General features: G+C 42.2%; 1 protein-coding gene across 8 annotated transcripts; it reads left to right on the top strand.

Moving 5' to 3' along the window:
• The first annotated feature begins 16,803 nt into the window (after positions 1–16,803).
• On the top strand, positions 16,804–60,628 carry ep300a (E1A binding protein p300 a). Of its 8 annotated transcripts, none has more exons than XM_061708700.1 (32): positions 16,804–17,318; positions 19,659–20,332; positions 24,718–24,897; positions 25,025–25,337; positions 26,933–27,046; positions 27,287–27,517; positions 27,900–28,005; positions 28,170–28,292; positions 32,114–32,231; positions 32,429–32,570; positions 34,967–35,041; positions 35,288–35,373; positions 35,578–35,730; positions 36,786–37,277; positions 39,729–40,137; positions 40,320–40,438; positions 40,607–40,670; positions 40,819–40,994; positions 42,185–42,273; positions 46,657–46,737; positions 47,168–47,287; positions 49,335–49,391; positions 49,494–49,571; positions 49,686–49,753; positions 50,939–51,089; positions 54,323–54,469; positions 54,602–54,715; positions 54,809–54,974; positions 55,101–55,268; positions 55,371–55,532; positions 55,944–56,225; positions 56,813–60,628. In XM_061708700.1, exons 1-32 carry the CDS (start codon positions 17,225–17,227, stop codon positions 59,975–59,977), a joined length of 8,517 nt encoding a protein of 2,838 aa, XP_061564684.1. In that variant the 5' UTR covers positions 16,804–17,224; the 3' UTR covers positions 59,978–60,628. The 8 variants fall into 8 exon arrangements, with proteins under 8 accessions (XP_061564684.1, XP_061564682.1, XP_061564683.1 ...); XM_061708698.1 differs by having other exon boundaries at positions 32,429–32,582; XM_061708699.1 differs by having other exon boundaries at positions 26,933–27,052.
• The last annotated feature ends 1,743 nt before the right edge of the window (positions 60,629–62,371 follow it).

The following is a 62,371-nucleotide window of genomic DNA, read 5'->3' as shown; positions in this document are numbered from 1 at the left end:
CGTCTCTCACCAGTCTCTCTGAAATCTTTCTTTTTCTACGTCTGCCAGGCTTGTTCTGCACTGTGTTGCTGTCTTTGGAGCGTTGAATGATGCCTCTCACTCCAGTCCTTGACACCTGGAAACGGTTGGATATCTTCGTATATCCCTCCCCTGCTTTGTGGGCATCTATAATCCTTATTCTGAGGTCCACACTGATCTCCTTTGTTTTTGGCATGTTGCTTCCTCAACTGCCAGCTCCATAATGAGGCTTTTATACCATGTTTTGGCTTGAGTTAATTAACTTAACTGAATTGAGTGCAATCACCTGTTTGACCTGATTACCTTTATGCACATCACCTGTGAAGGTTAAGCAAATCACTGCATAAAAGTGGCTTGTGTGATGACTTAATAAATGGTAATTTCTTAAAGGGGGCTAATAATAATGTCCCTGGTCATTTTAGCTTTTTCTTACATAATAATGTTTTTGTGCACAAATATAAATGTTTTGGCCCATATAATGACAAATTGCATTCAGGAATGCTCTGTTAGAACCGCCTTGCTCTGCTAAAAAGGATCTTGCCAGAAACTTGAAAAAACTTAAAATTCCATAGGGGGGCTAATAATATCGTCCTCAACTGTGTATATATATATATATATATATATATATATATATATATATATATATATATATATATATATATATATATCTATCCATCCTGTGCAGGGTCACAGGTGTCTGCTGGAGCCTATCCCAGCTTTTCACAGCAACCTAGAATGCATGTATATGTGGAATATCTGTTATTGAAGAACACTGAATAATTAACTTGAATGAACTTTTCAACAATAAAAAAAAAAATATATATATATATATTAATATATATATATATATATATATATATATATATATATATATATATATATATATATATATATATATATATGTGGTGGATATACACCCACAGGACAGTTGTTAATTCTCAGAGTTATAATTCACGGCGACCTCGCCCATGTTACAATGTCTTGTTGTTCCTTTTACAAGGGATATTCTTCCCTTTAATTATACGTGCTACTTTAAGAGTAGAGACACACCTCGGAGGTGCTGACGTTTTTACCTGCGCGAGAGTTTGCTGTTTGTGGTTTTTGGTTTCTCACTGTGTTAATTGAATTATATGGAGTGCTCTCCAAAGAGGAATTAATCTCCGTCGTTTCTCTGCCTACATCAACCGCACTCCTACATTGGTGACCCCGTTTTTCTCTCGGACGTTTCCAGGGATTATCACTGAACATGTCTGCTTCACTGAAGTTGCCCGAATAAAAGGAACAACAAGACATTGTAACATGGGCGAGGTCGCCGTGAATTATAACTCTGAGAATTAACAACTGTCCTGTGTGTGTATATCCACCACATATATATATATATATATATATATATATATATATATATATATATATATATATATATATATATATATATATATATATATATATATATATATATATATATATATATATATATATGATATATGATGATGTACACACACACACGCACCACACAGTGGGGCAAAAAAGTATTTAATCAAACACCAGTTGTGCAAGTTCTCCCACTTAAAAAGATAAGAGAGGCTTGTAATTTTCATCACAGGTATATCTCAACTATGAGAGACAAAATGAAAAGAAAAAAAAAAAAAAAAGCGAGAAAATCACATTGTCTGATTTATAAAGAATGTATTTGCAAATTATAGTGGAAAATAAGTATTTGGTCAATAACACAAGTTAATCTTAAAAAATTAGAGTAGATTGTCCTTTATTCCTCCCCTCAGTGGGGAAATTCACTTTGTGCAGCAGCAGTACACTCAACACACACATGCAGGGAAAGGATAAAAAAAAGTAAAAAAAAATATATAATTACAGAAGATAAACAGTATATACTTTGGAATGAAAAATTAAAAGAGAAAGAAAGAGAAACAGTGCAAAAAAAAAAGCAGGTAGGATGTTTATGGGGTAGACAGATATAGCACATCTTGTTGTTACTGTCCATTACTACTGTGAGCAGGCCTGGTTGTGGAGTCTGATGGCAGCGGGGAGGAAGGACCTGGGATGCCTCTCAGTGACGGATCGCGGCTGACGAAGCCGGTCACTGATGGAGCTCTCCAGGGCTCTGACAGTCTCATGAAGGGGATGGGAGACATTGTCCATGATGGAGGACAGCTTTGCCACCATCCTCCTCTCCCCCACCACCTCCACAGGATCGAGACTGCAGCCCAGGACAGAGCCGGCTTTCCTCACCACCTTGTCCAGTCTCTTCTTCTCTGCTGCTGTGATGCTGCTGCTCCAGCAGACCACACCAGAAAAGTTTATATACTTTGTTATATACCCTTTGTTGGCAATGACAGAGGTCAAATGTTTTCTGTAAGTCTTCACAAGGTTTTCACACACTGTTGCTGGTATTTTGGTCCATTTCTCCATGCATATCTCCTCTAGAGCAGTGATGTTTTGGGGCTGTCGCTGGGCAACACGGACTTTCAACTCCCTCCAAAGATTTTCTATGGGGTTGAGATCTGGAGACTGGCTAGGCCACTCCAGGACCTTGAAATGTTTCTTACAAAGCCACTCCTTCGTTCCCCGGGCGGTGTGTTTGGGATCATTGTCATGCTGAAAGACCCAGCCACGTTTGGCCCTTGCTGATGGAAGGAGGTTTTCACTCAAAATCTCACAATACATGGCCCCATTCATTCTTTCCCTTACAAAGATCAGTCGTCCTGGTCCCTTTGCAGAAAAACATCCCCAAAGCTTGATGTTTCCACCCCCGTGCTTCACAGTAGGTTTGGTGTTCTTTGGATGCAACTCGGCTTTCTTTCTCCAAACACGACAAGTTGTGTTTCTACCAAAAAGTTCTATTTTGGTTTCATCTGACCATATAACATTCTCCCAATCCTTTCTGCATCATCCAAATGCTCTCTAGCAAACTTCAGACGGGCCTGGATATGTACTGGCTTTAGCAGGGAGAACGTCTGGCACTGCAGGATTTGAGTCCCTGGCGGCGTAGTGTGTTACTGATGGTACCTTTGTTACTCTGGTCCCAGCTCTCTGCAGGTCATTCTCTAGGTCCCCCGTGTGGTTCTGGGATTTTTACTCACCGTTCTTGTGATCATTTTTACCCCACGGGGTGAGATCTTGCGTGAAGCCCCAGATCAAGGGAGATTATCAGTGGTCTTGTATGTCTTCCATTTTCTAATAATTGCTCCCACAGTTGATTTCCTCACACCAAGCTGCTTACCTATCGCAGATTCAGTCTTCCCAGCTGGTGCAGGTCTACAATTTTGTTTCTCACATCCTTTGACAGCTCTTTGGTCTTGGCCATAGTGGAGTTTGGAGTGTGACTGTTTGAGGTTGTGGACAGGTGTCTTTTATTTTGTATTTTTTATTTTTTTTGTGATTAAACTTTTTTATTGATTTTCCAACACTTGATCAAGCTATTCACATGTCCATAATATGACTGTTTACAGCAATACAAAACCAAGCTGTGAACACAACGAGAAAAGAAAAGACAAAGAAACCAAACAAAACAGAAAACCAACAGAAAAGATAGAGAACATGCACATTCCTCTTGACACCATATGCAACACCGCATTACAACATTGCACTTCGCATTCATCTACTGCGCATTATATGATAATACACATACATCAGGGATATGACACACAGATTTCAATTATCATGGCTAACCTCTCCAATCATCATTTCCAGATAGGGGTCCCAGACTTTTCTGAACACACTTAGACTGTTGTTAACTCTGTGAATAAGCTGCTCAAACGAAGCTATTTTAGCCAACTCATCTCTCCATTCCTTAAAACTGACCTTCTTTCTTGACTTCCAATGCCTAAGTACTATCCTGCTTCCTGTTAGAAGGGCCAGTTTCACCCAAGAACACATATGTGCAGACAAGTTAGCTTCTGTTGGTATGATGCCTAATATACATAGTGCTGGATCCTCCGTGAGTTCTGTTCCCAATATATTGTTAATACACCTGACAACCGCTGACCAAATGTCCTGTACCATTTCACATTCATATAACATGTGGATCAATGTATCCCTTTGTCACAGCCTCGACATCTTTGCTGGTGTCCAGTAATTTCTATTTATTATTCTGAAAGTAATTAGGCGTGTTTGCATGTCCCGGGCTGTGGAATACCACGATTGTATTGTCTTCCTTCAGCTTTCCCCTTGAATAGTTGTTCCCAAATCAGACCATCCAACAGGTCCTGCTGCTGCCATCCTCAACTTTGATAACGAAAAGAAAACAACCTACTATAATAGCTCCGTGGAACTAAAAGTGTGCGGCTGCCAAACACCCCACCCCCCCTCGTCTCCAATTCTCTTATTGCCCCCCTATTTGTGCATATCAGATTGTAACCAACCTAATACCAGCCTCAGTACAAGTCTATACTTATTGTACAAAACTACAAAAAGTCAGAACAGCCCCTCCAAGTTCCCCTCCCCTCCCTAAACAATTCACATTATACATCCATACATTACCAGTTCACACAAATATAGTATCAGCCTGAGATGTTCAGTCCTCAAAATTAGGATTATTGACCATTAGTGTGGTCTTTTCTGTCCCAATCCCCAGATAATAGGGCAGTCTCATCCCCCGTTTTGACTATCACCTCAATAACATATTTACAAAACATATATGAATTATGTTGTAGTGAAATTATAATGACTCCTATTGCCATAATAGTCCCGTAGGAGCAATATTGTCCCTAATTAACAAAAAGCAAAAAGGTAATATGAATGGTCATGAACGGTTAATTGAAATTACAGATAAAAAGTCTTACATCTTTCATATAGAGTGCTAGTAGCTTCTCACCCCTGGTTTCTATTTCTGGTAAATTGAAGTCCAAGTCCCAAGGGGTTGTGTGATGCTCTATCGCCCCCCAGTGACTGATCCTCAGCAGATGCAGCTGTCAGCGTAGAGTGGAGATGAACGCCTGCGCCTCTGCGGGGGTCTTGAAGAAGTGGCTCTTGTTGATATCTTCAGTATATCCGGGTAAAACACATATGATATACCTTCCATCGTTCGAAGTTGGCGTTTAGCTTCGTCATATTTTTTGCGCTTCTGCACTGTGTCTCTAGACAGGTCCTGTCTGAAGTATATGCGCTGGCCTCGCCACTCGACGTTGCCCTTCTCCCTCGCTGCTCTCAGTACTGCATCTCCCCCCGAATCGGAGGAACTTGACCAAGATGTGGCGGCTATATCTCGCTTCAGGGTTTGGCTTGGGGCCACATCTGTGAGCCCGCTCTATCTCAAAGCCTCCGCCAATGTCCAAGCCCAGTCCCTCCTCCAGCAATGTACCCACAAACTCCTCCATATTTCTCTTCTCAGAGTCCTCCAAAACACCAACAATACGAACATTATTACGGCGCCCCGCTTCTTCCAGATATGCTGCGTTATAGTTTTATCCACTCGAGTTACCTTTTCCTCTCTCGTGTTACATCCATCTTCTAGCTTAGAAATGCGGGTTTCAGCCTCCGTAATTCGGCCCCCGAGCTGCCGTACCGTCGTCTGGAGAGACTTGAGGCCTTTCATTCCTCCAATGTTGGTTGCAATTCTCTGCAGCATAGCCTTCATGCTAGCTAGCTCCGTGGTCATATCACACCGAGCCTCGTCCGTTGCCGTTAGCTCTCTCTCGTCTTTCTTCTTCCCCTGCGCGCTTTGTCTTGGTTCGTCCCCTGGCATGTTGTCGATTTGTTATTATCCCTATTAGACTTATATTTCGAGCACTTATTAACGCACTATCTCATTTTTAGAGGGGTGTAATGTGTTCAGCTCTGCGGAGCTTCTCACTTCGCAGCCATTCCGGACGGCGTCCCACGTGACTCCAGACAGGTGTCTTTTATACTGATAACCAGTTAAAACAGGTGCCATACAGGTACAGATACAGGTAACGAGTGGAGGACAGAGGAGCCTCTTAAAGAAGAAGTTACAGGTCTGTGAAAGCCAGAAATCTTGCTTGTTTGTAGGTGACCAAACACTTATTTTACTGAGGAATTTACCAATTAATTCAGTAAAAATGAAGTGTACCTATGATGAAAATTACAGCCCTCTCTTATCTTTTTAAGTGGGAGAACTTGCACAATTGGTGGCTGACTAAATACCTTTTTGCCCCACCACTATATATATATATATATGTATGTGTGTGTGTGTGTGTGTGTGTGAGTGCGTGCGTGCGTGCGTGTGTGTGTGTGTAATATATGTTATTGAAGAACACTGAACAATTAACTTGCATGAACTCTTCAATAACATTTCAATTATCATCATTATAATCACCACTAACATTCTCCAGACATTAAAATCTTAACACCATATCACTTTCCCATCAAAATATATTGCCACTTACTATTGAAATGTCTATGATAGGCACCACATGACATTTCCTTCTCTTGTCCAAATTTTCATAATGATACACCTCATCTTTACTCTATTCTAATCTGAAATTAGGTTTAATTATAAAGTGAATTTTCTTTTTTTTAGCACATATGTTTTTTGTTTCTTTTTAAGAACTTTCATGAATCATCTAAAATATTGGTTATTATTTAGTTAATATTTACTATTAAACGTGCCGTCTACTGAACTCCAACTCTGTCACTGACACGGTTCCAAAACAGATTTCTCACACCAATAATTCTTCCTTTCATCTAACAGTGATTCAGATTGGCTCCATTTATGTATGTATGTATGTACATATGAACATATGTAATCACATGACAAAAGCAACGAACGAAGAGTGTAACAACTGTTTGTTGTATTATTTTTTCTGTTTGACCTACTGATGTTCTCACAGTACATTTAACTGTGTCAATTAAATTCCTTCTCGTTTATTGTTTGCACTTTCAATGTCTCTGCATTACCATTAATTTGCTAAATAAGGTTGTGGACATAATGGAGCGGGAGATCGATAGGCAGATCGGTGCACTCTGCAATGATCTGTGGTGGTGACGAAGGAACTGAGCCAAAACGCAAAGCTCTTGATTTACCAGTTGGTCTACGTTCCCACCCTCACTTATGGTCACAAGCTGTGGGTGGTGACCCTAAAGAATGAGATTGCGGTACAAGCGGCAGAAACGAGCTTCCTCCGCAGGGTATCTGGGCTCTGCCTTAGAGACAGGATGAGAAGCTTGGTCATCCGGGAGGGTCTCAAAGTAGAGCCGTTCCTCCTCCACATCGAGAAGAGCCAGATGAGATGGCTCAGGTGCCTCCTGGACGCCTCCCTGGTGGGGGTCTTTCTTTCTTTCTTTCTTTCTGAATCCTTTATTTGAACATGGTTAAAAAAAAAAAAAAAAAATATATATATATATATATATATATATATATATATATATAGACAAGTAAAAAACAAATGAAAATAGTGCAATATTTATAAATAAAAAACAAAAGCAAATCAACAAGCCTCACAGGCAACCAAAACATGTTCAAAAGGAATAGGAGGAAGTCGTAGATTTATGTAATCCTAACCCTTATTTAGATTATCATCTTCAGCACTTGACTTTTACAAAATCTTATCCCAATGTGGAATAACTTTAACGAAAAGAGAAAATATTGTATTTTAACATTAATCTAAATATTTTGCTATTTCTGTACTTCCAGTATTTATTCTTATGTAAATAAATATATTCTACATTATCATTATATCACACATCCTTCTGTGCATATATGTATATATATATATATATATATATAACAACAATAACATACATATATATATATATATATATATATATATATATATATATATATATATATATATACATACATACCGGTATATACCTAAGTACACACATGTACATAATATGCACACATATACACATGCATACATACACCTACACCTGCATACCTACGTAACGGTACACACATACACATACATATTGCTACATACTATACCGACCATATAGTACACACATACATACTACTACATACTATACTGACCATATAGATTGTTAATCCAATTCATCATCCTTATACCTCATAAAGAGGGATTCTTTATATCTTTTCTTGAATGTAGACACACTTGAGCATTGTTTTATCTCCACATTGATACTGTTCCATAGTTTTACTTCGCATACTGAAATACAGAATGATTTTAAAGTTGTCCGGGCACTTGGAATTTTCAAATTTAATTCCCTCCTTAAGTTATAAAAGCCCTTCCTCTCTGAGAAAATCACTTGATAATTTCCAGGGAGTTGATTTGTCACGGGTGTGGTTTGTTGAGGACCCAAACGCAGGAGAGCAAGAAGTTGCAAAAAACTGGGTTTATTAACCAAAAACAAAAACCAAAAGCGTTGCAGAGCAGGATCAAAGGCTGAACAAAAACAGGAATCCAAAAAACCAGAAGAGACATGGAGGGAACTAACTGTACAGACCGACAGGGAGAAGGGGAATGACAAGACCAGATATACACAGGGGATAACGAGACACAGGTGCAGACAATCAGGGCAGATGGGAAACAGGAGGGACAGAACTGAAACTCAAAAACTGGGGGGGAAGTGTCAAACCCTGACATGATTATTCCATGCTTTATACATTATAAGGTCAGTTTTTAAAGCAATAATATCAATACATTTTAAAAGATTTGAATTTAAAAAAAGTATATTAGTATGATCTCGGTATCCAGCCTTATGAATAATTCTTATAGCTCTTTTTTGGAGTACTATAGTTATTGCATGAATTGAAGATTTATATGTATTCCCCCACACCTCTGAACAATAATTTAGGTATGGCAAAACCAGGGAACAGTATAACAAGCGGAGTGTTTCATAGTCCAACAAGTGCTTAGCTTTGCTTATAACAGAAATACTTCTCGATTGTTTAGTTTGTGTATATTTTATATGAGGTTTCCAATTAATTTTATCATCAATTATTACTCCAAGAAATGTATTCTCAAAAACTCTTTCTATAGCTACACCATCTACCTGTATATTTATATGTATATTTATATTTGTCTTCTGGGCGTGTCCCATTGGGAGGAGACCCCAGAGAAGACCCAGGACATGCTGGAGGGACTATCACTCAGCTGGCCTGGGAAGGCCTTGGGATCCCCCTAGATGAGCTAGATGAAGTGGCAGGGAGAGGGAAGTCTGGGCATCCCTGCTTAGGTGACTGTCCCCTTGACCGCACCCCGGAGAAGCGAAAGAAGTAGATGGATGGAGTAATGTAACTGTTATTGCTGCAGCATCACTTTATTGTCACTCAGAACTCCCTGTCCAAGCAACATTTTCTTGCCAATCCTCAGGTTTGTGGTTTTTTTTTCGATCCATCCTTGTATCCTTGTAACTGTTTAGTTCCTTACAGACGACACAGCAGGTGTAGATTTACATGGTCATCTTCCTTTCCAAATCTGCAACCTTCATGGAGATCTTCTGGTTGAATTTGAACTGTAGATGGTTAAACTAAAGTAACACGATGGCCAGTGGGTGGATAGTAAACCGGTGAAAATTAGTAATAGCTCTGTTGCGTATTGGCACAATAAATACTGGGATTAATTGCTGTATTGATCAAATCTTTCCCATCATGCCAGGAAAGATTGAACTCTTACGAAATACCTAAAATAAAGTCTATAAAAGAGTTTCTAAAAAACGCAATTGCCACAGTGTGGTAGAGTTGTACCCAGATGCAGGAGACCAGCAGTTCCAAAAAACATGTTTTATTTCAAACTTAAAACAAATAAAAGCGCTGCTTAGCAGGATTGCAAAGAAACCAGAACACGAACATGACAAAATCCAAAAACCTGACTTGAAACATGGAGGGACAAAACAGTACAGATCTACAGGGAGCAAGGGAAAGACAAGACAAGATACACAGAAGGCTTGACGAGACACAAGTGCACACAATCAGGGGGAACAATGGAAGTCAAGACACAACTGAAAGACAAAGACAGGGGTTTAACAGTAACTAAATACCAAAACCGTGACAACAATCAGCTGTAGTTCCTGCTGTGCTGACACAAACAAGAAGGGGAACTAATTTCATTAGTTTAAAAAAGCAAATACTGTATTTTCTGCTCTATCCTGCCTATCCTGATTACTATAGGCTGGTATTAGTACTCAGAGACATTTCTTACCTCTGGAGCTCCACATACCTTGGCAAAGATACAGGTGGGCGTAATACTTTTATAATTACTTAGATCAATGTTCCTGTTGTTGTGTATACTCTGTGTACCGTTAAACAAGTAGACAACTATTTGGATCCATGGTAACTACAATATAATTAAGAAAAGAAAAACAAGACGATCATTTTTGTATTTTATAAAAAGTTGTTGATGTTTTCTCTTTAAGGTTGGACAACTGACATGGCAAGCCAGGCAAACCACTCAGTAGTCCTCAAGTTTCTAGTGCTTGTGTTGATTTGTTGTAAATTTGATATTAAGAGCTTTTTCAGGGACAAAATGTACCGTTTTTCACTGTATGCGTGCACGAAAATTTTAAAACCAAAGCTGAATGCCAGCCGAAGTGAAGCAGAATTGTTTTTTTTACAGTGATTTCAACTAAGAGCATATAATTAGCAACCCTGAATGTGTGTAGCGAAGTAGGAATAAAACACAAGATGCCAAATCGGATTTATTTTCGAGAAACACGACCACTCTTTTGGCAAGTGATTTCTTATTTGTCTTCCCAAACTCAGTCAGACTGAATTTATCATTTTTATAGATCTGTCATGATCTGTGGATTTTATTGTGTTTTTGTTCAGACTTTGCCTTTTGGTTTTTGTATTTTAATGTTTTTTGTTGTTATTGTTGTTGTTGTCTTTGTTGTTATATTTTAAAAATAGATCTTTCTTCGCACTTTTTTATTGGCCGCACCTTCTGTGGTCATCTACTCCACACCTTTTTCTTTGAGCTCGTTGATTTCCCAACTGCTCTTTTCCCACACATACCTGTTTAACATTAGTCATCATCTCCGTCTGTACACATTCTCCCTAGTATTCTTTGTACTCTGACAAAACCTCCATGTCATCGCTGTGTTTCTTTTGTTTTTTTCCTCATACATTTTTTTTTTTGGCTGTCAGGTTTTTTTTTTTTCTTTATTTGGTTTTCTGTCGTGTCATGCTTAAGTTTTCTCTCTGCCTTTTCAGTTTTTTGGTTTTATAAGAGGCTCCTTATTTCCTTAAACACATCATGATCTTCTTTGAGTGACACGGTGCAATTTAGAGACTGACAAAAATTTGAAAACTGGTAGGTGCATAAATTATGGAAAGCACTTTCAGCCAGAACATCTTCTGAATTATTATTGACTATACAAAACGTATGTTAACCTTTCATTAACATAACCTTGTGGGAGTTGTAGTGTGAGGTTCAAAGGCTGTTACGTCAGCCCATCTTCAGTCTTAAAGAAGTGAAACCCCCTTTTATTACAATATTTCATGAAGTATTAATGACATTTCTGTGACCCCAATACCACAAAGCTACAAAACAACTCCCTTTTCATCTATATCTTTACACTCCCCTTTTTTAGTCACTTCAAAAATCAAAATATGTGCTTCCAATCAAAAAAGCACCTCTGTCATAATGTGTCTTCTTTTTAAAAATGAACCTGAAAATAATTTATTCAAGAAACATTTAGCTAAGACATCACCAACCCACCATCAGGTATTACCAGACATCTTAAGGACATCCATGCATTTATCCTTTATTTTAAGCTTATCCATGTTCAGCAGCCTGAACACAAAAGCTCAGACTTTCCTCTACCTGGCAGCCTCCTCCATCCTTCTGGAGAAGTACCAAAGAGTTACTAAGCCAGCTGAGGGAGATAATCTCTCCAGTGGGTCTGCCCGGGGCCTCCACCTAGTTGGTTATACCTGAAACGCCTCTCGAGGGCTTTCAAAGGGCATCCCGACGAGATGCCCAAAATATTCGACTGGCTCTCCCTGACATGGAGGAGCAGCGACTATGATCCGAGTCCATCCCTCTCAAAAGATAGTCCAGTCACTTTGCAGAGGAAACTCTATTTATATTATGGGGTAGACTTGTAGTTCTCGAGACCGGTCATGGTCTCAAGACTGGTCTCGAGACCACTTTTTGTGGTCTTGGTCTTGTCTCGGCCTCGACATGTCTTGGAATTGGATAATTGAGATGCCGTTGCACACGAAGGTGACAGAATCTTGTGATCACCAGTTCTTCCTCTTGTCAATGTTTTGTAAACTATTTGTATTTTGCGTTTAATTTAATGATTTGGTGCATGTGCATGTGTGTCGGTATTGTGTTCATAACGGCCTTGTTAAAATAAATATATGGCATCATTGGCCTTTGAATAATATTTGCATATTGTTGTGATTTATTAAGCATTAGGTCTATGCCATTTTAGTGATGCTGAGATACAGTTTAATTTGGCTACTATAATGCAATTTCAAGTCGATAATTGTGTGTATCTTTAATATTTAAAATTCACATTTCATCTACAAATTAAGTACAATTTAAATCAGTAACATTTACTTTTCATTAGACTTCTCTGAGGTGGAGGGTGGTTTTGGAGGATTGTTATTTAGTTAGATGACTTTGGGACTATAGTTAGTAGTCATGTCAATCCTTAAAAGTCAAGTCGATCCTCAAATAGTGTAGAAATAGCGGTAATGCGATTGCTACACATATTTGATCTCAGCTAATCGATGAAAACATTTAGAGTGAGTTCACAGATAAGAAATCCACTTCTCTGTGTTATTGTGCTGCAGTTGAATACAACCTCATATGTAAACTAATGGCGCTTTTGCACCAGTCTCGCCTCCGCCCGGCTCGGCTCGGTGCGGCCCCGTCTTTCCTCTTTGCACTAGGGGCTGAGACGGGTAGAGCCGCTCCAAGCCGATACTTTTTCTGTAACCATTCTGGTGAGGTTCTATTCGGGCTGAGCCGGGACTATTTCTGACGTCACCACCCTCCTCGCCACCGATTGGTCGGGGGGCGGGGCCGTCATCAAACTACAGGCCCCTGATTGGTCGGGGGGCGGGGCCGTCAGACGTTTGAATCAGGAAGCGGGAGTCAGCGCGAGGCGATTCGCGGCTCGCAGCGATTTTATTATACAGCACAAACGTCTGTTTGGTGATCCAACTCTGAGGTGCAGATGTTCATAAACCTGGTGGCTGTCAAGAAAATTAAAAAAGGGATGTAGACGGGCTGTTTTTTTCTCAGCCGCTCGCGGCTCCAGCTGATTTCTCATCTGCGCCGACATAAACAAAGGTGTTGCGCAATCGAGTACGTCACAGCAGCTTCACCCCACCCCCCCACTTCTCACCTGGGGGTGGAAAAACAAACGGGGACAAAACGGGTGGAGCCGCGACGAGCCGCACCGAGCCGAACCGGGTGGAGGCGGGACCAGTGCAAAAGCGCCATAAGCAGCTGAACCAGGATGGTGCTGATGTTCTACGACTCACGCAAGATGACAAAATAACTAAGTTTCTTTCTGTCTCGGTCTTGAGCTGAACTAGTGTTGGTTTTGTCTTGGTCTTGACACTCCATGGTCTTGATAGTGTCTTGGTCTCGGTTTAGGCGGTCTTGACTACAAGTCTAGTATTGGGTGCTGTTGACTGACTGGGGATGTGTTTGGATGGTGGAAGGACGACTTTGAGAACCTTCTCAATCCCACCAATACATCCTTCGTAGAAGAGGCTAAGTCTGTGGACTGAGATCGCCCTGCCCACTACCAAGGCTGAGGTCGCCATGGTAGTTAAACATCTCCCTCGTAGCAGGGCTCCAGGGGTTGAGGAGCTATGCCTTGAGTTTCCCAAGGCTTTGAATGTTGAAAGGCTATCTTGGTTGACACGCCTCTACAACATTGCTTGGACATTTGGGGCTGTCCCTCTGGATTGGGGAGTCCTGGAGGGTCTGTAACAATTTGCCCAACCAGTTCCCATGTGTTTTGCTGACTAGGAGAAAGCATTCAACCGTCTCCCTAGGGGGAATTTTTGGGGGTTGCTCCCAGACTATGGAGTATGTATCGGGGTGTCTGGTTTGGTGGCCAAAGGATTGGATCTCTTCCTTTGAAGAAGATGAAGTTCTCTAGATTTTATCAAACATTGACCTTTAGCTTTCCTTGGAGCACTTTGCAGCGAAGCGTGTCACGAGTGAGAATCTGCACATTCAAACCTGAGCCCATGGTTTTCAGTCAGAAAAGGCTGGAAAGCCCTCTCCAGGTAAGCAATGGTGTGGTGCCTTAAATGGAGGAGTTAAACACTCAAGGTCTTGGTCACACTTGAAGGAAGAATGGAGCAGGAGATTGAAGGTGGACAGGTGCAGTATCTGCAGTAATGTGGACTCTGTAGTGGTCTATTGTGGTAAAAAGGGAACTGAGCCAAAAGGCAAGGCTTTCTGTTTGATCTACGTTTCTACCATCACCTGTGGTTCATAACTGTGGGTAGTGACCTAAATAATAAGATCGCAGATACAAGCAGCTGAAAGAAATTTCCTTCGTAGGGTGGCTGGACTCTCCCTTAAGCCGGGCATACACTGTGCGATTGTCGGCTCGTCTTGACCCGATTTTCCAGTCGTGCGACAATTTTTGGATCGGGCCAGATTTTGACCTAATCGTTGGTCCTGCCTCGTGCAGTATACATGGGGTAACGATGAGAGATTAACACCTTACGACGAGCTCCCGATCACAAATCGTGTGTTCGCAAGAAAATCAAACATGTTTGAAATCCTGGTCGCTCCTCGTGAAGGTATCGCACAGTTGAAGCAGCTACGACCCGATTGGTCTCATCCTTTCGCAGAGAGCATGCGCAATCTCTGATGTCACGTGAAAAACTATTATTTGTAGTTTAGTGTTGCAAATTCACATTACAAATCATGTTTTAATAGCTGAAAAAAAAGACTGCATTTCCCACGTCTGCCCAGCCAATTCCTTGTCCAATCACAACGTTGTCTAATCTTTTTTCATTTATCGCCACACAGAATGGCAAATTGCTAAAGGCTGATTTATGGTTCCGCGTTACACCAACGACCCGCACCGTACGGTTACGCCGTCCATTTAACATGGATATAATGTGCATGTCAAACTGGGAAGAGGCCCCAGGGAAGATCCAGGACAGGCTAAAGAGATTATATCTGTCAGCTGATCTCTGAATGCTTTGGTATTCCCCAGGAGGAGCTGGGGGAGGTGCTGGGGCGAATGTTCGGTTTACCTTGACCAAAGGATACAGATACACCCTACTGTGACCCCACCACCTTCAGGAAGGGACATATGGATAGTGTCCCATGCATAGACTGTATAAGAAGAACTGGACAAACCCTCTGTAGCTGCGTTACCTCTAGATTTGCGCAAAACAAAATACAGGAAAAAAAAAATCCTGAAATGGAAACTGCACTAATTCGAAAAAATTCCCAAACATTGAATAAACATTTTTTACACTTCAAAAATTTTTTAGGCAATCCAATAATACACTTATTCGCAAAAGTGTAATGGAAAAGCTTATTTGCAAATTTCCACATCTCTAGCAGCGCTGGATCACATGACGTAGCTGGTCAATCTAAAGTAATCAAAATCTAGTTTCCAGTTGTTTCAATATTATGTAATTGTGCTTTAACACTATCATTATACATTACATAGGAAAAAAAATTTATACCTATGAAACTTTTTTCGTTCCTTTCTGTGGTTGTCATGACAGATAAAGATACTTCTCATGGGTTGGTAAACTTTTTTTTGGGGGGAGCACCTTGTTCTACACAAGAAGTTACAATTTTTTCTTTATCTTAAAGGTTCAAAATTCTAAATCAATAATACAAAATGAAATGTTGAAAAAAAGGCTGTTCAACATCATGCAAATTCAACCTTTGCAGGTGAACTTGCAAGTTTGCAAGATGCAAGTTTAGGTCATTGCACAAATTATTATTATTATTTTTTAAATATGCAAAGCCAAGCAAATAAGCATTATCCACCACCGCAGCTGCACACTGCCATCTCAGTTAATCAATACTGAAGGTTTATGTAGAAAGCGAAGAAAGAGGTGTGACATGACTTTTTAAGATTTGTGAATCCACACAAGAAGTGACCATTTTCTTCATCTTAAAGGTTCAGAATCAATAATAAATCATTATGTTTCTTTAAGTTTGTTTTTTTTTGTGTGTTTTTTTTTTTTGGGGGGGGGGGGGGGGGGGGGGGGGCAATGGAAATAGTTTTTAAACACTCTGATGTTAGAAAATTTTTATCAAAATTGAAGGTTTAAGTAGTTTTAAGTAGAGAGCGAAGAAAGAGAGTTGGTGGTGCATGACTTTTTAAGATTTGTGAATCCACATTGTTCTACACAAGAAGTTACAATTGTCTTCATCTTAAAGGTTCAAAATCAATAATAAATCATTAAGTTTCTTTAAGTTTTTTGGGGGGGGGTGGGGGGTGGAAATAGTTTTTAAACTCTGTGATGTTAGAAAATTTTAATCAAAATTGAAGGTTTATGGGAGTAGTTGGTGGTGCATGACTTTTTAAAATTTGTGAATCCATCTTTCTATACAATAAGTTACAATGTTCTTCATCTTAAAGGTTCAAAATTCAAAATCAATAATAAACCATTAAGTTTCTATGAAAAAAAAACTGTTCAACATCATGCAAATTCAGCCTTTGCAGGTGAACTTTGCAGATGGGAAGAGGTGCAAGTTTAGGAGGTGCAAGTTTAGGTCATTGCCCAAATTAATATTATTATTTTTTAAATATGCAAAGCTGATCCAATAAACAATATCCACCACCGCGGCTGCACACTGCCATCTCAGTCCAGCTTTATTTTGTATTTGCATCCCCTCATGCCACCAGCAGCACCATCGCCGTCACTTTGAGTCGTTTTTCTGCTCGACATGATCTTCATCCCGACTCCTGGACGGGAGGCTGAAGTGAAACCCGGCGACGCTGCGCTCACATCCCGGGCAGGGCTTTAACTTCAGAGGGGAAACCGATGCGAGTGTGTCTCCCTTCTTCACTTTTGCAGACCCCCTCCTCCTCCTCTTCCTCCACCACCACCTCCTCCTCCGCTGGCAGAAATGTATAAAGAGCAGAAATCCTCGGAGGGAGGGAGGCGGGTTGATCTACGCCGAGGCTGAACCCGAGAGGCGAACCCGGGGAAAGAGGACTCATTTCTACACGGGACTTTCCCCCTCTTAGTACCCCGAAAGGAGGGGGAAAAGTCGCAGGATTTGGACACGGCGAAGAATGAGTCGCTAAGGGCGTGAAAAACGTCTGCAATCGTGGATACTTTATATATTTTTTATCGGGAAAAAACATGGCCGAGAACGTTCTGGACTCCGGCCCGTCCTCCGCCAAGCGGCCCAAGCTCTCCTCCCCGGCGCTGTCCGCCTCCGCCAGCGATGGGAACGGTGAGTTTTTGCCTCATAATGGCGTTATAATAATAAAAGGTGGCGTTGAATCTTTTTTTTAATGGCTCGTTTTGGCGAGAAGGAGGGTTTTTTTCTCCCGTCTTGTTTGTGTGGTAGCTGGCTGCGGCTAGCGCAGCTAGCGGAGGGGGACGTGACGAAGGTGCTCCGCGGCTAGCGGGGAGTTAGCTCCCGTGTTGGCCGGAGGTAGACGCCTCAGCCCCGGATAGCTGGCGGGCTAAGCCCCGTGATGGCCGGAGGTAGCCGCGTTAGCTCCCGCGGCTAACGTCCACGAGTGAAAACTCACCTTTTTTAATGAAGCTTCATCTTAAATATATCTTTTTATATGCTCTGTTTTTTAAATAGATTTGTATATATGTTCAAATGTTCATGTTTTATTTTTCTGCTCTGTAGCACTTTGATATGACTAAATATAAAGTGCGTTATGAATAAAATGTATTATTATTATTATTTTTATTATTATTATCACAGCCGACCCTCTCAGCCAGGCTAACTGCAGGCAACATCCCCAAGTCCACTTTATGATAAAGTTTTGGGGTGTTTTCACAGCAGCGTTTTTAAAATTTTAAAAGAAAATAAACCAGTCTCCCAGAGATACAGCCATATAAGTTTTTATGGACACCAGCGTTTTTCCCACTATCTTGTTTTGCCTCTCTCCTTCACCAGCGTGAGCTGCAGAGGCTGCCCATGGTGGAGCTGGAAGTCGTGTGGGGGAATTAGATTTAGGCCCAAGGGTCTGAGTAATTGTTAAGCTCAAACTGCCATTGTTGGTATTTTTTTCTTTCTTTTCTTCATTTGGTTGATGGCAGCTGGAATAATGGCCTTTTTCTTCCCCCAAGCTGTTGCTCTGATGAAATCTCAACACTCATAGAGTCTCAGAGTAATCAATCACTGTGCAATAACAATAATATTAATAATAACACAATCATATGCTATAGCAATGCCCCTTTCAATAACCATGTCTACCTCATACTGCTGCACCTTTCACTTAAAAACAATGTATATATGTTAATAAGAGCTGTCATTTGTCTATTTACTGTACAGTTACTGTCTTGTTTGACCTGACTTGGCCAATAAACCTGATTTAAAAGGAAACCTGGAGAGTGCATAGCGCCATGCCTAACCCTTGATACTAAGCAGGGAGTCAAGTTAACGACCTTAATACTCATTTTCTTTTTTTCTTTTTTTTTTACGACGATAAACTGCCTGCGAGGCTGCTGGTAGATTGATGGCTAATTCGTCCAGATGTTACACATGTTTTCATGTTTTATTATATGTTATAATGGGTCACTGCAGTGTTGTCAATAAAGTAATAAGCTTGCGAGGATGCAATTTATTACTTGCACGTTAATTGTTCTCAGCGGTTATTAGTTACGTTGACGTGCAGGATGGTTATTACCCATTAATTAAAAAAAATATGACGATTACATTTTACAACATATTTCAATACTACTTTTTTTACTATATAGTACAAAGACTGTAGCTTCACAATTAATTTAATAGCTGGTTAGTCTTTTAACATAATTTGGTCTATAGAACATCAAGTAATTATCTCCTTTTGACCAAGCACAGTATTGATTAAAAAAAAACAACAAAAACTTTTAAGCCCAAGAAAAATAACTGTTGTTTATTCAAGAGATCATTTTAATACATTTTCTGCTAACTGATCACTAATAGGATACTAACTCTATCACCGAAAAAGTCTCCATTTTATTTGTGAAACACAACACATGTACTACTACTACTACTACTACTGTCATTTATCAGAAGCAGACGTGTATTATTTTGTATCCTTATTGAACTGCATGTAGAATTAATTGATGTCTATATGTTGAGCAGAAAATGGAACTGACTGAAAGTCTGCACTTTTAATAGGCTATGGTCTTTTGACTTGATTTTCATCATATATCTTTCTTCGCTGTCTAAGTATATGGTTGAACTCTATGGAAACAAAGTACATGTCTAAATATGTACCAACCTGGCTTTTTATGTTTTGTATGTGGGTTACTTCTATAAAATGGCCCATTTGTCACAATGTCTACAAAACAGTGCGTAACTTGGTGGGATGTTCAATTGGTCAGGGTATCAAACTGAGCAGGCCATTCGGCCTCTAGTTTTATGCTTAGTTGTGTCATCTTATTCATTTCTGTCTCAAGACAATTGTTTATACACCTTTTGATAGCTTTTTAGTCAAGAATGCAATTTAATTCTCACTCATTCATCCTGAAAAATGGAGGATTATACCTGATTTACATGACTGGTGCTTGTTGTGCTCCTTTTGCCATTTTTATAAGCTTTGTCCCCTATCTCTCTTCATTTCAGATCTCGGTTCACTGTTTGAATTGGAGCACGACCTCCCAGATGAGCTCATCAACTCTAATGAACCAGGTCTGGTCAATGGTGGGGACCTGAGCCAGTTGCACACCAGCCTGGGAGGAGGACCTGCAGGGTTAGGTCCAGGGGGCAGTGGAGGAGCGGGAGGAATGGGTCTTGGACTTGGGCCAGGAGGGGTTGGTGGAGGACAGGATGCTGTGGCCAAGCATAAACAGCTGTCTGAGCTTTTGCGTTCAGGAGCAACCACCTCAAATCAACAGGGGCATCAAGGAGCCATGGGCAGTCCAGGAGGCCCCACAGCTATGGGACAACACTTGGCAAACATGAAGGCAAGCCCTGGTCAAGGGCAGGTGATGGGTCAGGGGCAGCAACAGCAGCACCTTTCCCCTCAGCAGCAGGCCAACATGATGCAGCAGCAAAATGTTGCTGCTGGAATGATGAGTAACATGAACAGGGGCATGATGGGAGCGCAGCAGAAAGCCAATAATGGACAGCAGCAACCTGGCATGATGGGAAACCAGGTAATGAATGGCTCCCCCAGGATGGGGTTTGGTAATCAGGGAATGGCTGGAAACAGCAACCTGTTGGCTGAGACCCTACAACAGCAAGGACCTGGGGGGCAGGCTGGGCTGAGAGGCCAGCAACCTGGAGCAATGAACAAGGTAGGGACTCCTTTATTACATGCTACGTATAACATTCCAGAGGATTCATCTTTTTTTTTAATCTTAAGTGGGTTGATTTAAGTTCTAGCAAGGCTTCATGCGTTTTGGCCGTTCGTTTACACGAAAACTCCGGCCAAAGTGGAGATTTTTAAAAACTCAGTTTTCACGTTTGCGTCTAAACAGAGGAAAACGGAGGAAAACGGAGATTTACGTCACATTATGCGACAGAAACGTCACCAGCAGCGTCATGAGTGCGACCTGTGTTTACAATTTGTTTGGCCACCGTCAATATTTTCTTTTATTTTACCTGTTTTAAATTCTCTCAGACTCTCGTTCCGTCCTGAAAGTAAAGCCTGAATTATGGTCCCGCGTTAAATCGACGCAGAGCCTACGGCGTAGGGTACGCGGCGATGCGCGCCGTACAGTGTGCGTCGCCGCGTACCCTACGCCGTAGGCTCTGCGTTGGTGTAACGTGGAACCATAAATCAGCCTTAACTGGAAGTTAGACGTGTCATTTGTTGATGTTTTTTCCAGGATTCTGATTGGCTGGCATGACGTTGACAGCGTTTTCATGCGAGTCCGTGTAAACGAGGATATTTTTGAAAACGGAGAGGGGAAAATATCCGTTTTTGTAAATACCCGGCTACGTGTAAACGTGGCCTCAGCGATGTTTTCCTTAGGATTATCCCATTAATTCTAGGGATGCAGCAATTGCTTAGCAGATGACAGGGATTGGCTGATATTCTGCATGAACAGAGACCAAACTATCAGGTTTTCAGAAGTCTATTATTTTTCCAACAAGTGAATGCATTTTGTTCATAGTGACGTATATGCACTGCAACAACATGTCTTTCATGTGGAAGTTTTGTTTTGGTTAGGACTCACAGAAATCTTGTACTAAAAGGTGTTAAGCAATAATGTCAGAGGAAGCAAATGAGGTTACTTGAAGGAAAAAAACAATTCTTTGAGGGGAAACTAAAGCCACTAAAAGAGGAATGTAGCTGCTCAATTTAATGCTCAGCGACATATGCAGTCTTCTATGACCATCAGCTCCCACTTTGGGGCAAAAACAATATTTTATTTATCTTTTTAAAATGTGGTTGTTCCAAGTATGTAGGAGTAGTTATTGTTTCACCTATAAAGTCCTCCTTTTTCCACTAAGTAAGAACAATCGTATAAATAAATTATCTTTATGCAAAATCTATTTGCAACTGATGTCCTGTCAAACTCCTTCCCACCAACTTAGACATATTTAAACATAAAAGACAAAAAAAATATGTATATTTAATTCAATTCAAAAGTATTTATTTTGAAAATGACAGTAGTGTAACCGCCATGCTTGAACATACTTGACTGACATACTCATTAACAAACCAACCGGTCTCAAACTAAAATGTCGACATGCGGCTGCTGATTTGAATATATGACACTGTTTGATTTAGTCAGACTGAACACTGTGAGAGGGTTACCAAATTAAAAGAATGCAGAGTAACGGAGGGGAGGGTAAGGAGAAAAAAAAAACGTCAGCTGGAATTTTTCATTTATCTATAGCAAAACCTTCAAATGCAGAAAGTAGTTATTTAATGTTACCGTGAGACACAGTTGGCCTCTATTAACTGTTCAGGATATATATATATATATATATATATATATATATATATATATATATATATATATATAATGTTTATTAGGGGTGTAAAATAACACATCACGGTTCGGTAAGTATCCTGGTTTTGAGGTCATGGTTCGGTTCATTTTCGGTATAGTAAGGGAAAAAAACAAAACTTAGAAATTGCTTTTCATTTAATTTTAAACTTTTGCAAACTACGGTTTATACATTTTCTTAAAAAAAAAAAAAAAAAATCAATATAGGAATAAAAATTAGAAATAATGCTTAAATCTATTACCAAGTCCTCCAATAAATAAAATATTCTCAAATTAAACAAAATATAAAACGTGTTTTAAAACCTGTGTTCTCAACAACTGAGTATGATCAGAGATCCGCCGCCATAAGAACACCAATGGCATTAGTTATAGCTTTACCCCGATGTGAATAGGTGGCAAAAGGCTGTTTAAATGGCAAAGGTAGCTGCGTTGACACGGTGTGGTTTTCTTTCCTTGCAGCAGCGATATTCACATTCGCGTGGTTTCAAATGTTTAATGAGGTTTGATAGAAACATGCCCAGTTGCTGTAGAACAACGTCGGCACACTGCTTTCGTCTGATCTACTTTGTCTTTGTCCGTTGTTGCTTTTCACGGAGAAACCAAAGTGTTCTCAAACAGGAGCCCTTAAAGATAAGGGAGGGTCTTCAAGCTCTGGGTTCTTCTTTGCATCTAGCTGCCCATGACAGCTGCTAGCTGTCATGGGAAAAAAAACCTCACGTGGGAGTCCGGGGCTGACTACAAACTTGCCACCATTTAAGATGTCCGTGTGGGAATTCTGATTTCAAGTATGCTCTGCACGCAAAACAAGCGTGATAATTTGTCGCTGTTAAACATTAGACCGTATTCGGATCGGTACACATCTGCCCCGTACCTGACGCCCCTGTACCGAAACGGTTCGGTACGAATGCGTGTACCGTGCATATGTATTTTGAGATTTGAACATATTGAAAGTCCAGTAAATCTCGTACCATGTGGAACAAAGAAATCGGGGATGCATTTCTTTGATTTCTGAAGCTCCAGACTTTTCTGCTACTCATGTCTTTTCATGTGATAGCCCCTTAAAAAGGTTTGCTCACGATATTTCTTGTAACATCTTTAAATAACAATAAATGTTGCACTTTTCATCGTTGGACTTTCCAGCCTAAAATAATGTCATATTGCCAAAGTAATACTAAAGCTAGTTAGCTTGCTTTATACAACAAATGACGTGGCATCATTGGCATCGTAGGCATCAGCCGACGCTGGGTCAATACAAACAGCTGGTCGCGTCGCCAAATGCGATAGCATGAGGATTACGGATGAGGAAGTGATGACAGCTAGTCATTGGCTGAGCCGACTTAAAATCAATCATATTAAAAATACATTTATTGCTTGATATAAACTCTTGTAGTGTGGTACAAAAAAAGGTGTTCCTCTTAAAGTTGTCATGGGTTTGAAATCAAACCCAGTCAGTTGGTCAGTTTAACATTGGACTCAATGGAGATTGACTCGCTTTTGCAGCCAGCCTCTATTGATCAGTTCAAGAACTGCAATGAATCTTAGTTCTGCACGAGTCTCAATGCAGTAGTTGGATGGTTGGAGCTTGCCGGGCATCTCCACCTGGTGCCTCAAAACAGGAAGTTGCAGGTCACTATTGTGTAACTTCCTGTGCTGGCTTGTAGACCAGCAAAGAAGAGTTGGATATCTCTTAAAAGCTATATGGTATCAGATGGTGCATTGATGTAAATACTCACCGTTACAATAACTTGGTTATCAGCAGTATTTGCAAGTATTTCCAGTATTAATATTGGAACAGCTATAAAAATATGTAAGAGACTGAGAATTGAAGTATGCACAGATTATCACTAAATTGACTTGATAGAATGAGCCTGATGGGCAGTTTTTCTAATCTTAAACCTGACCAGTTTGCAATTGATATATATTTAAAAAAAAAAATCCCAATTATTTGAGAGATTTATTTTCATATCTGCAATTTTCATGATAATCTTCATTCACTTGTATGAAAACAGTTGAGTCAGTTAACAGAAAAGTGTCATTTTCACATTGTTGACCAATCAATTGATAGAATTAACAGAGCTGATTTGACTTGACTGAAATCTAAAATGTCATCTACTAATGCCTCTTAGGCCTCATTTTTACCTAGAGTTTTTTTTTCCAACAATTATTGTTAACAGTGTTGATGAAGTCCATTACATCTTGAAGTCCAGGTTTGGAGCTCACCATCTTTCAGCAGAAGAGATGACCTGATCCTGGCTTTATTTTGATTGGCCATTTATTTGTTTTAATTTTTTTCCTCAGATTACCCAGGCAGTAACTTTGGCTGGGTAATCTGGTAGTATTTTCTGACATTATTGTTGTTGTAGTGTGGAGGATATTGAAAGGCACTTGAACCAAAGGAATATTTATGACCTTGTTCTTAGTGTGAATTGGCTTTTAATTTTATTTGATAAGTTAGCTTGAGAATTTTTTTTTTCTTCAAATGACTGAAAAGCCTTTTTTCTTTTCTTTTTTAGGTCAGTGCTAAGATATTTAAAACCACAGGAAAACATACCAGTATATGTAGTGCTTGGAAGCTCTTACCAAACCAAACTCTCACAAAACGAAGAAACTGTAAATTTAAGTCTTCTATCCCTGTCACATAATGAGTTTTTGTTTATATCCCTTCGTCACTCATACAGACTGCTTTATCTTTCTTCTTACTTGAACTTTCCCTCTGCTAGATGGGGATGATGGGGAACCAAGGAGCCCCTTTTGGAGGTCCATATGGAGGTCAGGGAAATCAAGGTTTAGGAACTGCGGGGCTGGGCCCTCAACTCCAGAACAAAGGTCCAATGTCCAACAGCCTGACCCAGTTTAATATGGACAAGAAGAACCAACCCATGCAAGGAATGGGTGCCATGGTAAGCCATGCAGTCTGATTGTGAAAATGATATTGACTTATTGTGTTCTTGTTCTTCTTATGAGTGGTCAGATGTTGGGTATAGTGCAATTTGATGGCATTTAACTTTTTCTCTCTTTTTATTGCAGACAAGTGTAGGTGGACCCTCGGGTGCATCGGTAGGAGGAGCTCAAGGGATGGTGCCCAGCGCTCAGGCAGCTCTGGTAGGACCCGGTACTCAAGCTTCTGCAGCATCTTCTGCTGGGGGAGCACCACCAACAGCTGACCCTGAGAAGCGCAAGCTCATCCAGCAGCAACTGGTGCTCCTGCTTCATGCACATAAATGCCAGCGACGGGAGCAGGCCAACGGAGAGGTCCGTCCATGCAACCTGCCCCACTGTCGCACGATGAAGAATGTCCTCAATCACATGACCCACTGCCAGGCTGGCAAGTCCTGTCAAGGTATGTTTGAGAGAGAGAGAATGCATCGCCTGGATGTAAATGCTATGATAATTTATCAAACAGGGTCATCTTAATTAGACTTTCTCCCTCCAAATAAAACTATATTAAACTACACTGGAATTTCCCAGCCTCACGGTGCACAATGTTGAATGTGCCCATAATAGGTGTTCCCAGGTTTTCTGACTTATCTTTGGTATCAGGATGATGCATTTTCATCTCAGACAAAGACACTTGTTGAAGGATTCCTATGCGCAACATAGCTGGTTTACAACTGCACAACAGTTTTTCTTTCCTGGTGGAGCTGCTAATGCTTCCTAGTAAGCATTTTGCCTTTTGTTTCTCGAGGTACATTTTTGGTTGTGAAGGAAAGTTAGCCAACCATGGTTTGGTGGACGCAGTTTGCTTTTCCAGGCCAATGGTGGAATATATTAGGGCTGGGGGATACGGCCCAGATTTTTTTCTATTATTAAAAAAAAAAAAAAAAAAGGAAAGATCACATTTTTCATATCATCAGATACATGATAAAATAAATAACACAGAAGCATCTAGAGTCCTGAGACAGTTGTATTCAGCATGTGGATAAGCCAATGTTTTACAGCTGGAAATGGGCACTGCGCTTTTAACGACGTCAAAGACCACTACAGCTATAATGTCCTTCCACCACCGTGTTTTTTTTGTTTAAAGATGTTCTGGCACTAGTGGCCTTTATTCAAAGTGGGTGGACAGGACATGGGTATAGAGGGAGGGTGTAAGACGCGCAGGAAAGAGCGACAGGCGGGGTTTCGAACCTGCACTGCCCGCATGAGGACAATAGTCTCTGTAAATGGTGCCCGCTCAACCCACTGAGCTATGCCAAATGTCTTTTTCTTCTTATCATAAAGGATATTGCAGAGAAATGATGCTGTTATCGTTGCCTGCATCTTATAAGGGTGCTGCTGCCTTGTGCAGCTCGTAATAAGTGTAAGAGATGTCTTTCTTGTTAAAGATGCTCGAATAAATTAGCTGTGCAGGTACCTTTAGGTGCCATGGACTGTCAACAGCTACAGATAACTTTACGGTGGAATATAATTTGCATTTTAGTATAAACTAGGGCTGAACGATTAATTGCATTTGCGATTTATACCCTAAAAAAGGTGGAGTCAAAAGTATAATTTGCCTTTTATTTTCTTGCATTCAGATGTTTTTCTGCCTTCGTTTGGGATTTTATAGCAAACATCCACATCTACATCTGTTAACACAGACATAAACAGAAAGAAATATGTGTAAACAATGATTAACTGAAACACAATCTAATCCATAAGGTCAAACAAGCAGGTAATAACTAGTCTTTACTGAACAGATATCATGCTTTCATGTTCTGAATCTGATGGACCACTTTAAACTACATTATGTTTTTGTTACACAGATCTTGCATGTAAGTTAACTGTTGGCTCAGATTTTGGGGATAATAGTCATTTTATTTTTATTTGGCAGCTTCTTTTCCTTAGGTAGCTCTAAATTATTGAACTTTTTTTTCCTTCATTGACTTCACTTTATTTACTTTTTTTCCCTGTCTCTTTTTCTTCCTTCTTTTGTCTTTGTCTCTGTGTTCTCAGTGGCGCACTGTGCATCCTCAAGGCAAATCATCTCCCACTGGAAGAACTGCACACGACACGACTGCCCTGTCTGTCTTCCACTGAAGAATGCGGGAGACAAGAGGAACCCGCAGTGTGAGTGTCTGTATCTGACCAAAATAATTTAAACTTCATTACTAATATATTCAAACGAAACCAACAATTTCTGCAGTTTTAGTCATTTTAGCTACTCCTTATTATGCTAAATCCAAGTATGTTTTTCCTCAAAACTGTTTTTTTCTGACATTTTGCAAGAATGTTTATATTAGGATTCATTTCTTGTGTTGTCAAACATATCAGATCAATAGTTAACCAACATTTCTCTTGTCCCCACAGCTCTACTTGGTGCAGTCAGTGCAGGGCTGGGAAGCTCTCTCGGAGCAGTCCCTGGGGGTCAGCCAAGTGCTCCTAATCTCAACCCACCGAGCCAGATTGACCCCAGCTCAATAGAGAGAGCCTATGCTGCACTGGGCCTCACCTACCAGGGGAACCAGATCCAGGTTCAGACGACCCAGCCCAACATGCCCAATCAGGGCCAGGCTGGCATGAGGCCTCTAAATCCAATGGGTAAATTAGTCTCGAGCCAATCTATTTGCTTATGTCTCCAAGTATTTTCAATAAAAAAACACCCAAAGTTGTGTATTTTATTTACAAAGCTCTGCTAGGGACAGTTTTCCTGGACAGCATAGTTTCTAGGATCATTAGGATATGCGAACACCTCCATGATACAGCGTTGATTCAAAGACTGCCATGTAAAAAGTTTTTTCAGATAGGTACAGTCAAAAAAAGGGGGACAATAAAGGGTTAACTAGAAAATACAATCCAAACAGCAGCTGAGAAGTAAATGTTTTATGTCATGTCGATTGGTGATATGTTGAGGAGAAAGCTTGTTCACTTTATTACTGGTAGAATTACCACAGATAATGTTTCTCGTCATTTTTATGTGTAGGTGTGAATCCTATGGGAATCAATGGAGGTGTAGGGTCATCTCCTCAGAGCCAACAAGCAAGTTTGCTGCAAGATACCATGATGCATCTTAATGTGAGCAGCCAAAGGTAAGAAGAAACATAAACAGCACGATGCCATTTGATCAGATTCTTCAGAAGAAACAGAAGCTGCTGCAAAGAAATGTTTGGGTTGTTTGAATCAGTTCTAAAATCAGACCACACCTTTGTTTAATATAAATAATTTAAATTTTCTCCTCCCTATTTTTTTACAGTCTGAACGATGCAAGTGGGGTTGGTTCCATGACTACCGCGGCCCCTCCCTCCGCCTCTGGTATAAGGAAAAGCTGGCATGAGGACATCACGCAGGACTTACGAAACCACTTGGTGCACAAGCTGTAAGTATTTTGACTTGTGTACATAAACCATTTGAATGCAGCTAAAATGTGTGCTATAAAAAGAGACTTATAACCCTCACAAAAGAGAGGGACAAAGTCTTATGTTAACTACATTAAACAATAAGGATATGTTTCTTCTGGTGTTTCAGAAATGTACAAGTATTTTCTAGCAGAGTTGCTTGCCTAATAAAGATAACCACACAGAAATAATCTCACGGGACCTTCCAGGGTTTAGAGTCAATTTCTACAATACTGACATGTTATAACAATTCTTTAAGTGAGACTGCAATCACATTCCCTAACACTAGGGCTGAACGATTAATTGCATTTGCGATAATATCGCGATGTGATAAAACGAGATTTTCTAACCGCAAAGGCTGCGATTTGACCAGTCACGTGATCTGGTCACGTTGCCGGCAGGGAAAAAAAGTCAACAGTGCCGCGTGTCCGCCTGTAACCTACTGTATCTACCAGGGCCTCAGTGTTAGGGCTCGGCCAGGCAGGGCTTTATAAATATATGGGCTTTATAAATGTATTAAATATATGAACGCGGAGTCGGCGTGGCGAGCAGCTGTGCGCAGCGCCGAGCACGAGCCGGGCGGGCAGTCGCGCTGTGAAGCCGGATTTATGGTTCCGCGTTAAATCGACGCAGAGCTTACGCCGTAGGTTACGCGGCGACGCGCACCGTACGTTGTGCGTACCGCGTACCTTACGGCGTAGGTTCTGCGTTGGTGTAACGCGGAACCATAAATCAGCCTTAAACCAGCTGCCCCGTCAGCTCTCCGGAGAAGTTACAGAGCGGCTGCGAATTGCTGGTTCGTTTTGTTAACTCTGTGAGCTTTATTGGTTTGTTTGTTAGTTTGCTGGTGGTTTTTTTTCTCTCTGTGATTTTTGAGTTATTTATGAAGACGTTCTGAGATCCCTGTGAGCAGTACTCGAGTTGAGGGGGGATGAAATAAAAAACGGTCAAAATCATCCCCTCCTGAAATAAAAACAGTCCAAATCATCCCCCCTGTAAAACTGTCATCCCCCCCTTCCATCCCTTATGTCATTTCATCAATGAATGTGGTTTTACTGCTATTTCAACATTTAGAGTCATCACCAGAAAAATAACTTATTTGACAATTTTCACCTGTTTCAAGTAAATTTTCACTTGAAATAAGTAGAAAAATCTGCCAGTGGGACAAGATTTATCTTCTTATTACCGTATTTTCGCGACCATTCGGCGCACCGTGTGGAAAGGCGCACCCTCATTTTTTGTGTGTCATTTTTAGATTTAAAACATACATATGGCGCACCGACCCAAAAGGCGCAGTCTACAGAGCAGAGCTGCACACACGCGTGCCGCAAAACACGCCGGCCGGAAAACACACACACCCGCTGCAGAACGCACACACATGCAGAACGCACACACAAGCACACAAGCGCTTATTTAAAAAATAGAGCGGGAGCAAAACCTCTGTTTCTGCATTAAAGAGCTCCGCTAATTCAGCTGCGCCAGTCCGAATTTCCTCGGTGTCAGTCACTTTCTGCACAACAGTAAATAAACTTTTCATACCCCGTTGTGCGGATCCTCCACCGCGCAGAGCCCGTCTCTCAGCGGGGTGGAGCAGCGCGCGTCACAGCGGCTTTAACCGGGAATGTGACCTGTTCGGACCGGCTGGGACCGAACCCACCCACCTGTATGGGAGCAGGGGCTCCCGGGGAAAGACCAGCGGCATTTCGGCCGGATCTGCCCCGGGGATGGTGCGCCCTGGCCCGGCAAACCCGCGGCGGGAGCCTGGCGGCTCCTGAGCGCATCCTCTGCATCTTGGTTAGGCTACCAGAGATCAAACCGACAGATTTGCCTGAAAATCTCGCAGGGTGAAGTTGTTCCGACCTGGGACAGACCCCTGAATAAATAAAGGTAAGAAAATAAACGTTTCATACCCCGTTGTGCTGCGTTGTGCTGCGGATCCCGACCGCGGCGGGATCCGCAGCACAACGGCGGAGGGACGCGGCGTCCCGCGTCCCGGGTCCCGCGTCCCGCGTCCCGGGTCCCGGGTCCCGGGTCCCGCGTCCCGCGTCCCGGGTCCCGCGTCCGCTCCCCGTCTGCTCCCCCGCGCTGGACCCGCTCACACACGCGCTGTCGGGGAGCCGGTACCGGGGTTTGTATCCGACAGGAGCTCCAGTCCGAATTTCCAGACCTGTCTCAGCCACCTGATCATCATCATCCCTTCATCCAGCCCCCCCTTTCCATTCGTCCTTATAATGACTCCGGCTGGAAACGTCTTATGCAAAGTTTTTCTTTTAAAAATCACCATAGGTTTCTGTCCATCAGCTGCGCCAGTCAAGCGCTACATAAATGAGAATCTGTGTGTGTCGCCGCGAATACACCCGCGCATGTCGGGGTCCGGTACCGGGTTTGTAACCGACAGATTTGGCTGCAAATTTCGGAGGGTGAAGCTGATCAGACCTGAGACAGACCCCAGAAATCTCTGCTCGCAAAGCGGCCGGGAACCAGGTCGATTGGACCGCTTGGGGAACCAGGAAGTCGGGTTGCAGCAGCGCCCATCACCGCGCTGCTCCAGCCGCTGCTTTAACCGGGGAAAGTCACCGGTTCCGACATGCAAAACACACGCGCGCTGCAGAACAAGTGTGCTTATTTAAATAAAGCGGGAGCAAAACTTAGTTTGATTGTATTTTATTTCACTTTACACATCAAGCAAATCCTTAAAAGTTTTCATCTTCTGTTTCGCATTAAACAGCTCAGTGGATGGTCTCATTCAGCTTCACCCGCCCCCTTCTCCCTTTACCGTTCTCATGGCCGGCCTTACATTACCGTAATTCAGGTAATAGACACGGCGCACCGTTTCTTAAGGCGCCCGGCACATTTAAAAAAAAAAAAAAAAAAAAAAGTTGCGCCTTATGGTCGCGAAAATACGGTACAAGCAAAAAAATCTTGTTCCACTGGCAGATTTTTCTACTTATTTCAAGTGAAAATCTACTTGAAACAGGTGACATTTTTTTGTTTTTTCCAGTGATGAGTCTTGCTTTAAGTGTAATGAGATTTTTTTTTTTTACTAAAATGAGACATTTTAACTAGAAATAAGACAAATATTCTTGTTAAGATTTTGAGTTTTTGCAGTGATCCATTTTACTTGTCCTGTGAAGGACAGTCATATTGATAAGTTCAGAAAACTTTTTTATTGTTGTGTTTTGATGTATTTGATGTAAGTCCAGTGGATATTTAAAGCTTACAGAAGGCTGCATTTAACTGCTGCTATGTCATTCCTGCAGTATTTCTGAAGGTGTTTTGGTCACTGCTATTATTTGTTATATATTTTATTATTTGTAATCAGCACAAATTATCTGTCCCCATATGATCAAATCCACCATCCCCCCTAATATTTTTTTTTACAACTCGAGTACTGCCCGTGAGGAAGGTTTTTTGTTCCCTGTGGGAGTTTTTCTGTCAAACTACGCCTTGTTTTGCCTAAAGTTTAACCCGGTTTGGTGTCGTGCGATTGGGTTCAGAGAGAACGACCCATGTGTAGACGTGTTAAAGAGGTAAAGGCACAGATTTGTTTTCTTTATTATTGTAATCTGTGCTTTAAATAAATCTGGCAATGTTTATTATAAAACAGACTGATTTATTGCTTGTGTAGTTGAAAAATACATGAGAACAGGACGTTGAAAAAAATAATCGCATATTAAATCGCAATCGCAATATTGAGGAAAAAAATCGCAATTAGATTATTTTCAAAAATCGTTCAGCCCTACCTAACACCCATTCTCTCATTCCTCTAATATCCCCTTCTTGTTTGCTTTCTAACCCACAGGGTCCAGGCCATCTTTCCGACTCCAGATCCTGCTGCTCTCAAGGATCGTCGGATGGAGAACTTGGTGGCTTATGCCCGCAAAGTTGAGGGGGACATGTATGAGTCAGCTAACAGCAGAGTAAGTTTCTCTCCCCTTAAACTCCTTTTAAAGAAAAGCTTGGTAATGTGTCCAGTATTAGGTAGTCCAGTGCCCCAAACTGTGGTATAGCGTGTTGAGGGCAGTTTTATAAGTCCTCAACAGTATTGTATTTTTTTTCGTCATGTTCAACTCTCCAAAACTTACTTTTATTTACGCTCATGCTTTCCCTTTGCCAGGCCGAGTATTATCACTTGCTAGCGGAGAAGATCTACAAGATCCAGAAGGAACTGGAGGAGAAGAGGAGGACTCGGCTGCAGAAGCAAGGTCTGGGCCTTGGGCCTGCTGGGCTGGGTCAGCCCCCGACTGGACTGCCTCCAAGTGAGTGGGAAGGTAGCATGTGTAGACTCTTATAAACTATTATTACTTCAGGCTTCATGTGCTAGTAAGAATTTAATCTGATGGAAAACGTCATGCTGACTTTTACATCTCTGCAGTGGATTTACTACACGATGCAATTTATGGATGCAGAATTAGTTATTTATATATACAGTATATGTGTATCTATCTATCTATCTACAGGGCTCCAGACTGCGACCAATTGGTCACATTTTGCGACCTTTTCTGGAGGCCGTGCGACATAGTATTTTAACTAGGAGCACCAGCGCGACTTGCAAATCCACCCCTCTCCATCATTTTTTTTCTTCATAATTTTGTGGAGGAGTGGAAGCAAGTGTCTGTGTGTGTATGTGCCTGTCATGTGTCTGGATGCGCACTGCGAGGTGGGGGGCGGGGTTGGGGGGGGTTGCGCGTTGCGCCGCATGCGGCTCTTGCAACTTTATTTGAGAGGTGCAGTGAAAGACAAACACGTCGGAAGTGGGGGAAAAATATGCCACGACTGGAATCCAACCCGCGTCGCTGTTCAGGCAAAGGTTTACATGAGTCGCCTGCTCAACCCGTTCAACCATACGGGCGCGCGCTCCTGTTGAATTTTGCGTTTGTGGTGCACTCTCAAAATGGCAGGGAAAAATGCACGGCCAAATGAAAATATGAGGATAAACACAGGACGTTTTTAACAGAGTGAGACGGTTTAATATATATAATATACATTAAATATTAATTTTTAAGCAATACATCCCGACAGGCCGTGGCTACGCTCACACAGCTGAGGGGCGTTCTCCGGCCCGATGCGAAGTGATGATTTTATAAAACGGTTACCAATAATGTAAATATGAAAGAGGAACTCACAATATATTTTATGTGGTTTTTAATTAATCAGAAATACATATTATCCAGTAAAAATAGCCCCGCTGTGGAAAAAAGTAGTCCCATCTCTCCAGATGTAGCTCCGCATGTCGGAGACAGGAACTCCTAAATCCATCCATCGTTAGCTCCTCCCCGGAGATCAAGGTTTACCGTGGACATGCCAGATTAATTGTTAACAAAAATAAAAAAATATACTTTAACACCAGCTACTTTTGCTACCTGCTGTAACCGTCAAAAAATATGTAACAGTTGGTTGTTGTCGTGGACCAAAAGCAAAATAAAACTGGACAGGTGGAAAATGTTTGCTTCCATGAAATCCAGCTCTCAAGTGAATGACAGCTTCTTGCATGTTGTGAGGTATCTGCTTAATTCAGAAAAACAGAGCAGATTCTTTTCAGGGGCCTGATAAAACTGTTAAAAAAAAAAACAGAGTTCAAATAAATCCCACTTACTGCAACGACACAGCATGTGCACAGTTCATTTGTGTTATTGCTTGTATGAAAAAGCAGTACATTGCTATTATTGTAAATTGTCTGTGTTTATTGCTAAATTATCAGTAATGCATTTAATATAGACAAAGTTATGAATATGTTGTGTCGATATAGATGCTCCTAAATTTTGTGCTGGTGCTCCTAAAATTTTCAGTAAGGAGCACTGGTGCTCCTAGTGGAAAAAGTTACTCTGGAGCCCTGATCTATGTATGTATGCCAATGTGCTACGTTACAGATTGCTTTGAGCATGCTGTTTTGTCAAGATGGATTTCAGGTTTTACAGTCCCCAATGGGACTTAAGTGATTTTACACTTTTGGAAAATATCAAACAAGCTCAAAGGACCTGTAGCACATGGCTTAAATTCTGTACTTGCGCATCAATGGGATATTGTACACATCCCTCTTTTTTGAGCAGATATTTGTCTCTATTTGGGTTTCCTACACAGTGTTGAGGGGCCAGTTATATTGTACTAGGCAACCTTACATATTTTTATTTTTTAACAATCCACATACATGTATGCATACACACGCACACACATTAGATGAACACGATGTGTTGGGTTACCCTTAGGTCAACTATATTTAGGCAAGCCAAGTTTATTTGTATAGCGCAATTCAAGGTGCTTTAGATGCCTTTAGACGCTCTATTATTGGGGGTAAAAAAATCACTTAACGAAAAATGTAGCGCCCTTTTGAACAAAAAGGCAGTCAAGTCGGCTGATGTTTTGTACTTCAGGCACACGGGGGGAGGTCTCATATTTATGTATTACTATATTCATAATGAAATTCGGAAGATACAATTTTGGCTGCAGCTAATTTGACCCAGTAGATGTGGCAGCAGAAGTTTTTATCGACATTATTGGGTAGGATGAGAATAACAGCTGAGGAGGAATTGTATGTCAGTGAGAATGAAAATTAAGATTTTCTGTCATTTCAAACATAATTTAAATTACATTTGTTTTTTTAACGTATGATGCAAAGTACAGATACAAATTGGATGTTTTTTATGCTGTTCCCCAGATGGTCCACTCCCAGACCCGTCAATGGTGCGACCACCTGGCCCAAATCAGATGGTCAACAGGATGCAAGGCCCAGGTGAAGACCCTGGGGAGACATTTCGTGATGGAATTAGAAAACCTAGCAGTTCTCCCTTTTTTATTTTTTTACTAGTGGTTTATGGGTGCCTGCATATTTTTTTTTCATTTTCCCACCAGGCGTGGACAGGATTGTGCTAACCTCAAAGAATGCTGAGATTTCACTACAACACAGTCATACAAATCAAGATTCCACATAAAATGCCTCGGTTTTAAACTGTACTTCTCTCTTTTCGTGTTTTGTCAGGCATGAATCAGTTCAATCAGATGGCGATGCAGTCTGTGGGCCAGAGGTCCACACCTCCTCTCCCCATGGGACCATCTGGTAACCAGGTAAGTGCTGAACACACAATGTAATGCATAGTTTTTAAGTTAGACAGAAATAGTTACTATAGCGGATCCTTGACTAATAGCTTTTTGAATGTTATTCAAATGTTTTGGCAAAGACTAAACATCAATTATTTGTAGCATACTAAGATGCTACTTCAAGTTAAACAAACAAAAACTTGAACAAAGATCGTTTTTTTGTTCTCCAAGATGGGAATGGTTGGACCTCGAGGGGGGCAGCCCAATGCCAACCAGCTGCAGAACCAGTATCTGTCCCAGGGACAGTTTCCTGGGTCAGGACCTGGCGTTGGGACAGCTCAGCCAGGGATGAGCCAGCCTGGAGCACAGGGGGGCATGCCACAGGTAGGAACAAATGAGCTGCTTTTTCTGATTTTTTTTTTTTCTTTGATAACTGAGTTGAAGATATGCAACAGCATCACAATAGTCTTTGCTTAAGACGGGTTAACTGAAGCTATAATGTTTATTCCGTCTTAACACTGTGTACAAACAGAAAGGATTTAGCCAAGCAGGTGAGTTCTGTTCTGAGTGTAAGCCACTTACTTTTTGTGTTGCGTAGAGACCAGTGGACAATGATTCCAGTTTCACACTTCTAGTGGAGAAAAGTAATCTTGAAGGCTCAGCAGCCACTTTGTTTTTGGGCTATGTGGTTGCAGCATGCAAGATGTGCATACTGCGTTCAAGGTGGTTTAGAGCAGTGGTTCTCAACTCCGGTCCTCGGGACCCCCTGCCCTGCATGTCTTAGATGTTTCCCTGCTTCAGCACACCGTGATACAAGGAGCTGTGTCATCAACAGAACTGTCCAGACTTTGATGACAAGCTGGTGACGACTGTTAATTAGAATCAGGTGTGTTGATGCAGGGAAACATCTAAGACATGCAGGGCAGGGGGTCCCGAGGACCGGAGTTGAGAACCACTGGTTTAGACCACTATATTGAATATCAGCAATCCTTGTGTTGGATGCTTGTGAGATGGATAATTCAGCATCTCGGAAGAAACGCCTCTCCACTATCAGTAATGCATTGGTTTAGGTACGTAGGTTTCAGAAAAAGCCTGTGATCGCCTGACATTTTCAGCCAACCCGACCACAACTGAAAACTGCAGATTTTGATACATTTATGTGCTATAAATTGTGTTTAGATATTAACTTTCAAAGTGCAATAACTATTGTAACCAGCCCCACCGAAGGTGACCCGAATAACATTATGCATATTTTTGTCTGAACTCGTCACCACAGGTGCTCTGCTCTGATCAGCCCGTGCATCATAGCTCTGTCGTAGAAGCATTTTTTGATTATTTGTTCTGTGATCTTGAGTCATATATACGTTGTACCTTGTTGTTCATGTTCTCCTGCTTTCCCTTTGTCTTTTTCTAACACGTCTTTTTTTTTTTATCCTTAGACACCGATGGGAACTCCTCCCTCTCTGTCAGTTGCCAGTCCTCTGCAACAGCCAGCTTCAGTCAGTGGTCCCAGCGGGATCCCCTCAGTGGGGTCCATGGGTCCCCAGAGCGTGGGAGGTGGAGGTCCCAACTCATCTGTTGGAGCCGGTCCCCCCTCAGTGACTCTATCAAACACAAACCAGCAACCTAATTCAATCTCCCATTTGGGAGCCATGCGTGGCAGCTCTCCCTCCCCTGCACACAGTCGGTCCCCGACGCCGCACCAGACACCTCCTAGACTAGCTGGATCCCAAACGCCGCAGCCACACACACCTAACGCAACACAGTTGGTTCCCCCTTTGGCCCTACAGCAGAATCAGCACAGCCAGGGTCCTGGCTCCAACAAGCCTATACCACAGCAACATGTAGGTCCTGCTGGTTCCACCACTCCATCTCACCCTGGACTGGGCTCCGCTTCAACCCCACATGGTGGACAGTTACCACGCACTCCGGTCAGTGTTGATTCATTCTATATATTTTATTTAAACTGTTCTTGCAATATAGATGCCATGAGTAAAATCCCATTAATTTCATAAAAATAAATTGTGTGCCATGATTATTTTGCTAGGTTATTTCCAATATCTACAGTACTGTTCAAAAGTTTTAAGCTATAGTCAAAAGATGCTGTTAAGTAACAATGGATATACCGTTTGGTGCATTTGTGCAGTGTTAAAGGTCCTAAATGGGGAGATTATTTAAAAATTCTGCAAATGTTTTTAGGGCAATTTTACATTCACGTAACAATACGGAGATCAGTGAATTTTTGGAAGTTATTGTTGTAGGACCCCGTTGTTCACCTTATCAGCAACATTTCTTTGTATGATAAACGCCTGTTTAAAGCCCATTGGGTAATATAAACGCAAAGTGTGTTATTTGTCACCTCGTGCCTGAAGGCGAGTCGGGAGGCTTTATCCGTGAAACATAACATAATCGGTGTGGGCGTGTAGTATAACCAACAGCAAGATTTATACGCCGTCAGACAGGTGTAATTTTCAAAACGAGGATGAATAAACATCGGGATGAGTGTTTTTTTGACGGGTTGTTTGCAAAGCCCAGTTTGTCATTTTTGTGGCCACTTGTTCAAACAATGGACCATCTTTTGTGGTTCTTGCAAATATAGATCCTACCTACTGCGGCTATTACTCTCATCAGCTGTTTCCTTATTTTATAAAATAATATAAAATATATATTTTTTTAAAAACCTCCCTTACGTGATCAACAAATCCCTCCCACGACCCGCCACCCCGCGTTAGTTCTGTTTACGTTTGACCTGACCCGCGGTTAAGACTACTCTCGGAGGTTATTCGTGGGGCAGCTCGACACGCCAGCCTGCGTCGGTCAATGTAAAAAGGACGGGCAACACGCTAGATCCGCGCGTTAAACGCAGGGTATCCACCAATGTAAAATGGGCTAATGATTATGAATGTGTGTGCCAGTCTTTTTTTTTTTTTTTTTTAAGGTCCATTGGAATAATTAAGTTATGTAATATGGCCAGATAGCTTCAGATTATGTTTACAGTATTCACAGAGTTCCTTGGTATGTTTAGGGTACTCCCTTTTGTACGTGTTGCCAAGTACTCACTAGAGCTGAGTAGATCGTCTACCAGTGTACAAACTCTCTTCGGTGTTTCACACTGGGAAATAACCCAGCACCTGAGTCGCTGCGTTTTTGCAATGTGGGGGACAGCGTCCTGTCCGAGGACATTTAGACCAGGGGTCGGCAACCCAAAATGTTGAAAGAGCCATATTGGACCAAAAACACAAAAAACAAATATGTCTGGAGCCGCAAAAAATGAAAAGTCTTGTATAAGCCTTAGAATGAAGGCAACACATGCTGCATGTTTCTATATTAGTTATAACTGGGGGAAGATTTTTTTTTCATTATGCACTTCGAGAAAAAAGTCGAAATGTCAAGATTAATGTTGAAATGTTGAGAAAAAAGTCGAAATATCGAGAAAAAAGTTGAAATGTTGAGGAAAAAGTCAAAATGTCGAGAAAAAAGTCGAAATGTCGAGAAAAAAGTCAAAATATTGAGAAAAAAGTGGAAATTTCGAGAAAAAAGTCGAAATGTCAAGATTAATTTTAAAGTACAATCTTGATACAAAAGTCGAAATGTCGAGAAAAAAGTCAAAATGTCGAGAAAAAAGTCGAAATTTTGAGAAAAAAGTTGAAATGTCAAGATAAATGTTGAAGTACAATCTTGAGACAAAAGTCGAAATGTCGAGAAAAAAGTTAAAATGTCGAGAAAAAAGTTGAAATTTTGAGAAAAAAGTCGAAATATCGAGATTACAAAGGAAAGGAAAAAGTAAGAAAGAAGGAAAAAATAGAATAAAAGAAGAAAGAAAAGAGAAAAAAGGAAGAAAAAAAAAAGGGAAAAAAGGTCAAACATTTTTGAAAAAGCTCCAGGGAGCCACTAGGGCGGCGCTAAAGAGCCGCATGCGGCTCTAGAGCCGCGGGTTGCCGACCCCTGATTTAGACAAATGACATGGCGGTGGATTGATCTACCCACCTTCCACTTGAATGGGAACTTGGAGGTCTGCCCATGTGGTTTCTCCATCCAAATGTGTCTCCTGATTGGTGGGAAAAAAAATCAGGAATCATGGAGGAGAGGGGTAAAAAAAATCCATTAATTTCTGGGCAACTTGATCTAATCTCTTTTATCAGGTCTGATGTACATATTACTTTGCTCTTTGTAGCACTTGTGTTTTGAACAGTACTGTAAATTACTTGGTTTTCATGTGAGGATAGACTTTGTATAATCATCCGCTCCCATTAGTTTGTACCTGTTCAGTTCCTCAAGACTTGTCTCTTTAATTTACTTTACTTGTTAATTTCATTGTATGTTTGACTTTGTTAAATCTACCATTACCGTGCACCTGAGTTTGTTCTTGAATCTGTCTGTAGTTGTCCCAGAAGGGCTCATTCCCAGCAGACAGTCAGGCCCTGACTCCCGCCTCTGTCAGCAGTCTGGACACGCTGTCCCAGCAGCCACAGTCAGAAACCTCAGCTACCAATCCGGACTCCAAGATGGAAGTCAAGCATCAGGATGAGGAGGAAGAGAGCGACTCTGGTGGCTGCTCCAAAGGGGGGAAGCTCAGTAACCACAAAATGGAGGAAAAACCTATAAAGTCAGAAGTGAAAAAAGAAGAGTGTTGTGGAGATGGATCTAAAGGGATCAAAATGGATACATCAGCTCCAACAGAGATGCTGGGAGTAAAGACGGAAGACAGGAAAGTGGAGGTGAAGAAAGAAGTGAAAGATGAAGAGGAGTCTTCAGATGCAGTTACACCACAGACCCCAGTGAAAAAGAAGAGTAAGGCATACTTAAGTTTTTACAGTTTTTTTTAAATTATTTTTACATTTTCTTCTCAAATTACAGTTTATGCCATATAGTTCAGAACAGTAATTATAGCTGTGTTTGTTTGGTGATACAGTTTTGATAATTTTCGTTACTCTTTCACCTGACCTATCCCTTAAAATTTTCCTCTTTTTCAGTCTTTAAGCCAGAGGAGCTTCGTCAGGCCCTGATGCCAACGTTAGAATCCCTCTACAGACAAGACCCAGAGTCTCTGCCTTTCAGAATGCCCGTTGATCCCCAGCTTCTCTGCATACCCGTATGTATCCCTGCAGAGATTTAAGTGTTGCACTTATCTGCTTATAGGTTTGAATTCTTGCTTTTTTTCTTTTTTTTTATAGTAGTGAGACTGACTCAACCTCTCTCAGTTGAAACTTTTGAGCAGTTTCGACTGGTGTGTTTTGAAAAATGTGTTATGATCTTCTAGGACTACTTTGATATTGTGAAGAGCCCCATGGACCTGTCAACTATCAAGCGGAAGCTAGACACAGGTTAGTGTGGTAGATTTGATAGAAGATGCTCATTCCTTGGAAACTTGTGGACCGCACAAAACCGTCTGAACAAACATACATGTCGGTAGTTCTGTTTCGTGTATGGCTGTGTTTATTTCATCCTGTGGGTTTTGGTTTTTTCTTGTAGGTCAATACCAGGATCCCTGGCAGTATGTAGATGACATCTGGCTGATGTTCAACAATGCCTGGCTGTACAATCGCAAAACATCACGAGTCTACAAGTACTGCTCCAAATTGGCTGAGGTGTTTGAGCAAGAGATTGATCCCGTGATGCAGAGTCTTGGCTACTGTTGTGGGAGGAAGGTGAGATAAAGTGCTGCATAATTAAGAGAATGGGTGGATTGGGATGAGACTATGGCATGGATGGATCCAAAATTTGTAATAATCCCAGTCATTGAAAAGAGATTGCTCAGAAACCTTAAGTTTTGCTCCGAAAAAGGTGCTGTGTGGTCGACTAAAAAGATACTGCACCCTTTTTTTTTACTTCCCACCATGACTATTGATTTTTGTGAACACCGGGAGCATATTTAGCTAATTTCACAATTTCAAATTTCATTTTCAGAGCTATTTTATTTATTTTTTTAAGTCATTTGTCACTGCATTAACCCCAGAATCAGAATCAGAATCAGAAAAAGCTTTATTGCCAGGTCAGACATAAATCAGACGAGAGAACTTGACTCCGGTTTACACCGATGGCACCATTAATACGGACGCCAAAGAAATATTGCTTCTGTATTTGTGAGACGGACAGTAGATGATTAGAAAAAAGACGTAACAGTTTACAAAAAAAACATGTACTTCTCAGAATACAGAAAAGTGACAACAATAATAATATTAGTAGTAGTAGTAAAAAACACCATAACTGGCACAGAAACATTTTCGATAAACCATAAAATAAAATTTTGTGTATTAAAATTCATGATAAAAATATGATTTTGTCATAAAGAGCTGATGTGACTGAAAGTTTTATGTATCAGAAGTAGAAATGAACTGCTAATCACAGCTGAAAAGGAAACAGTGAAGTGGGATCAAACCTAAATTTGGCCATGAACATACCACACTCGTATCACATATCTAATCTCATTAGGCTCTATTTTAGTTTTTGCAGGCACACGATAAAACTGATTGGCGTGTATAATGAAAGTTTAAATTGATGGTTGTCTTGAGTCGGATATAGTAGTTCTTGAAATAATTAATATTTTATCTTAACAAAACTAACCAAAACAGATCAGCTTAGTTAACCTTCTATGGGAGAATATTTATACGTAAACTGTGGATGTGTGTTTGTTACCGTTGATGTTTAAATAATATACAATATGCTAGTATTAGTTACATAATATGATTAGATTTTGTTTGAAAGTTGTATTAATTTCATTGGATGACGTTTCAGTCAGTGTAACATGTTGGTGTCAGGTTTGCATAATGTTTGATCATTTCAAGTTGTCATCACTGACGTTATATCCTCTGTTTTCTGTTTTACTTCTTTACAACAGCTGGAGTTCTCTCCTCAGACATTGTGCTGTTACGGAAAGCAGTTGTGCACTATTCCCAGAGATGCTGTTTACTTCAGCTACCAGAACAGGTATGGAGGCAGGAGGCCACAGTCAAGTAATGAAGGGTAAAGGGAAGATTAGACAGTTATATTAGTTCAAGAGGAAGGGAATTGTGGAGTAGATTAATGGGACAAATTCCCGATTTTAAGAAAAAAAGAAAGCGCGGTTTGAAACAGTACTCTGAAAACTTTTGGTATATTTCAATTGTTTATAACTTGTTGATCTGATTGTTTCCCTAAATGCTTCCCTTCACTTCATGTTCCCCATTTTTATTTATTTATTTTTAAACCTCCATGTGGTGCCTAATGCCTTGGCATTTTAAGAGTCAGTCCTCTTATCACATTATTTAAGTTGAAAAAGCAGCTCAGCCACCGATAGTGTTCATTCTCTTCACACCTGGCAGTGTTCTGTATCTCAGCTGAACACTAATGTGTTTGCTCATGGCTATTCTTATTATTCCTCTCTGCATGCGTTTAAGCCGCTCTATGTAGAAATAACACGTCTGATCACACGAGGGGGATGTGGGTTGACTGTTGACAAAAGGCCCACTGACAAAACTGTGCTAATGAGCTGTGGTGGGCCGGCACGTCTTGTAATACCATGTTGTTGTGTCCTGTGCCAGGAGTTGACACTTGAACTGTATTTGGCTGCCGTCTGGTCAGAAGTGGGGTTTCTACATCGATTGGTTTTCACGTGGCCTGCTTTTACTAAAAGGCATACTGCAATGCAAGTTTTACATAGACTTTTTGAGCCTCGCCTGCAAGCAGTAAACTGCAAGTGTGGAGAATAGTTGGGTTTCTGTTCTTAAATATGGTCATATTTGCTCAAGAAATCCTTCTAATGTGGTATCTCAGCGTCTCCGACTGTTCGGACCTTTCAGTAAAATGCCTCCTGACTGATCCAATCACAGTACTTAGTGTGTGCTCACACCTGGCAGTAAAATGTGATTAAAAGAGTGATCAAATCTGTCTTTCCCCCTCTGTATCCAGATATCCTCGTCATTTTCACTCGCAAACACCACATATCTTGTCATTTGTAAGATAGGATAAGATCTAACTTACTGGTGGCACAGTGGACAAATTCACTTGCCAAGGCAACTCAAAAAACAGAATAGACTCTAAACAACATATAAGTAGAAAGTAGGAAAAAAGTACCAGTACAACGCTATACACATATTAGTAACATTAAAAACTGCTGGGGTGACGGTGAGATGTGTATGGGAGCTTTTGCAGTGATAGTCATTAAGGCAGCAGCTGGAAACAACTAGGTATAACTCGAAGAAACCGAACGGAAAAAAAACCCAACAAATTATTATAATTTTTTTTTTTAAACTTGATCGACGAAGGATAAATACAATAGGCTACAAATCATTGTGCCTCCAAAACAAGGAAAGATTTTCTGGAAGTGCACAGAACAAATCGAATGATGAGTTTTCTTGTGGTCATTCACCTGCAAAAAATCAAGCAAGCTGTCACCTAAGATGAAGATGCTGTTTTATTAGACAGTCACTCAATCCGTCCCAGAACGTGTTTGTGCTCAGACTACGAGGAAAATGAGGCCCCAAGTGTCCCATATCGCAGATGGATGTGTCCTAAATGACTGGATCCAACTCCATCCCAATATCCATGAGTGTGGGCCACTTGTGATTGGATCACCTAGGATGCATGTTAATGCCAGATCTGAACAGGGTCTCGTCGTGATCGGATTTATATCTCTGTTTTAATTTATTTCATTTTCAGTCTTTACCTAACGCCAGCTGAACTCGGTAAATTAGGCTCGGATTTTAATACAACAGTGAAGAGCTTACTTCAATGTGAAAGGACCGACTTTAAAATGAACTGCTTCATTAAAGAGCTGAGCAGTTGTCTGTGCTGCATATTTGTTAAGTGTTACATGTGTTGCGTCCTGTGCCACAACTCCCTGTTCCAGTTCCCCTGTTTAGCTCCTTTTGATTCTGTTCCTGCGCTGTTAGCTGTGACGGTGGTTGCTGTTGCTCATCCGCTCACGTCCAGATTGCTAATCTGTCCTTTGCCTCGGCTCTCTGCTGTGTGTTGTCCTGGATGTTTGTCTCCTTTGGTTCCTGGTCCATATGACTTGTCTGTTCTCCCTTCCACTTTTTGTGCTACCGACATCGGTTTGCTTTGCCCTCGCCCAACCATGCACCTCCGAACCCCCTACTAGGAATGGGCGATATTTTACCGTTCACGATATACCGTCAAAAAAATTCCTCACGATAAGAATTTGTCATCTCGCGGTAAAAACAATAAATTCCCATTGATGATGTTTTTGTGTAAAGCTGATTTTTGGAAGGAAGGAAGGAAGGAAGGAAGGAAGGAAGGAAGGAAGGAAGGAAGGAAGGAAGGAAGGAAGGAAGGAAGGAAGGAAGGAAGGAAGGAAGGAAGGAAGGAAGGAAGGAAGGAAGGAAGGAAGGAAGGAAGGAAGGAAGGAAGGAAGGAAGGAAGGAAGGAAGGAAGGAAGGAAGGAAGGAAGGAAGGAAGGAAGGAAGGAAGGAAGGAAGGAAGGAAGGAAGGAAGGAAGGAAGGAAGGAAGGAAGGAAGGAAGGAAGGAAGGAAGGAAGGAAGGAAGGAAGGAAGGAAGGAAGGAAGGAAGGAAGGAAGGAAGGAAGGGAGAAAACAAGGGAGAAAACAAGGAAGGAAGGGAGAAAACAAGGGAGAAAACAAGGAAGGAAGGGAGAAAACAAGGGAGAAAACAAGGAAGGAAGGGAGAAAACAAGGGAGAAAACAAGGAAGGAAGGGAGAAAACAAGGGAGAAAACAAGGAAGGAAGGGAGAAAACAAGGGAGAAAACAAGGAAGGAAGGGAGAAAACAAGGGAGAAAACAAGGAAGGAAGGGAGAAAACAAGGGAGAAAACAAGGAAGGAAGGGAGAAAACAAGGGAGAAAACAAGGAAGGAAGGGAGAAAACAAGGGAGAAAACAAGGAAGGAAGGGAGAAAACAAGGGAGAAAACAAGGAAGGAAGGGAGAAAACAAGGGAGAAAACAAGGAAGGAAGGGAGAAAACAAGGGAGAAAACAAGGAAGGAAGGGAGAAAACAAGGGAGAAAACAAGGAAGGAAGGGAGAAAACAAGGGAGAAAACAAGGAAGGAAGGGAGAAAACAAGGGAGAAAACAAGGAAGGAAGGGAGAAAACAAGAAAACAAGGGAGAAAACAAGGAAAGGAGGAAGGGAGAAAACAAGGAAAGGAGGAAGGGAGAAAACAAGGAAAGGAGGAAGGGAGAAAACAAGGAAAGGAGGAAGGGAGAAAACAAGGAAAGGAGGAAGGGAGAAAACAAGGGAGAAAACAAGGAAAGGAGGAAGGAAGGAAGGAAGGGAGAAAACAAGGAAAGGAGGAAGGAAGGAAGGAAGGGAGAAAACAAGGAAAGGAGGAAGGAAGGAAGGGAGAAAACAAGGAAAGGAGGAAGGAAGGAAGGAAGGAAGGGAGAAAACAAGGAAAGGAGGAAGGAAGGGAGAAAAGAGGAAGGGAAGAAGGAAGGAGAGAGCAGGAGGAAAGAAGGAAGGAAGGAAGGAAGGAAGGAAGGAAGAAAACAAGGAAAGGAGGAAGGAAGGAAGGAAGGAAGGAAGGAAGGAAGGAAGGAAGGAAGGGAGAAAACAAGGAAAGGAGGAAGGAAGGAAGGAAGGAAGGAAGGAAGGAAGGAAGGGAGAAAACAAGGAAAGGAGGAAGGAAGGAAGGAAGGGAGAAAACAAGGAAAGGAGGAAGGAAGGAAGGGAGAAAACAAGGAAAGGAGGAAGGAAGGAAGGAAGGGAGAAAACAAGGAAAGGAGGAAGGAAGGAAGGAAGGGAGAAAACAAGGAAAGGAGGAAGGAAGGAAGGAAGGAAGGGAGAAAACAAGGAAAGGAGGAAGGAAGGAAGGAAGGAAGGAAGGGAGAAAACAAGGAAAGGAGGAAGGAAGGGAGAAAAGAGGAAGGGAAGAAGGAAGGAGAGAGCAGGAGGAAAGAAGGAAGGAAGGGGAAAAAAGAAGGAAGGAAGAAAGAAAGAAAGAAAGATAAATTCCCGTTGATGACAAACATGGCGGATCTGAGAGCGAGATAGATTTATAGTTAAAAAGGTGGAGTTGAATTGGTATTTTTTTTATCGTCATTTTTATCGTTATCGGGATAAATGCCAGAAATGATCGTGATACATTTTTTAGTCCATACCGCCCATCCCTACCGCCTACCCCCCCACCCCCCACACCCCACCCCCATTCCCCCCACCTCTTTGTAACCGTGACTGGCTGTTGGGACGACGACTCCCACGCTGTCCTGCGCTCCTACTTCCCGCTTACTCCGCTTGTGGCACCTTTCCTTGCCCATGTCCCCCGTACCATTTGGTGACTGCCCTCCCCTGCGCTGTCTGTGATTGACTGTGCTGTGGGGAACGGTGTAGTTCACCAAAATTTGGGCTTCTTGCTGACAGGTACCACTTCTGTGAGAAGTGTTTCAACGAGATCCAGGGAGAGACAGTTTCCCTGGGTGACGACCCTACGCAGCCGCAGACGTAAGTATTAGCTCATTATTACAAACACTCACACTTGAATTTCTCACCATTTTGCATTAATTAATTGACAGTATTAACTAAATGGCACGAAGATATGACGTGGTCTGTACCCAGCAGTCCTCTATCTGCCTTTTCCAGTCAAACCTTAACAGAAGCATTTTATGCACCTTTTTGTTTTCTTCTTTTTGTTTTTTTTTTAATAACAAGTTTACTCAGTGTCTATTAATGGAATGTTTGTGACTTGCACTAGTTGAATGGAGTTGCAGTAAAACGGCCCGATTTTAACCATGTTTTTAGTCTTCTGTTCATAGCAGTGAGTGTTAGGGGTCAGCCCATTCCTCTGTTTTTTTTGTTTGTTTGTTTTAAAGCTATTACAGGCTTATGTATGAATTGTTACTGTATGGACAAGGTTTGTCTTTTGTACTGGCAGGTTCCAGGATAGGAGCTGCATTCACTTTCAAAGAGAACCAAAAAAAAGAGAGTTTACTCTTTATAGCAAACCAAAAAAAAAAAAGCAAGATCAAAAGAATGACAACTTCCCCCTTCAGAGGTATGCAGAATGCAGCATGATTTGAATTTGTGTGGAGATGGATGGGAAGGCTTGATAATTCTACTCTGATCTTGATGTGCGACATTACCGTACCCTGCAAATCTGAAAACCGCGCCCCCCCCCCCCAAATTATATTTTTTTAGAACTAGGAATCCCTAAACAAATCGACAGGGTTGGTTTTCTCAGTTTTTAAGTTGTTAGTCAGTTCAGAAACTATGCCTTGAAAAAGTGATGGTCTCTTTTTTTTTTTTTTTTACCCTATAATGTTCCCTTTAACATTTGTCAGTAGTTAAACACTACATGCAACCCTCTGATGTCTGCAGCATGTTAGTGGTAATTGTGATGAGGATGACTTAAATGTTGTTAAAGAGTTCACATATGTTAACTATTCAGGATGCCTAAACAATAATCATATGAGAAATAAGTACTACTTCTGTTTTTTACATTTTATATATATATATATATATATATATATATATATATATCTAGTATTGTTTTTATATATGCACATATATTAGGGGTGTAACGGTACACACATTCGTACCAAACTATTCCCGGTATAGGGGCTGTCGGTGCAGTGCAGATGTGTACCGATCCGAATACAACATTTTAGGCCTGGGATATACTGTACGCGAGGAGAGCGCGTCGTACTGGCAGTGACCGATAGGGGGCAGTAAGCAGAGCAACAGTTGGAAAAGTGATTAAATATTTAGTAGTCGCGGTAGTAGCAGTAGCAGATTAGAACAACTAACAAGTTAACATGACACCATTGGATGATGTAGGAGATTAAAACATTGCTTTGGTTGCGATCTCGGCAAAGGAAACGGCGCCAGCGACCTCTGCGTCGTCACTTGTGGCCAGCTGGTATCAGACCGAGACCAGCTGGTATCAGACCAGGACCAGCTGGTATCAGACCGGGACCAGCTGGTATCTGACCGGGACCAGCTGGTATCAGACCGGGACCAGCTGGTATCAGACCGGGACCAGCTGGTATCTGACCGGGACCAGCCCCACTCGCGGCCAGAGCGAGAACTGCAGGTCGCGTACGCGTTCAGTGTCTTTTTGAGAACGTGCACGTCGACGCGCCAAATGAACGCAGGATACGCGTGGCGGCCGTGATGCGTACGCGGTCTGAACTGCAAGTATATGTCAGGCTTAACAGTAGCTAGTTCACAGGCTGGTTTTGCGCGCAGAGCATACATGTACTTCAAATCAGAGTTCCCACACGGACATCTTAAGTGGCGGACTGGAAGTTTGTTGTCATGGTTGATGCAAACAAGAACCCGGAGCTTGAAGACCCTCCCTTATCTTTAAGGGCTCCTGTTTGGGAACACTTAGGTTTCCCCGTGAAAAGCAACAACGGACAAAGACAAAGTAGATAAGACGATAGCAGTGTGCCGACGTTGTACAGCAATCGGGCATGTTTCTGGTAACACATCAAACATCATAACGCATTTGAAACCATGCGAATGTGAATATCGCTGCTGCAAGGAAAGAAAACCACACCGCATCAACGCAGCTACTTTTGGCATTTAAACAGCCTTTTGCCACTAATTCAGATTCGGCTAAAGCTATAACTAATGCCATTGGTGTTTTTAAGGCGGCAGATCTGCAACTATACTCAGTTGTTGAAAACACAGGTTTTAAACACGTTTTATGTTTTGTTTAATTTGAGAATATTTTATTTATTGGAGGAATTGGTAATAGATTTAAGCATTATCCTATTTCTTATTCCCATTTTTATGTTTTGAGTTTTTTCCCCAACCATACCGAAAATGAACCGAACCGTGACCTCACAACCGAGGTACCTACCGAACCGTGATTTTTGCGTACCATTACACCCCTAATATATATAATATAAAATGTATTTATTTTTTGGGCAAAATAAAAGTCCTGTTCAGGTGTCATGGTGATATAGTACATTAAAGTGGATATAATCCTTTTTCTCTTGTCAGGCTGTGTTGGATCTTTTGTTTCAGATTTGAACGCCAGCTTTACAGTGTTATCTTGTTGTTCAGCATATTGTCATACTTCTATATAATTTCAGGTCAATTAACAAGGATCAGTTTGAGAAGAAGAAAAATGACACACTGGACGCAGAACTGTAAGTCTACTGCTCGGTTTGTAGCATACCCTAAAAATGTGGAGAAATCTGTGTCATTTTAGGTAAGTAATTTGCCTCCTTCTCTTCTGTTTCTTTCCCCAGGCTTGTTGAATGTATGGACTGTGGTCGCAGGATGCATCAGATTTGTGTCTTACACAATGACACAATCTGGCCATCAGGGTACATAAATTTGTGATAGCAAAATACCCTAAACCCCCCCCACCCCACCCCCATCCTGTCGATGGTTTTCAATGTAATTTAACGTGCCTTTTTCCTTGTTTGCTTTTACCATAGTTTTGTATGTGATGGCTGCTTAAAAAAGGCAAATAAGACGAGGAAAGAGAACAAGTATTGTGCAAAAAGTAAGTAGTAAGGCTTATTTCTCAATTAAGCACAAACAGTGTTTCATGCTTTTGTTCCTCCTTTCTGTATGGGATACTGGTGTTCTCCGTGTATGTTAATCCCATATTTGAGCTATCCGTGTGAGCCTGGCACACACGTGTTTTTATGTTTTCACTGTAAACCAACTCAAGTTTTTAAACTGAAACTGTTTCATTCCCAGTTAGTATTCCTCTGATATTCAAGTTCAGTAACTTAAAGTAAATCCTTTGATGACTCTGGTCTGGAAAGTAAAAATCTAGGGGATCACTAGTAAAAGCCAATTCATACCCCTTTTACACCAAGCTGGTTCCAGGGCTGGTGCTAGTGCTGGTGCTAGAGCCGGTTCGCGGTTGGTTCTAAGTAAGAACCGGTTGAGAACCGTTTGCTTTTACACAAGCTGGTGCTGGCCAGCAGCTGGCCAGAGAGCCACGTCATCACGTTACTGTATACGTTGCACGCCGGTCGGTCGCCGAGCACAGCATCGAGGACATCGTAATGCGGGTTATTTGGGGGCCGACCACTGCCGCTACGCCCCATGTCCCTTTTCTGCTCCCTGTAATCTTTCTTGAGTTTTTTCAGCTTGTTTACAAGCTGGTCAATGCTACGCTCGTAGCCTCCTCCAGCCATTTCTCGTTGGATCTGTTCAAAGACCGGTTTGGTCCTTGACGCTCCCTCTAGCTTCCGCTGAATCTCCGCGGAGGACCACACTGCCAGGAGACAGGTTGTCTCCTCCACGGACCACTGCTGCTTCTGTTTTACATCCATTATTAAATAAATGGATGTAATAATAAAAGAGTCTGCTAACTTAACCGCCGTCTTCAACGCTCCGTTGTTCAAAAATGGCACTCTTCCGTGTTTACTCTGCTTTGGTTGTTCAGTAACACCAGCCCCGCCCCCAGCCCTTGACGTAAGCACATAGCCCCCGACTTAACGTGGTTCTTTCCTCTAGACCAGCAAAGAGTTGGTTCTTGTCTAGACCAGTTTTGAGAGCCAGGAGCCGGTGCTTAGGCTGTGTAAAACCAAAGAACTGGTGCTAAGTCTGGCTCTAGCCCAGAACCAGCCCTGGAACCAGCTTGGTGTAAAAGGGGTATCAGTGAGCTTCAAACAGCAAAAGGGAACTCCATGCAAGCCTTAATTTAAGTCATGTTTATCCTGCTGTCTCACAGGGTTGCCCCAGACAAAGTTGGGCTGTTTTCTGGAGACGAGAGTGAACGACTTCTTGAAACGTCAAATCTGTACAGATGCCGGAGAGGTCTGCATTCGTGTTGTTCACGTCTCCGACAAAGTGGTGGAGGTTAAACCCGGCATGAAGTCCAGGTACAGGAACAAGAAACATGAACACTTGCTGTCCAGACGTGCAGATTGCTTTGTATTTTAAATGAATTTTTCAGTGAAGATATTTACTAAAGTGCACATTAGTCGAACCTCATGGTCTATGCAAACATGCATCATCATGTTCGGTACAGCAAATAAGGATACACAGGTGTTATTCTGTTTTGGTGTATTAATCAGATTTATTTATTTTAAAGTTCTGCTTTGAAGTGAGAACATGTATATTCCCTAAATCGGGGCCGGTTTTTGCTACGGGCAATATGGGCGACTGCCCAGGGCGCAATCCGGGTGGGGGCGAACGAGCGCTCTCAAAAAAAAAAAAATTAGCTACTCCACAAGTGATCCAAGTGAACTCACACGTCTCTGTAATGCTCTGTCAAGTTGCTTATTAAAACCAAGTTAACTAAAGACAAAGGTCTCGTTATCACTTGACGCCCCCCCTCCAGGCGAGAGAGAGGCCTGTGGGGGACAGCAGGTCGGAGAGGAAAAGCAAAGGGAGGGGGCGAGGGATGATTCCAAGGCCACACACAACTGCTTCCAAATAAATTGTATTTCATTCATAAAAATAATAATATCTACCCACATGTAATGAATTCGCCCAGTGCGCAAAAGTAGCCAAGACCGCCTCTGCCCTAAATACTAACTAAAAGTTGGTATTTTACAGAGTATATATTCAAAATTGTCTCGATAAATAACTCTACTTACAATAGTGCTGGGCGGTATGACCAAAAATGTATATCACGGTATTTTTTTTTTCATGCACAACTGGGTGTTAACCACATTTTCTAATGATTTGGAAAGGAATTGCTGCAGTAAATTGGCTTAGAATGGCCTATTTTACTGTCATGAGGAGGAAATATTGTAGAAAAACATTAATGTCCACACTAGTATAAATACAGGTTTGCATTGCCTCACAAATTGATGCCGTTTACAATGAGGTGGCGGCACTTATTATTCTAATGAAGTGAGAGAATCAGTCAGACAACACTTAAAGACTTTAAGTGTTGTCTGACTTGACTTTTCTCCCGCACTTCTAGTGTTACCTATAGACGTGGTGGACGCAGATCTCAGCTTCATGCATTCTTGATATTCTATCACATGTTTGCGGCTGAGGTGGTGGAGCAAGTTGCTAGTGTTGCCTCCCGCGGCTACAACTTTAGCTTTACAACACTGGCAGATGATTGTTGTTTGTTCGACGTTGTCTTTTTTTAAAGCCAAAGAATTTCCACAGTCGACACGGCTACTCTTTTCAGAACAATTTCCCCTGTGTCATGTTCTGGAACAGTTGTGGGACTTTCGTTTTCAGCCATCTTCACCCACATATGTCCGCTGTAAACAATGCAACTGCTAAATAGTGATTAGTGATGCACCGAAATGAAAATTTGTGGCCGAAACCGAAACCGAAAATAATAATAAACACTTGGCCGAATACCGAACAATACCGAACATGGTTCTTCGCAGTTTTTCATTTATTTTGCCAATTTTTTCACCATTGCATAAATCAAATTAATTTGATTTAGGCATGCTTTTAAAAGAAAAATATCTTTTACAAAATTACAAGGTAGAAAACATTTGTTGAACATAAAAAACTGAACATTTTTTAATTTCCCAGCATTATGTTGTTTTGGTTCCACCTCCTGGTGAATGTTAGGTAAAATTCTTATGTGGTTACTTTTTGGTTGGCCAACGATTTATGTTTGTAGTGCGCAACAGTTACGTGGTTACTTTACCGAACAATCGGTGCATCACTACTGCTAAACAGTCCCCACACAAACAGTGTGCAGCGGCGCTACGTTCCGCCGCGCGGCGGCGCGTTCCCAACGTTGTGTACGCTACTGTACATACTCACCGGTATTACGGTATATGAAAAATTCATATCATAAGAAAAATAAACACCGGTATTCGGTATGAACCGGTATACCGCCCAGCACTAACTTACAAGATGAGTAACCGCGGAGACTAGGAGATCTACTACTCACTACTGCCTTAAAGGGAAAGTTCGGTTTTTTACAACTTGGACCTTATTTCTTGCATTTTTTTATGGTCGTATACTCACCCAGAGGTGTTTGGTGTCATTTGGAGTCCTTCGGAAGATATTAGGAGTTTTTTGCGAGCCGCTTCTCCATATAACGGTAGCGCATGAGGGCACTCGCGGGACACAGACGATGCAGCGTCTAAATAACACATGATTGCCGCGAAACTCTTCATTTCTTTTATGAATCACTAGATCTGCTTCCAGGACCTGTTGTAACATTGTGGCGCTGTCTGTGTAATAAATAAAATAAACAAATCAGTTTGTAAACAAGACCTCTGAACTCATGACGTCATCTCTGTGTGCGCGTCCCAGACACAGCTCCGTGTACAGCTGGAGTTCGCTACTGTTAGTTTACTGTTAGTTATTTGAAACATGTCTGAATATTTGTCAAATTCTGAGGTTGTGGACGACGACTTTGAATGTGATGGACGTCCTTACCGTTTTGAGCCAGAGTATACGGCTGAAGAGCTCACTGAACGGAGGACAGAGTGCGCGCACAGAGATGACGTCATGAGTTCAGAGGTCTTGTTTACAAACGGATTTGTTTAATACACAGACAGCGCCACAATGTTACAACAGGTCCTGGAAGCAGATCTAGTGATTCATAAAAGAAATGAAGAGTTTCGCGGCAATCATGTGTTATTTAGACGCTGCATCGTCTGCGTCTGTGCCCTATGCGCTACCGTTATATGGAGAAGCGGCTCGCAAAAATCTCCTAATATCTTCCGAAGGACTCCAAATGACACCAAACACCTCTGGGTGAGTATACGACCATAAAAAATGCCAGAAATAAGGTCCAGGTTGTAAAAAACCGAACTTTCCCTTTAACTGCGAATGCCTGTAACCATAAAGGATGGTCCATTGTTTGAACAACTGCTCATCCTGATGTTCATCCATCCTTGTCTTGAAAATAACACCTGTCTGATGGCATATTTCATCCTGCTGGTGTGGGGATAACACGTCATTCTACACGTCCGTACATCTTTATGTTATGCGGATAACGCCTCCCCTTAATTCGCCTTCAGGGTGGCAGATAACACGCCTTGCGTTTATATTACCCAACGCTCGTTAAACACACGTTCATCATCCAGCAATATTGGCGATGTCTAATCTAAAAACGTCTTAATATTTGGTGCAGATGGATACTTTACAGTCTTAAGTGTGCTCCTATTTTTGTTTCCAGATTTGTGGACAGTGGCGAGATGTCAGAGTCTTTTCCGTACAGGACGAAAGCTCTTTTTGCATTTGAGGACATTGATGGTGTAGATGTCTGCTTCTTTGGTATGCATGTCCAGGAGTATGGATCTGACTGCCCTCAGCCCAACCAGAGGTCAGGATATTGCAGTATTATAACAAACTCTTTCTTTCCTTCTCTACAGTGTTGACTATTTTAATCTCTTTTTTTATTTTTTTTTATTTAAAGCTGTTTGAATAAAACATGTATTTTCTTTTATCCTCATAGGCGAGTGTACATTTCTTACTTGGACAGTGTACATTTTTTTCGGCCTCGCAGTCTACGAACAGCAGTTTACCATGAAATCCTCATTGGCTACTTGGAGTATGTCAGGAAGTTGGGGTGAGCGCCAAATGGATGTTGCAAAACAAATCACACAACGTTATTGGTCAATTCTCTGGGCTAATTGTTTATTTTCTTTTGTGTCCTCTCTAGTTACACCACTGGCCACATCTGGGCTTGCCCACCGAGTGAAGGCGACGACTACATCTTCCACTGCCACCCTGCAGATCAGAAGATCCCGAAGCCCAAACGACTTCAAGAGTGGTACAAGAAGATGTTGGACAAAGCCGTGCAAGAGCGGATAGTTCATGACTACAAGGTGCACACTCCGAAAATACTACATTCATATAAATTATTATTTTAGTTTGGACATGTTGTCATATTTGATTTGTAGGATTTGGCCGTGCACATGTGAAGTCTAATGTTTTTGTGTCTACTCCTAAAGGATATCTTCAAGCAGGCGACCGAAGATCGCTTGACCAGTGCCAAGGAATTGCCTTATTTTGAGGGTGACTTTTGGCCGAATGTGCTGGAGGAGAGCATTAAAGAGCTAGAGCAAGAGGAGGAGGAGAGAAAAAGGGAGGAGAACAGCACTTCCAATGAGAGCATTGATGTAAGACTAAATCACACTATATGGCTTCATACATATGACTTTTTAACGAAAATCGAAATAATTAACTATTTTTATTCTCCATACCCTTATTTTCTTGCACAGGACACAAAAGGTGACAGCAAAAATGCAAAGAAAAAGAACAACAAAAAGACGAGTAAGAACAAGAGCAGCTTGAGCCGAGCCAATAAAAAGAAGCCAGGGATGCCCAACGTCTCCAATGATCTGTCACAAAAACTCTATGCTACGATGGAAAAACACAAAGAGGTAAGATCGTACATCAATCAAATATATTTCGCTTTTTTTTTCCCCATGACAGAACTCCCAAATGAACCTGACAAGCTGTTGAAGCTCAGTGAAAGCTGTGATGCATGACTTTAAAGTCTCTCACATTAAAAGTATTCTGCCAGTTTATAGTCAGACAAAAGTCTAACTTCTTTGCATTTAACTTGCTTCACTGGGGGTTAGTAGTGCTACCATGTAGTACCAAACACCAGTTATAAATCTCTACAGGAAACGTGTTAACACAGCATGACTGCTGTTGATAAATAAACCCTTTTTATGGTAAAATATCACAGGATATCACTGAAATTACTGGATGTTCTTGATGCTTCCAGTTTTGTTCTGTCACAAAAACGTCTGCCTCCTGTCTCTCATCTCCCATACTTTCTCTTCAAGGTGTTCTTCGTGATCAGGTTGATTGCGGCTCCCATGGCGAATGCCTTGCCCCCCATCTTAGACCCAGACCCCCTGATGGCCTGTGACCTTATGGACGGTCGTGATGCCTTCCTGACCCTGGCCCGGGATAAGCACCTGGAGTTCAGCTCGCTGAGAAGGGCCATGTGGAGCTCCATGTGCATGTTGGTGGAGCTGCATAATCAAAGTCAGGACCGCTTTGTTTACACTTGCAATGAGTGCAAGCACCATGTGGAAACACGCTTTCACTGCACTGTTTGTGAGGTGAGTTGGGGCAGCAAGGTTGTCTTGGTGGGCTTGATTACATGTAGTTGATAATTGTAGGTTGTAGAAGATGTGTGTGTTTGATTTGATTTGATCTTTATTCATCTTGAACAAAACAATAAAAAAAAAAACACACCATACATCAACAACAATAATAAAGCACAACCAGTTTTGTTCAAGAAGGGACAGGAAGAAGCAAATGCTTATCTAGTCCGGCCCCTTCTTGCAATATAAGAATATCCGATAGATAAAAGAATAATAATAGCAATAACAATAATAATACTAACAACAACAATAATACATATATACAGTGTATACTCTTTTTCTTGACATATAAAAGTATATCAATATAAAAGTAATTAAAAGACAAGTGAGTCAATAATAAAAGTAGCTAAAACGAAAGGCATCAAGCACAGTAGAGAAGGAAAAAAAGTCAATGAAAAAAAACAAAAACAATCACCATAATAAAAGTAGCTAATAAAGAAAGAAAAGCATCATGCACAGAAGAAAAAAAGACAATGAAAAAAAAAATAATAATGTGTGCCATTATACTACATGGTAACTCTCGTTCATCCCATCTATTGCAGGATTACGACCTTTGCATCACATGTTACAACACTAAGGGCCATGAGCACAAGATGGAGAAGCTTGGCCTCGGCCTGGATGATGAGAGCAACAACCAGGCTGCTGCCACCACTCAGAGCCCCGGAGACTCGCGTCGCCTCAGTATCCAGCGCTGCATCCAGTCCCTGGTTCACGCATGCCAGTGTCGAAACGCAAACTGCTCTCTGCCGTCCTGCCAGAAGATGAAACGAGTCGTTCAACATACAAAAGGCTGCAAGAGAAAAACCAACGGGGGTTGCCCCATCTGCAAGCAGCTCATTGCCCTGTGTTGCTACCACGCTAAGCATTGTCAGGAGAACAAGTGCCCCGTTCCGTTCTGCCTAAACATCAAGCATAAGCTCCGCCAGCAGCAGCTGCAGCACCGACTGCAGCAGGCCCAGATGTTGAGGAGGAGAATGGCCAGCATGCAGAGAGTAGGCCAGGCTGCTGCGGGAGGGGGGCCTGGGGGAAACGGCCTGCCCTCTCCGGGGGGCAACAACGGAGCAGCTGGTCCTGCTACGCCTACGTCCGCTGGTACGCAGCCTCCGACCCCGCAGACTCCCACCCAGACCATGCCTGTGCTTCCTCAGTCTCAGGGAGGGATGGGAACTCCGGGCCAGCAGCAGCAGCTTCAGCAACAGAGTGGTACGATGCCCCCTCAACATCATCTCCATCAGTGTCCGCCGGGGGGCGGAGGGGGGATGATGGTGCCTCAGCAGCAGATGGTGGCCCAGCTCCCGCAGCAGGCTCCCAGCGCGCAGCATCTCCAGCAGCAGCATCCTGGAGGTTTGCCTCCGTACAACTCCAGACCCACTGGAGCATCTCCCCTCCACCCGTCGCTGGGGAAACCTGGCCTCGGCCCAGCCACCCCGCCCCAGTCGCAGCAGCAGCCCAACCAGGGCCAGGGCTCCCTCTCCGGGCAAGGCCAGCAGCAAGGGCCCCCCCTGGCTGCCGTAGAAACGGCCCTGAAAATCCAGCGCCTAGCGGAGACCCAAAGACAGCAGGCCCAGGCACAAATCCGGGGCCTGGGCCCGGGGAGCATGATGCCTCCGCACCCTCACCACCCCAACAACCAGGCCCAGATGGGAATGCCCCACATTGGGGCTCAGGTCCTGCCCCCCCAGGCCCAGGGCGTTGTGGGAAGGACTACTCTAGACGCGCAGCAACAGGGAATGCTGGCTGGGATGCAGCAGGGTGGCCCTCAGTCCCAGTTACCACCTCAAGTCCAGCAGCAGCTGCAGCAGGCCCAGCAGGTAGGGGGGGGGCAGCTTCCACCCAGTAACCAGCAGTGGGGCCCTGGGGGGCCCGCCATGAACCCACAACAAAGATCAGGAATAATGGCTCACATGGCATCGCAGCAGCAGCAGCAGGGAGCCGTCGCCCAACAACAGCAGCAACCAATAAATCAACAACAGCAACAAGGAAACCGTGGATTGATGCAAGTAATAGGTGTAGCGGGGGCAGCAGGGGTTTCTGCTTCCTTAGCAAGTGTGGCTAGTTCAGGAAACTTACCCCAGGCTGCATTACAGGATCTCCTGCGGACGCTGCGCTCCCCGAGCTCGCCCTTGCAGCAGCAGCAGGTCCTTAACATCCTCCGCTCCAACCCAACGCTAATGGCTGCTTTCATTCGGCAGAGAGCTGCCAGGTATCAAGGTGCTCAGGGGGGTCCTGGAGGACCGGGGGGGCCTCCTCAGGGAGGCCCTGGGGGCGTCAGGTTCCCCGGAGCTGGAGCCAACCAGCTGGCTACTATGGAGGGACAACAGCAGGTCAACCAGGCGGCACAGCCAGGTATGAGTATAGCTCAGGGTGGAGCGGGGGGAGGGAACATGCCCACCATGGCTCAGCTGCAGCAGTTGCAGCAGCAGCAGCAACAGCAGCAGCAGCAACAACAGCAACAACAGCAACAACAGCGACCAATGTTGCCTGGGAATCTACAGCAACAGCAAATGGCCGCATTGCAGCAGCAGCAGCAGCAGCAGCAGCAGCAACAGGGAGCGATGCAAGCAGGACAACAAGGCAATATGGCAAATATGTCTCCACAGTTCAGAGAGATGTTGATGAGAAGACACCTTCAGCAGCAGCAGCAGCAGCAGCAACAACAGCAGCAGCAACAGCAGCAGCAGCAGCAACAATTAGGAAACCACGGGCAGTTTCAGCAGCAGCAGCAGCAGCAGCAAGGACAGCAGAGTTTCATGCAGCCGGGTCAAGGACAGCCGGGGATACCTCCGTCCTCTCAACCTCAGCCTGGGGGTGGAGGTGTCGGGGTTCCTCAGCAGCTGCAGCAAGGTGGAGCACAAGGTGGGCCGGGACAGCACGGCCAGCAGCAAGGATACTCTAACTCCATGTCGCAGGTAGCTGCAGCCATCCACCAACGGATCCAGCAGCAGATACAGTTGCAGCAGCAGCAGCAGCAACAACAGCAACAGCAGCAGCAACAACAGCAGCAGCAGCAGCAGAATTCGCTGGCTGGTCATCAAGGACAAGATGTGGGGCCCAACGGGAGTTCGGGAGGGCCTCCGCTTCAGCCTGGACAGAGCGGACCAGGACCTGGACAGCAGCAGGGCGGAGGCGGCGGCCCCCAAGGCCTGCTGCACCAGAACATCCACCAGAGGCTGCTGCAGCAGCAGCACCTGGGAGGAGGCTCCCCCGCCCACCACAGCAGCCCCATGAGTCCGCAGCAGCAGATGGCTCAGTCCCCCCACCTGCAGGGACAGGCGGGCCTCGGCCCCGCCGCCTCCCTCAGCAGCCAGGTCCGCTCGCCTCAGCCCTCGCCGCGGCCGCAGTCGCAGCCTCCGCACTCCAGCCCGTCCCCGCGCATGCAGCCCTCCTCGCAGCCCCAGCCCTCGCCTCATCGCATCTCCCCACAGACTCAGACGGGGTCCCCGCACCCGGGCCACCTCGGACAACACCACCCCAGCATGGCGCTTTCCCAGCCCCCGCAGTCGCAACCGCAGCCGCCGAGCAGTTCTGTAGACGGCAGCCAGTTCAGCTCGGAGCAGAACTCCATCATGTCCCAGTTGAGTGGGATGACAGGAATGCACGGCGGGCAGGGCGGGCAGTCGGACATGTTGGGAGGGAATAACAACAACAGCAGCGGCGGAAACACCAACCAAGATTTGGGGACAAAGATGAATCACAACCTTATGTAGCCTTGACTCCATTCAGTCTTTCTCGATGCTCTGACTTGTTGCTCCAAAAGACAAACTGCCATGAACGGACAGTGAGACGGGACAACGTCTTTGGGGTTTTAGAAGTTTTTATTTTTTATTTAAATATTTTTGTGATGTATAAATATGAACTGAAGCTTCCTTCCTATGGGAGATGCGATATATTCATCTTAGAAGTCAATAAATGGATAAATTAAAACAATGGTAAGTTATTGCTGTTAATATATATCTATATATTTTTGCCAATGTGTACAAAAAGGCAGAAGGGCAGTGTTTCAGGTGAAGATATTTCTTCCTTAAGTATATGACAATATTTTTGGGGACTGAGAATTTTGCCTTTTTATGAAGATTTTTAGGAATTCAAATGTGGCTAAAGTGAGTTAACATGATGTATCTTTTTTATATCGTTTTTTTTTCTTCTTCCTTCTCAAATACCCTGTCATGATTGTATCTATTTTGCAGAGTACACTTACTTTATTTCCATATATGATTTTGTTTCCTCAATGAATCGTACAACAAACATCAGCATATCTTCCGTTACAGGAGTTTTCTTCTGGAAAGCTTTCTCAAAATGTACATTTTACAGTGACTGCAGAAATTTCCATATTTATTTATTTTTGTTGCTTTAGACGGGGTGGGGGTTGGGGGGGGGGGGGGGGGGGCGCGCATTAAAATGCAGTTTTTGTCAGGATTTACAGGTTTGAATCAAACCTTAACAGTGTTTTGGGTCGTTGGGTGGCATGTTTATTTGTTTATTGTTTTTTTTCTGCAAACGGTAGCCAGATCTGCAGAACAGAAATAGTCCCACCCACCTCTCCTCCTTCCTGTAAATGAGCACACGTTCCATATCCTGCTTCCCAGTCCATCACCTGTAAAAATGTGGAGGGAAAAACTGTGGACGGCTGATCGTCTCGCTGGTGATGGCATGTTGCTGGCTGATTCAAATCTTTTTTGTTTTCTTTCTTTTTTTCTAAAAGTTGTACATATATTACAGCTGTGTATGAACTGTGACATTTTGAAGAGATTGATAAAGTTGCCCTAAAGAGGTTTAAGAAAATCCTGTCTGTATCCTCCACCCGTATGGTTTTCTTTTAATAATTCTCTTTCATCCTCATGACTGCCTCACAGCCACAAGGTTTGAATTTATGATAGTACTGTACAAATTAAACGGTGGACTTGGTGTTTTTTTTGTGAAGGCCGACGAATATATATATAAAAAAAGGTGTACAGACTTTAAAACCTTGTGAGCAGAGTGATTATTTTCTGCTCCTTCAATCCTCTCATTTGGTTGGATACTTGCTGTATGTGTAAAAGAAAAACAGAAGTGCTCCTGAGCTACTGTACAGTATTGTTTTTTTTTTGTTTTGTTTTTTTCTAAAATGTACAGTGTGGGGTGTAGTAGGTCACAAGCACCAATGCGCCTTTTTCTGTGTATTTTTGGACAAAGTTTTAGAGAGGGAGGGGTTACTACGAGCGACACGCATAAACAGTCTCAGAAGTTAAGACACGAAAACCTGCATGAACCGGAGCCGGAGTGAGAGTTAATGAAACGTGACCTGAAAGACTTAAATTTTGGTAATTGAGCTTTTTACGAAGGGGACAGAAAACACAATATTCACATTGTCACTATTTTTCCTCAAAAGGTTGGACTTGCTGGGTGTGGGGAGGGAACACATCAGAACCAGGTTGCAATATATCTTGAGACTTATTTTATAAGAAAATGAAAAGAAAAAAAAACAAGGATAAAACTGTCTTTTATATATAGATATATTATTTAATTTTATTTTTTGGAAATAAAACTTGAAGCTACAGGAATTATTAGATAAAATGTTTTGTTTTGTATTAAAGATGTTATGGTGATGCAAAAAGACACTGCAGACAGTCGTCGGGTTTGCCCTGGGGAGTCCATGATACCACATCCTTTTGATGAAATGTTTTATGTACATGAATATAGTTGTAAACATACTGAATCACTGTACAAACTGATGGCAAGTGAACAAATATTTTTTCTTTTTTGTTTTTTTTTTTGGTCCTCAAAAAGACTGGAAATAAGAATATTTCAATATCTGTTTATTACTCAAATGGAATCTGACCACTTTCTTTTGTTTGTTTCTCTTAACAGTTTCGGTGCTTGCTGAGAGAAAGCAAAACTAACTTGTGCTCCATTTTCATTCATTTTCTTTTTTCTTTTTTTTTTTTTTTAAGTTATTTTGTTTTTTTTTGGGCCATTAAATTAATTGTACAATAAAGTATGTTTGTACCATTGGAAAAGTACAAGTGTCTCTTTCCATACTTGTGTAATTCCCCGCAGGGGGAGAAACTCCAGTTCACTTCATGTGTATTAGTGTGTATAATAAGGCAAAATGAAATTATTAG

This window comes from Cololabis saira, chromosome 19, assembly GCF_033807715.1.
Source record: "Cololabis saira isolate AMF1-May2022 chromosome 19, fColSai1.1, whole genome shotgun sequence".
Classification (NCBI taxonomy): Eukaryota; Metazoa; Chordata; class Actinopteri; order Beloniformes; family Belonidae; genus Cololabis; species Cololabis saira.
The sequence above is the reverse complement of the archived record's forward strand: the minus strand, read 5'-3'. Positions and strand labels throughout refer to the sequence as shown.

Coding starts and splice junctions, on each gene's coding strand:
- ep300a (XM_061708697.1), top strand. CDS start 17,225: ATGGCCGAGAACGTTCTGGACTCCGGCCCGTCCTCCGCCAAGCGGCCC. Junction 42,274..46,656: donor TACTTCAGCTACCAGAACAG/GTATGGAGGCAG, acceptor TCTTGCTGACAG/GTACCACTTCTGTGAGAAGT. Junction 54,716..54,808: donor GAGTATGTCAGGAAGTTGGG/GTGAGCGCCAAA, acceptor TGTCCTCTCTAG/TTACACCACTGGCCACATCT.